At 39.7% G+C, this 60,948-nt stretch overlaps 1 protein-coding gene and 1 long non-coding RNA gene across 2 annotated transcripts; one reads left to right on the forward strand and one right to left on the reverse strand.

Annotated features, from left to right (window-relative positions):
* The first annotated feature begins 16,667 nt into the window (after nucleotides 1-16,667).
* C8H11orf58 (chromosome 8 C11orf58 homolog) lies at nucleotides 16,668-46,131 on the forward strand. The gene is made up of 5 exons (XM_032640566.1): nucleotides 16,668-16,890; nucleotides 21,752-21,835; nucleotides 42,225-42,285; nucleotides 43,814-43,923; nucleotides 44,645-46,131. The coding sequence occupies exons 1-5, from the start codon at nucleotides 16,828-16,830 to the stop codon at nucleotides 44,873-44,875; spliced, it is 549 nt and encodes a 182-aa protein (XP_032496457.1). The 5' UTR covers nucleotides 16,668-16,827; the 3' UTR covers nucleotides 44,876-46,131.
* On the reverse strand, nucleotides 45,607-60,188 carry LOC116757998. The gene is made up of 2 exons (XR_004351121.1): nucleotides 58,007-60,188; nucleotides 45,607-47,094 (listed from the first exon to the last, which is right to left on the reverse strand). It is a non-coding gene; the product is annotated as an uncharacterized LOC116757998 (long non-coding RNA).
* Between the last annotated feature and the right edge of the window lie 760 nt (nucleotides 60,189-60,948).

Here is a 60,948-nt window from a genome sequence, read left to right on the forward strand (position 1 = left end):
AACTTACTCTTTATGAAAACATACAGAACATTTGTGTTCAACCAAATACTGTATTAAAAACAGAATAGTCTCAATGCACATTGCCTCTTTCTCTTTCACTTTTGTAACTTGTGCATAAACCAGTTTAGTAGCAACAAAATCAAAGTGCTGATTCCTGCTGGAAATGCAGCTACATTTGAGCTACGAGCAATTCACAAGATTCAAGGCTATAACCACTTATTCTCTTTGTTTCCTTCAGACTTTGAAGCAATTCTTCCTCTTTGTTCTTTCTTTTCTTTCTTTCTTTCTTTCTTTCTCTTTCTTTCTTTCTATCTTAAGAAGAAGCCATTCTTCTGGCTCAGAAATTTAAAATAAGCTATGGTAACATCCTTTATGTCTGGTCTTTTCCTGTTTAATCTCTTTTTTTTTTTTAACTATTTTGTTTTGGGGGAGGGGAAGGAAGGAGAGTTCTAAGAAGAGCTTTCATAACAGGTTCAAAAGTATAAAAGCCATTTCAAGCTCCAGACATTTGTAGCCTTTATTTCTATAGTCCTTGAAAGGGCTTTTTAAATGTTAACAGCTAGGATAGGACTGCTTTACCATACTGATTTTCCAGGCTTCATTTCCTTTGTAGTCTTGGGTTCTTCCCCACCCTTAAAATCTCCCAATAACCTCCATGCCAGCTTCTTTTCTAAAATAAAACAAAAACAATAAAAAAAAAAAAGATTTCATTCATCATGGTAATGTGTATAGGCAGACTTCTGAGATCCCATACAGAGTGACCATCTCTCGAATATAGAGTATTAAAATATTTTTGCTTTAATTTCTTCTGTATTTGGTGCTTTCATGTGCCTACTTAACATCCTTTCATTTTTAACATAATGACATGTCACCTGCAAAGTTATTAGAACTAAAATTGCTGACAAGAAGCTTTGTTAGCTCCCTCTCCTTAGAAATGCTGAAATACAATCTTCAAAAACTAAGTGTCAAAAAGGTGCTCATTTATATCCTCTTAAGTTTAAAAAAAAAGGCTTAAATCATTTAAATCAATAAATGATACAATCTTATCCTATTTTAGAAAAAAATTAAATAAACACAAAATATAAGCCTGGAACACTGAATTCCAAGGTCATAACAGTTATTATTTCTGGGTGGTGAGATCATAAATGTTTTTAATTTTTAATTTTCTTCTTGCTTATGAATATATTTTAATTTATCTTAAGTGTACATGCATTGTTTGTAATAAGGGAAAATGCTGCTCATAGTTTAAAAAATAAGAGCTGTTTTAATACTTCCAGCACATCATATGAGTACTTCTTAAAAATTCATATACACATATGCTTACATTTAGCTATTTACATGTGCATTTTATTAGTTAAAAATTCTAAAGTATAATTTCCAAAATGGTAAAATCATGACTCTCATATAAATACAAAACACAAGGACAGCAATCATGAGTTAAAATGTTAAGTGCCAGGGATTTTATTTAACATATTAACGAGGAAACCAGTAAGAAGTGAAAATCAATTCACAATAGAATCTGACTTACAGAGATTTATATTCTCTACTGGAAAAAAATTGTTTTGCATTGCCAAGAATAGGAATCAATTACATTGCTATGGGCAGAAAACATTTGCATTGTTTTCAGTTTTCTACAATTTAACTTTTATCCCTACAGAGCTGTAAAATAGCCTAGTCAATCAAACATGACAAAAAGTACACACTCATATAGAATAAGATAAACCCTCTAGGGCCCCTAAACATTCAGCATTCCCTTGAAAAGAAACCCAGTGATTTTGTTTTGCCCATTTCCAAGTCTTTGACAAATTTTTCTGATACATTTTACTAATTAGTAAACTGAATTAAAACTATCACAATTAAAATTTTAATTTCTTTAATTCTCTTTCTTATGCATCCCCTAGAAATGTTTAGTAAAGTGTGCTGAATTTAATTTGTATATGGTCAAGGTATATCACAAAATATTTGAGGTAGTACAAGCTTTAGAAACTTCACACCAGTCTAAATGATAAAACATTAATAAATTATAAAACATCATGATATACTGATATACAAAATAGGAAAAACTGTATAAAGAAATGATGAGTAATTCAATATAAAATCATAGTCCCAAACACAAATGTCCATACAGAAACAAGCTGTCAAATAAAGCATGATCAACTCTGTTTTTCCATCAGTAACTTTTCTAAAGTTGAGAAAATTTTAAGGGAGAAAATCTTAAAACTGAGAAAATTCCATCTGCTGAACTAAATTCCCCTTCTCAACTAAAGAATGATTTTCGGGCTTCCCTGGTGGCGCAGTGGTTGAGAGTCTGCCTGCCGATGCAGGGGACACAGGTTCGTGCCCCGGTCCGGGAAGATCCCACATGCCGCGGAGCGGCTGCGCCCGTGAGCCACGGCCGCTGAGCCTGCGCGTCCGGAGCCTGTGCTCGGCAACGCGAGAGGCCACAGCAGTGAGAGGCCCGCGTACCGCAAAAAAAAAAGAATGATTTTCATCATCTGAGTATTACAATGGAACAACTAAAACCACATCACAGAAGCATAGTTTGACTAAGAAACTGAAACCCAAAGTATTTCAGTGACACTCCAAGGTCATATAACTACTTAGATATTCAACAATACTTGCTGTTATAAAAATTATAATTCACAGTAGTCCTACCTTACATGAAACATAAAATATCATAAAAACATAAACACAAAAATATTCTAATAATTACTGGACACGGTAATGAATGAAGTGATTAACTACTAGACACAAGCACATTGAAGGAATCCTTGATTTTTTAGATTATTGTCTTGAAAGAGAACAATTATTTCTTGGAATTGAGCATCACAAATTTGTAGGAAATTGATTATTTGCAAGTTTTCCTTCAATAAATATCCTGTATGCCATGTGTGAACTAACTCTACATGTAGCAGCATAACATAGTGATTAAGAACATAAACATTACAGCCAGAGCAAGCCATCAGCTCTACTGTTTTTAGATACATGATCTTGAGCACGTTATTAACCTTTATATGCCTCCATTTCCTTGGCAAGTTACTTAATCTCTATATGCCTCAATTTCCTCACCTGTAAAATGAGATATTAACATATATAAAACACTTAAGGAAGAAACTGGGCACAAAGGAAGCATTACCAACATGTTTGTCAAATCACTGGTTCGAAACATGTGGTCCTCAGACCAGCAGCATCATCCAGAAACTTGTTACAAAATCTTCTGACACATCACAGTCCTAACCGATTAAGAAACTCAGGTAGGGCCCAACAATATAAGCTTTCACAAAAAATCTTCCAAGTGATTCCAATGTACACTGAAGTTTGAGAGCCATTGGTGTAAATTAATAAGGTTTTCTCTCTTTCTCTCTGAACTTCAATACAATGTCATTAGTATACATAGCCATTGGTATACTTGATGTTTTGCACACCTCATTTTTTACCACAAAACATCTCAAAGATTTGGTTTCAAAACTGAAGGTAACTTCACATCTACTAGGATAGCTATAATAAAAAAAAACAGATAATAACAAGTATTGCCCAGGCTATGGAGAAACTGGACCCTTCAAACATTGCTGGTGAGAATGTAAAATGGCGCAGTCACTTTGGAAAACAATCTGACAGTTCTTCAAAAAGATAACCACTGAGTAACCTCATGACACAGCAATTCCACTCCTAGACATACACCTATGAGAACTGAAAACATTTTCACACAAAAACTTGTACATAAATGTTCATAACAGCATTATTCATAATAGCCAAATAGTGGAAACAACCCAAATGCATATGAAGTGATGAATGAATAAACAAAATGTGGTATATGACACAATGGAATTCTATTCAGCTATAAAAAGGAATAAAGTACTGATACATGCCACAATATGAATGAACCCTGAAAACGTTATGCTAAGTCAAACTTAATCCCAAGAGACCACATATTGTATGATTCCATTTATATGAAATGGCCAGAATAGGCAAATCTATAGATTCAGAAAGTAGATTAGTGGTTGCGTAGGGCTTGGGGAAGTGGAAGGAAAAATTGCTGATGGATACATGGTTTCTTTAGAAGATGATAAAATTGATTTTGGTGATAATTGCACAACTCTGTGACTATATTACAAAAATATTTAATTGTGCACTTTAAATAGGTGAATTATGTGGTATGTGAATTATATCTCAATAAACCTGTTACTTAAAAAGCCTAAAGCTATGCCAAACTATTATTGATGGAAAATATTTGTAAAATAAAAACTGATGCAATAACAAAAATCTGTACCTAAATCCTAAATTATATTATCCTGAAAGTGAGGGAGGGAAGAAAAGGGCAAAAGGAAAAGTGTTAAATTCTTCACACATTTGACAGGGGAGTCAGGAGACACTGAGATATTGTTTTAATCTTGATTAGAGTAAAAACTAAAGTATAACCATTAATAATATTGAAAACAAAATGTATATCCTCCAAATTAATAGAAAAAAGAAACTAGAAGGATTTACATTTAGATGTTAACTAGTTACCTCACAACTATGGCACTATGAATGATTTTTATTTCCTCTTCATTTTCCACATTTTCTACAAAGGGTTGTTTTATCTTTGTGTAAGTCTGCTTACCTTTGTGACTCTGACTTTTTTAAAATCGAATTTTATTTACTTATGTATTCACTTATGGTTAATTTTTAATATGCTAATAGATTCAGGTAATTTAAAATTCAAAAGATACAAAAAGGATGGTGAAAAGTCTTGCTGCTACCCGTGCACTCAGCCCCCAGCCACCAACACAAGCATGGAGTCTACAAATATTAGCAGTTACTTCTTGGGTATCTCTGTTGACATATTTGATGCATATATATTAATTCTTTTCTGTCTTTTTAATACAAATGCAGTATAATGTATACACTGTTTTGTATCTTCCTTTTTTCATTCAACAATGTATCTTAGAGATTGTCCCATATCAGTACCTGCAGAGCTTCCTCTTTCTTTTTAATGGCTACATGGTAGTTCACTGTACGGATTACCATAATTTATTGAGCCTCATATTCACATACTACTTTTATAATTGGCAAGAACAGCAAAGTGATTTTGGAGAAAAAACTATCTATCTTCTAATCTCAGGCTCTTCTTCCTCATTCTACTTTTTTTTTTTTCTTTTCCAAGTAACTGTCTTCTACATGTTCACTGGGTGAATGCAATCACTCTACTAGTTTGCCCATCATATCTAGATGGGTGATTTCCACATTTATGGCTCTCTCCTAACTTTGAAGCCCATATTTCTAACCGTCTACTAGACAACTTCACTTGGTATTCCACTAATACTTTAAATTTAACATGTCTAAAATTAAAAACTTCTTACCACATAAACCTACTCCTCTCTCACCACATTCATTCATATATTAATACAATAAAATTTTATTGAATCATGGTTTATACACAAGACATGATGCTAATCTTAGATCCTATCCAAAAGAATCTTACAGCCTAGAATAGCCAGCAAGACATATATCTTTGTTCATACCTCTGTGATAGCACATATATTTTTGTTGTAAATAATGATGACAGACTAACCAAGATAAATAAAAGGTAGTAGTAGAAAATAATATTGGAATGGATGTTGAGGTCAGAATATAGACCCTTAATTATAGGCTTAATTATATCAACTTAAATCTGTATAAAATGGAAAGCTCCAGAAGTTTTTGAGCAGGAGAGTGTCTACATTCCATTTTCAGATGATGGATCCTGCCATGATGTGTAAAATGGATTTAACTGGGGAACTATTCAAGGATGGGAGAAGGACATAATAAATCTATTAAACAGATGATTTGAACCTGAACAGACAGAGTGGAAGACTGAAACTCAAGGCTTTGATCAGGCTGGCTTTGATCAGGCTACAGAGTTTTGTCTCGGAATATGATACTTTTGTGCTTATCAGGTTTCAGTCACACAAGACACTAACCATTTCCAAATACATGCCCCACCCTGCCTCCACTGTTTTCCAAGGCCTAGCTCAAAAACTTTTGGGGAAGAATTTCCCCTTTTCCCTCAGCTAAAATGAACTGCTGTAACTTACTGGTACCATTTAATCATTCTTCCCCCACCAAGCTGTAAACTCCTTGAGGTAAGGGATTACCCATTATTCATTCTGGTTTTCCAGAAATTTAGCACACTGCCTGACACATACTAAGTACCCTATATAAATGTTGAGTTATACTGGCACAGTGGAAAGTGCATGGGTTTTTGAAGTTTGACAGACTTAAGGACTCAATCCCAGCTGAGCCACTCGCTTGGTAGCTCTATGATTATGGGCAAGTATTTAACATTTCTTAAGCTTCATTATCTATAAAATAAAGATTCTTGCAAATTGTTGTGAAGCTTTGATATCAGTTATTTAAAAAGCACCCAGCAAAGTATATAGCACAGAGTGGAATTCAATATATAATAGTTATAATAATGGCTTCAGGAATTTTCTTTTAGTCTCAAGTAAAACAGATTTTTTTTGTACAGAGCTTTTATTTCTTCTTTAGGTTTGTTAACTATGCTCAGTTATGACTCCCCTTAGTTGAGGGATATCAATGTATGCACTCAACAAACATTTATGAATGCCTACTACATGCTAAGCATTGAGTATATAAAACTGAGGAAGGCATGGTCTCTATACTCAGGAAAATTATTTTAAAATCCTATTAGTAACAGGGTCTCCTTTCCTTGTCTTTACTACCCAAGAAAGAAGGACACTGCAGAGTTTCTGGGCCTTATACGAGATACAACTCTGTTACACTGTATAATTTCATATTTCCTATATTAATTTAAAAAATATTAACTACCCTGTGGCAGGCATTGTCCTAGAAGATACAGAAACAAAAAAAATGAAGATGGAACAGTTCCAATCCTGAAGAAGGTATTTTAGAGTATCTTCTTGTTTTTAAAAACAAGGAAGAATGCACCCAACATAGGACCACCTCAATACATAAGGCAAATACTAACAGCCATAAAAGGGGAAATCGACAGTAACACATTCATAGTAGGGGACTTTAACACCCCACTTTCACCAATGGACAGATCATCCAAAATGAAAATAAATAAGGGAACACAAGCTTTAAATGATACACTAAACAAGATGGACTTAATTGATATTTATAAGACATTCCATCCAAAAACAACAGAATACACATTTTTCTCAAGTGCTCATGGAACATTCTACAGGATAGATCATATCTTGGGTCACAAATCAAGCCTTGGTAAATTTAAGAAAATTGAAATTGTATCAAGTATCTTTTCCGACCACAATGCTATAAGACTACATATCACTTACAGGAAAAGATCTGTAAAAAATACAAACACATGGAGGCTAAACAATACACTACTTAATAACGAAGTGATCACTGAAGAAATCAAAGAGGAAATAAAAAAATACCTAGAAACAAATGTCAATGGAGACACGACAACCCAAAACCTATGGGACGCAGCAAAAGCAGTTCTAAGAGGGAAGTTTATAGCAAAACAATCCTACCTTAAGAAACAGGAAACATCTCGAATAAACAACCTAACATTGCACCTAAAGCAATTAGAGAAAGACGAACAAAAAAGCCCCAAAGTTAGCAGAAAGAAAGAAATCATAAAGACCATATCAGAAATAAATGAAAAAGAAATGAAGGAAACGATAGCAAAGATCAATACAACTAAAAGCTGGTTCTTTGAGAAGATAAACAAAATTGATAAACCATTAGCCAGACTCATCAAGAAAAAAAGGGAGAAAACTCAAATCAATAGAATTAGAAATGAAAAAGGAGAAGTAACAACTGACACTGCAGAAATAAAAAAAATCATGAGAGATTACTACAAGCAACTCTATGCCAATAAAATGGACAATCTGGAAGAAATGGACAAATTCTTAGAAATGCACAACCTGCCAAGACTGAATCAGGAAGAAATAGAAAATATGAACAGACCAATCACAAGCACTGAAATTGAAACTGTGATTAAAAACCTTCCAACAAACAAAAGCCCAGGACCAGATGGCTTCACAGGTGAATTCTATCAAACGTTTAGAGAAGAGCTAACACCTATCCTTCTCGAACTCTTCCAAAATATAGCAGAGGGAGGAACACTCCCAAATTCCTTCTACGAAGCCACCATCACCTTGATACCAAAACCAGACAAGGATGTCACAAAGAAAGAAAACTACAGGCCAATATCACTGATGAACATAGATGCAAAAATCCTCAACAAAATACTAGCAAACAGAATCCAACAGCACATTAAAAGGATCATACACCATGATCAAGTGGGGTTTATTCCAGGAATGCAAGGATTCTTCAATATACGCAAATCTATCAATGTGATAAACCATATTAACAAATTGAAGGAGAAAAACCATATGATCATCTCAATAGATGCAGAGAAAGCTTTCGACAAAATTCAACACCCATTTATGATAAAAACTCTCCAGAAAGTAGGCATAGAGGGAACTTTCCTAAACATAATAAAAGCCATATATGACAAGCCCACAGCAAACATCATCCTCAATGGTGAAAAACTGAAAGCATTTCCACTAAGATCAGGAACAAGACAAGGTTGCCCACTCTCACCACTCTTATTCAACATAGTTTTGGAAGTTTTAGCCACAGCAATCAGAGAAGAAAAGGAAATAAAAGGAATCCAAATCGGAAAAGAAGAAGTAAAGCTGTCACTGTTTGCAGATGACATGATACTATACATAGAGAATCCTAAAGATGCTACCAGAAAACTACTAGAGCTAATCAATGAATTTGGTAAAGTAGCAGGATACAAAATTAATGCACAGAAATCTCTGGCATTCCTATATACTAATGATGAAAAATCTGAAAGTGAAATCAAGAAAACACTCCCATTTACCATTGCAACAAAAAGAATAAAATATCTAGGAATAAACCTACCTAAGGATACGAAAGACCTGTATGCAGAAAATTATAAGACACTGATGAAAGAAATTAAAGATGATACAAATAGATGGAGAGATATACCATGTTCTTGGATGGGAAGAATCAACATTGTGAAAATGACTCTACTACCCAAAGCAATCTACAGATTCAATGCAATCCCTATCAAACTACCACTGGCATTTTTCACAGAACTAGAACAAAAAATTTCGCAATTTGTATGGAAACACAAAAGACCCCGAATAGCCAAAGCAATCTTTAGAACGAAAAAAGGAGCTGGAGGAATAAGGCTCCCTGACTTCAGACTATATTACAAAGCAACAGTAATCAAGACAGTATGGTACTGGCACAAAAACAGAAAGATAGATCAGTGGAACAGGATAGAAAGCCCAGAGATAAACCCACGCACATATGGACACCTTATCTTTGATAAAGGAGGCAGGAATGTACAGTGGAGAAAGGACAGCCTCTTCAATAAATGGTGCTGGGAAAACTGGACAGGTACATGTAAAAGTATGAGATTAGATCACTCCCTAACACCATACACAAAAATAAGCTCAAAATGGATTAAAGACCTAAATGTAAGGCCAGAAACTATCAAACTCTTAGAAGAAAACATAGGAAGAACACTCTATGACATAAATCACAGCAAGATCCTTTCTGACCCACCTCCTAGAGTAATGGAAATAAAAACAAAAATAAACAAATGGGACCTAATGAAACTTCAAAGCTTTTGCACAGCAAAGGAAACCATAACCAAGACCAAAAGACAACCCTCAGAATGGGAGAAAACATTTGCAAATGAAGCAACTGACAAAGGATTAATCTCCAAAATTTACAAGCAGCTCATGCAGCTCAATAACAAAAAAACAAACAACCCCATCCAAAAATGGGCAGAAGACCTAAATAGACATTTCTCCAAAGAAGATATACAGAATGCCAACAAACACATGAAAGAATGCTCAACATCATTAATCATTAGAGAAATGCAAATCAAAACTACAATGAGATATCATCTCACACCAGTCAGAATGGCCATCATCAAAAAATCAAGAAACAATAAATGCTGGAGAGGGTGTGGAGAAAAGGGGACACTCTTGCACTGCTGGTGGGAATGTGAATTGGTTCAGCCACTGTGGAGAACAGTATGGAGGTTCCTTAAAAAACTACAAATAGAATTACCATATGACCCAGCAATCCCACTACTTGGCATATACCCTGAGAAAACCAAAATTCAAAGAGAGTCATGTACCAAAATGTTCATTGCAGCTCTATTTACAATAGCCAGGACATGGAAACAACCTAAGCGCCCATCATCGGATGAATGGATAAAGAAGATGTGGCACATATACACAATGGAATATTACTCAGCCTTAAAAAGAAATGAAATTGAGCTATTTGTAATGAGATGGATAGACCTAGAATCTGTCATACAGAGTGAAGTAAGTCAGAAAGAAAAAGACAAATACCGTATGCTAACACATATATATGGAATTTAAGGGAAAAAAATGTCATGAAGAACCTAGGGGTAAGATAGGAATAAAGACGCAGACCTACTGGAGAACGGACTTAAGGATATGGGGAGGGGGAAGGGTGAGTTTTGACAGGGCGAGAGAGAGTCATGGACATATACACACTAACAAACGTAGTAAGGTAGATAGCTGGGGGGAAGCAGCCGCAAGGCACAGGGATATTAGCTCGGTGCTTTGTGACAGCCTGGAAGGGTGGGATGGGGAGAGTGGGAGGGAGGGAGACGCAAGAGGGAAGACATATGGGAACATATGTATATGTATAGCTGATTCACTTTGTTATAAAGCAGAAACTAACACACCATTGTAAAGCAATTATACCCCAATAAAGATGTTTAAAAAAAAAAAAATAGAATTAGAAATGAAAAAGGAGAAGTAACAACTGACACTGTAGATATACAAAAGATCATGAGAGATTACTACAAGCAACTCAATGCCAATAAAATGGAAAACCTGGAAGAAACAGAAAAATTCTTAGAAATGCACAACCTGCCAAGACTGAATCAGGAAGAAATAGAAAATATGAACAGACCAATCACAAGCACTGAAATTGAAACTGTGATTAAAAATCTTCCAACAGGGACTTCCCTGGTGGTCCAGTGGTTGGGAGTCTGCCTTCCAGTGCAGGGGACGCGGGTTCGATCCCTGGTCGGGGAGCTAGGATCCCGCATGGGGTGGGGCAGCTAAGCCCGCGTGCCGCAACTACTGAGCCCACACACCACAACTAGAGAGCCCGCGTGCCACAGCTACAAAGCCCATGCGCTCTGGAGCCCACGCACCACAGCTAGAGAGAAGCCCGCATGCCACAACTAAGACCCAATGCAGTCATAAATAAATAAATTAATTAATTAATTTAAAAAAAAAAAAAATCTTCCAACAAACAAAAGCCCAGGACCAGATGGCTTCACAGGTGAATTCTATCAAACGTTTAGAGAAGAGCTAACACCTATCCTTCTCAAACTCTTCCAAAATATAGCAGAGGGAGGAACACTCCCAAATTCCTTCTACGAGGCCACCATCACCTTGATACCAAAACCAGAAAAGGATGTCACAAAGAAAGAAAACTACAGGCCAATATCACTGATGAACATAGATGCAAAAATCCTCAACAAAATATTAGCAAACAGAATCCAACAGCACATTAAAAGGATCATACACCATGATCAAGTGGGGTTTATTCCAGGAATGCAAGGATTCTTCAATATACGCAAATCTATTAATGTGATAAACCATATTAACAAATTGAAGGAGAAAAACCATATGATCATCTCAATAGATGCAGAGAAAGCTTTCGACAAAATTCAACACCCATTTATAATAAAAACACTGCAGAAAGTAGGTATAGAGGGAACTTTCCTCAACATAATAAAGGCCACATATGACAAACCCACAGCCAACATCGTCCTCAATGGTGAAAAACTGAAACCATTTCCACTAAGATCAGGAACAAGACAAGGTTGCCCACTCTCACCACTATTATTGAACATAGTTTTGGAAGTTTTAGCCACAGCAATCAGAGAAGAACAAGAAATAAAAGGAATCCAAATTGGAAAAGAAGAAGTAAAGCTGTCACTGTTTGCAGATGACATGATACTATACATAGAGAATCCTAAAGATGCTTCCAGAAAACTACTAGAGCTAATCAATGAATATGGTAAAGTAGCAGGATACAAAATTAATGCACAGAAATCTCTGGCATTCCTATACACTAATGATGAAGAATCTGAAAGTGAAATCAAGAAAACACTCCCATTTACCATTGAAACAAAAAGAATAAAATATCTAGGAATAAACCTACCTAAGGAAACAAAAGACCTGTATGCAGAAAATTATAAGACACTGATGAAAGAAATTAAAGATGATACAAATAGATGGAGAGAGATACCATGTTCTTGGATTGAAAGAATCAACATTGTGAAAATGACACTACTACCCAAAGCAATCTATAGATTGAATGTAATCCCTATCAAACTACCACTGGCATTTTTCACAGAACTAGAACAAAAAATTTCACAATTTGTATAAGGGCTTCCCTGGTGGCGCAGTGGTTGAGAGTCCACCTGCTGATGCAGCGGACACGGGTTCGTGCCCCGGTCCGGGAGGATCGCACATGCCACGGAGAGGCTGGGCCCGTGAACCATGGCCACTGAGCCTGTGCGTCCGGAGCCTTTGCTCTGCAACGGGAGAGGCCACAACAGTGCGAGGCCCACGTACTGCAAAAAACAAACAAACAAACAAACAAAAAATTTCACAATTTGTATGGAAACACAAAAGACCCCGAATAGCCAAAGCAATCTTGAGAACGACAAATCGAGCTGGAGGAATCAGGCTCCCTGACTTCAGACTATACTACAAAGCTACAGTTATCAAGACAGTATGGTACTGGCACAAAAACAGAAATACAGATCAATGGAACAGGACAGAAAGCCCAGGGATAAACCCACGCACATATGGTCACCTTATCTTTGATAAAGGAGGCAAGAATATACACTGGAGAAAAGACAGCCTTTTCAATAAGTGGTGCTGGGAAAACTGGACAGGTACATGTAAAAGTATGAGATTAGAACACTCCCTAACACCACACACAAAAATAAGCTCAAAATGGGTTAAAGACCTAAATTTAAGGCCAGAAACTATCAAACTCTTAGAGGAAAACATAGGCAGAACACTCTATGACATAAATCACAGCAAGATCCTTTTTGACCCACCTCCTAGAGAAATGAAAATAAAAATAAACAAATGGGACCTAGTGAAACTTAAAAGCTTTTGCACAGCAAAGAAAACCATAAACAAGACCAAGAGACAACCCTCAGAATGGGAGAAAATATTTGCAAATGAAGCAACTGACAAAGGATTAATCTCCAAAATTTACAAACAGCTCATGCAGCTCAATATCAAAAAAACCCAGCAACCCGGGCTTCCCTGGTAGCACAGTGGTTGAGAGTCCGCCTGCTGATGCAGGGGATGCTGGTTCGTGCCCTGGTCCAGGAGGATCCCACATGCCACGGAACAGCTGGGCCCGTGAGCCATGGCCGCTGAGCCTGCGCGTCCGGAGCCTGTGCTCCGCAATGGGAGAGGCCACAACAGTAAGAGGCCCGCGTACCGCAAAAAAAACAAAAACAAACAAACAAAAAACCCCAAACAACCGAATCCAAAAATGGGCAGAAGACCTAAACAGACATTTCTCCAAAGAAGATATACAGACTGCCAACAAACACATGAAAGAATGCTCAACATCATTAATCATTAGAGAAATGTAAATCAAAACTACAATGAGATATCATCTCACACCGGTCAGAATGGCCATCATCAAAAAATCTAGAAACAATAAATGCTGGAGAGGGTGTGGAGAAAAGGGAACCCTCTTGCTCTGTTTGTGGGAATGTAAATTGATACAGCCACTATGGAGAACAGTATAGAGGTTCCTTAAAAAACTACAAATATAACTACCACATGACCCAGCAATCCCACTACTGGGCATATACCCTGAGAAAACCATAATTCAAAAAGATTCATATACCAAAATGTTCATTGCAGCTCTATTTACAATAGCCAGGAGATGGAAGCAACCTAAGTGTTCATCATTAGATGAATGGATAAAGAAGATGTGGCACATATATACAATGGAATATTACTCAGCCACAAAAAGAAACGAAATTGAGTTATTTGTATTGAGGTGGATGGACCTAGAGTCTGTCATACAGAGTGAAGTAAGTCAGAAAGAGAAAAACAAATGCCGTATGCTAACACATATATATGGAATCTGAGGAAAAAAAAAAAGGCCATGAAGAACCTAGGGGTAAGACAGGAATGGAGGCGCAGACCTACTAGAGAATAGACTTGAGGATGTGGGGAGGGCGAAGGGTAGGCTGTGACAAAGTGAGAGAGTTGCATGGACATATATACACTACCAAACGTAGAATAGATAGCTAGTGGGAAGTAGCCGCATAGCACAGGGAGATCAGCTCAGCGCTGCTTTGTGATCACCTAGAGGGGTGGGATAGGGAGGGTGGGAGGGAGGGAGACCCAAGAGGGAAGAGATATGGGAACATGTGTATATGTATAACTGATTCACTTTGTTATAAAGCAGAAACTAACACACCATTGTAAAGCAATTATACTCCAATAAAGATGTTAAAAAAAAATACAAGGAAGAAGAGTATTACCGAGTTTTTCTGCCACATATGCAGTTCTATTACACTGCATAATTTCATCCTTACCTATAGCCTTCTGTATATGAAACTGAATAAAATCTGATGAAACGATCCAGACTTTATTATCTCCTACGTTACTTCTTGGATTTTAATCTTGTTTTATGATAACTTGAAAATTTACCCGTCCAAGTGCCAACAATTCTGGTGAAGAAATAAAAGGCCACTAGCTCATTAAACTTTTCTGGACTTTCATCAATTAGTAAAGTTTGAACTATTTACCAACTACTAACCTTATTGATGGCCCTTTTTTATTTCAGAATTCTTTCAGAAGTCTACATTACCTATTCAGCCATCCTATTTGTTTATTGATAATAAAAGTAAGGATTCTAAATTATATATATTATAGTCTGTCCAACCCTTTGAGTATGAACTGTAGTCCATCCTAGAAAATTCTGTAACTTAACTGTATTTCATTGTAGTTATGATAATAGAAACTTGGTAGAATCATGGAGTTAGGCAAAACACTATAAATAATTTAATTCATAGTAAAGAGCAAGCAACCACTTCCCAAAAATACCTTTTCTCCTCAGGGGTTTACTCTTCTCCTCCTTAAGGTTTATTCTTACCACAGAACTAATTGATAAAGATACCCTTGCTTGGTTATAAAATATGACCCTACCTTAGATTTTTAAAAATATTACCCTAATTAGAATTGTTATTCCTTTGCTTCCAAAATAAAAGAGCAAAATTTGAATACATGACTGCATAAGTTAAAGAACTGTCTTCCACTAGTCACAGTTCTATAAAAGATTCAGTGATTATCTGAAATCTAGGAAAGTAATACTATTTCTGCACAGGCAGGCAAACTAGTGTAACTGCTGAGATCATAAGCTAATAGTTAAGCAGTTTCACAGGCTGCTCTCAGTACCAAAATGCACTCTTCATCTGTATTGTCTGTACAGACTGTACTTACTTTTGTTTTAGAACAAAATTAAAATTCTGAACAAGGTCAGAAAGCTTCAGAATAAGTAAGGAAAAAGGAGGTTCAGATTCAGGCCTAGTTAAATCTTCAGATACCTTGACACTCCATGAATTAAACTCAAGTATCCTAGTAATACCTATAGATTCAGTGCTTTCTTTCTGACAGTGGTCGGTGGGGAGAGGGGAGATGGGGGAAGGGCTGCTTAATGGGTATTGACAGTTCCTTTTGGGGTGATGAAAATGTCTTGGAACTAGTAAGAGGTGACGGTTGCACAGCACTGTTTATGTACTAAGTGCTACTTAACTGTACACTTTAAAATGATTAATTTTGTATAATGTGAATTTCACCTCAATTTTTTTTTAAAGTAAATATTTCTTAAAAAGAAAAGAAAAAGATACAGGGCTTTTTCGCAGAGATGGACTTCACTTTGCTAAGGCCCCCAAAGTACAAAGCCTACATACCAGCAGCGAGGTTGAAGAGGGTCACTCCCACTTCACATAAAGCCGCGTGGAAAGCTTACAGGATTCCCTCATATGAACCCTAGTTACAATAATGGCCAATTAAGTGGCATTTACCACCAATATGAACTCATTTCAGTGAGAATGAGAAAGCGGGAAAATGTTTGGCGGGAGTTTTTTAAAAGCTGCCCCACCGATTTAGAAATCACCTACGAGCAAGAGAACACCACGGGGGAAACGGTAGGAGCCATATTTTTTTCTGAACGGTTTTTGTCTTGCGGTGACTGTACTCGTGAGGATTCAATAAGCCTCAAACATTACCTTTAAACCTAGGTGCTTAACTATAACGAATGCATTTGTCAATGGGGCAGCGTCTCACAGGGAAATGCGAAAAGCCGGCCTAAGTCTCTTTCTGTAGCGACGAAGCTTGAGCCCAAGGATCACCGCCATATCCACCCGAGGAAAAGCTCCCTCCACCAGCCGAGGAAGACGCAGCTTCGGCGGGCACTCCCGCCACACAGCGCGAGCTGCGCCGCTGGGCTTCTTGGGATTTGTAGTTTTAGTCAACCCTCCGTCCCCTTTGTTCAGGCGGTATGTGGTGAACCAGAAAACTACAACTCCCAGAGCGCTCCGGGGTGGAGAGCGCACGCGGCGGTGACGACAGTGGCGGAGAAGACCCGGAGAGGCTCTGCGTTGTGGAGTGGCGCTCCTTGGGCTGGTGGCGGACTGCGGGGTGCTGGCGCCGCGGCTGAGGAGAACGGCGAGTGGGTTCGGCATTTCCCGTTGGGGTCTCCGCAACGATGAGTGCTGCCAGAGAGTCCCATCCGCACGGGGTGAAGCGTTCAGCCTCCCCAGACGACGATGTAAATAACAATGGCGGAGTGGTGGAGGGTTGAGGCCTACTAAAGGCTCGGGTAGGCCGGGAAGGGTGGATGAAGACGGAGGAAGCGTCTGAGGTGACCTGAAGGGGGAGGGCCGAGGGGGAGGACCGAGTAGAATGGGAAATATCCCTTTTGCTTAATTTGAGTTGGAATGTTTGAAGAGGCCCGCATGCTAAGAGCCGGAGGCCTGCGTAGGAAGGGGAATCGAGGAAGGAAATCCTGAATGGTTGAGAAGTGAAAGAGCTTAGTCAAGGGACCATGTTTGCCTGTTCGTGGGCTGATGCAGCTTCTTTATGGGGCCTTTCTATTCAGTAGAAACGGCAAGATCCTCCCTGTTTTAGGCTTAAAATGCTACTGTGATAAAGTCAAGATGTTCATGCAAATTTGGAAAGATTTTTCTGGCCGGGATTATTTTTGCAATGTACTGTTAAGAGTTAAACTTAACTGTACTATTAAGAGTAAACCAAGAAAATATTGAACGGAAAAATGGTACCAGGGGAATAATTTGGTTCTGGCGCACCGTGCTGAGGCCTAATACGTTGAGACGTAGAAGCCCGTTTCGATGTCAAGTACCTCTCTTCCCTCTCCTCCCTCCCCCTACAGTTGCCAGTTTAAATTGCAAAGCATTCATTCCTTAAAGTAAACCATTAAATATTTACTGCTGTGCCAGGTGTTGGGAATTCAAAGATGAATAACTGTGGTGTTTATCCTAGGCCTTTTGTGTTTGTACTAGCCCCTAGCGCGGTGTCATGGACGCTGCAGTAACCAGTAAACGTAAAACTGGGTCCTTCATACAATGGATAAATGCCATGGAAACGTTGATGGGGAAACTGGGCGGGGGGTGGGGGGCGATGGAGAGGTCATAGTTAAGAGTGAAGAAGGGAGGACATCTAGTATTCTTTAGGTTGTTTAAAGTGCTGTCAGTTTCTGAATGTGTAGAGTTTATTTTCTATAGTGCAGTTGAGTTCCTTTCATAATATTTTACTTTGCGAACTATAAAAAGCTCACTGAACACTGTTAGTGCATCAGTTGTAGCAAATGAGATGATGCTAAGACTCATCCCTCTTTGGGTAAGTGGTGGGGTTAGGTCCAGAATAGTAAGGCTCTTTACTGAAATTGATTTTAGCTGTGCAGAAAGATTAGTAATCAGTAAAGATTTGGGGACAAATAGTTATATAGTGAGATTTACTCATACCCGCTGTTCCTCCCTACAACTGGCTTTGAGATCTTTTCTTGTTAATGTGGTAGGCCAGTACCTACCAGGAATGTATCTAGGCTTTTGAGTAATCTGGGTGCCCTTCTAAAAACTATTACATTGTTTTCCTCCTGGTATTTAACTGTGACTTGATTGCTAGAATGTCAAGCACCTGTTTTGCTAGAATCAAAGAAATAATCTTTTAGTTTGACACAAAACTCTAGGTGATATTAGGTAATTTAACAAAGGTAAAGGGATTAAGTAATTAAATCTCTACAGCTTTTGATGGGATCAGTTTAAACTAGATGACCTTTAAGACCTTTTCCAATCCTATAAGCATTTTCTTTAAAAGAGGTGGTTACGGTTGCAATTCAAGATTAGGTCCTAGGACCTTCACACATTATCTGAAAAGGATTATGTTGCTAATTCTATATTTTAGTGCAATACAGTAGTAACTTGTCCCTTGACAGTGATTTTTTTTTTTTAGTCAGTTTCTTTAATATTAATTTTGTTTTTGTTGGTAATTGGGAGTTATCTTTAAGTGCTTGTGTTTTTAATCTTTTAAGCATAATATATATTTTTAGTAGATTTATTTTATTTATTGGCTACGTTGGGTCTTTGTTGCTGTGCGCGGGCTTTCTCTAGTTGTGGAGAGCGGGGTCTACTCTTCATTGCGGTGCAAGGGCTTCTCATTGCAGTGGCTTCTCTTGTTGCAGAGCACAGGCTCTAAGGGCACGGGCTTCAGTAGTTGTGGCTCACGAGCTCTAGAGCACAGGCTCAGTAGTTGTGGCGCACGGGCTTAGTTGCCCTACGGCATGTGGGATCTTCCCAGACCAGGGCTCGAACCCGAGTCCCCTGCATTGGCAAGCGGATTCTTAACCACTGCGCCACCAGGGAAACCCCAGAATATAATATATTTAAGTTTTTTAAATATATGTCTACGTTTAGAAAATAACCCAATTATAGTGCGTAGTTGGTCAGCAATTTCTAATAAACCTCTGCATGTAAAAGATAAAGTTTTCTTTGCCCACTGACCTCACACATTTAATGGGGGTAACAAATCATTGAATCCAGTTGTAGGAAAACACTGACAATAGTAGAAATAAATTCTAAGAGTTACTACAGTGTGTACTGAGGAGGAGGTAAATTGACTGCTGTTCTATAATAAGGGTATTAAGGATGAAGCCAACTTAAAAATGGTTTCATTGGTTTGATTGGAGGGCAGAATTGAAAGCTATCTTTCAGGAAGTAAGAGGAATGGGGAGGTTAATTTCAGTAACTGGTGGAGAATCTCTAAGAATGTATCAGGCACCCATGTGCTTTTTAGAATGCAGCACTTGAGCAAGGTACTTGCTACTCTATGCCAGGTCCAGGGAACAGTGATTTAGTGAGAATCAGAACTTAAGCTTCATTGGTACTTTGTTTTTTTGTTTTTTTGTTTTGTTTTAACTATATTGAGCCAGAAACAGTTAAGAACTAACTAGTCTATGAAAAAATATGAACTGTCAGATGGAAAGAAGTAGAGATTTGGAACTTAGGTAGCCAAAAGGAATAGCCATAAGTGGGTGTCCAGTATGGTACAAATACTTCAACTCTCATATGCCCCGGAGGGAGGGTCATCATTGTTTGATATATGTATTATTCTATTAGTCTTTTATGAATAATATTCAAAAGAATAAAAGGATAGTAAGAACAACTTTATTAGAAATTTTGATATGAACTGAACCATAGCAAACCTAGTTTTCTTGATTTTTCACTATATATATACCCAAAATGTTTAGCATTTTCTGAATATAGCTAACAGCTTATCAGTTGTCATGTGTGAAACTGAAACATATAATTTCAGATTTCAAATCTGTTTCTAATAGATTTTAGCTTTATTTTAGTTCTTGGATTTGCATCATCAAAATATGATACTTGAAGAATTTTTTTGAAGTGTTTTCATTGCTCATAGTTTTGTGTCAAACGGGGTTTGTCTTTGCTCTATAATTGCAAAACATTTTCATTTTTAGATTATAAACTCAATTAGAATGATCAATCCAATGAATGTTTTTCATTTCTATATTCCTTCTAGTCACCTGCCCTCGGTACTTGTCCACTTACAAACCATATCAAGTAAATTTTGGTGTACAAATATCATAAAAGATGATATTAAATAGTCACATACCTCTTTAGAAAAACAGGATGGTCCAGGCTGTTGTAGCAATATTGCAAAATATTGCAAGATGAAGTTCTTCCTATTGAATGGCTTTCTAGATGAAAGTACCATATATTTTTGTTATTTTGTCTCTCATTGACTCCTGGTTGGAGAAATGTTATCTAGTATTTCATCATCCAAAAACTCATTTAATTGCAGTTAAGTTTGCTATTATCATTAGTTTAGACACTACCTGTCATTTTGCATTCACCTTGTTATTCGTCTAATAATTGTGAAATGCCTTCTGTCAGTTTTCAGTTTTTTACTCGGTTGTCATGAGTAGAAATTAAAATTTTCAACTGGGTCCAAAGAGCTAGAAGCATACAACAGAGGGGTGATGTCTTCTTGAAAGATGATGCAGCACTTTGGACAACATGATGAGGAAACTTTTCTACCACTTTTCTATCTTATTATTTTAGTCATTTTTAGCATATTTGGGAATGATTAATGAATTATAATGAAATAATTCTTAAATTTGTTTCAATATGTAGGGAAAAATATCGCTAGGATTCCATAATATATATTAGATTTATAAAAGGGTTCAATAGACCCATTTGATAATTACAAGATAGAATGAGTTCTATTCTTTTTTTAAAAAAAATTAGTAAATTTTCTCTTTGTTCTCTGGAAGACCTTTAAGTAAGAATAAAAGTCCTAACAGGTACTTCCCTGGTGGCACAGTGGTTAAGACTTTGCACTCCCAATGCCCGGGGCCTGGGTTTAATCCCTGGTCAGGGAACTAGATCCCACATGCATGCCACAACTAAGAGGTCGCATGCAGTAGCTAAGGAGGCAGCCTGCCACAACTAAGACTGGGCCCAACCAAATAAATATTAAAAAAAAAAAAGTCCTCACACATCAGTCCTTACAAATAAGGAAAGTGTTCAAAAAAGAAACTAAAATTGGGTCCAGTTGACTCTGATATTGTACTGTTCTTTAGAATATCAATATAGCCAGAGTTTTAAGTTCAGTTAACAGCTGTAGCAGCCTCCTGGGTTCAAAGTATTAGGTACCCTAGGGCCCTGCAAGGCTCTAAGGCAGTAGGTCTCAAAGTGTGGTACCCTACATCAGCAGCATCAGCATCTCTTAGGAATTTGTTAGAAGTGAAATAAATCTTCAAGTCCCACCCCAGATCTACTAAGTTTGAAACTCTTGAGGTGTAGCCCAGCAGTTTGTGTTTTAACCAGCCCTCCAGGTAATTCTTATAGTATAAACTTTTGAAAACCAGATCTCTGGCTGCAAAAGAACTAAAGGACTTTCCCTTAAAGTAACAGAAAAGGAGTATATTCTAATTCGAATATTATGCATATGCTTAACTTCCTAAGCAAGAGTGAGTCCATTTTATAGTGAAAACTGACAGGGGGAAAAAGCTTGGGATTTACTGGTAGACTCTAAATTTTTAAATATTTATTACTATGCAAAAAAGATTAATTGGCTAATTTCTTTTCCAGCTTGGATCTAGCAATTGGGAGGCAGCAGACTTAGGTAATGAAGAAAGAAAACAAAAGTTCTTGAGACTTATGGGTGCAGGAAAGGTAAGCATCAGACAGAATACATTTTTACCTTTTCTGTGAAGATAATGCCCTTTTTTATGTATGTTAAGTGAGAAGGAATGAATACACTTGGATCCCATTTTACTGTTCTGCATGACTACTTTAGGCTTTCGGAAATATAGCTGACCTCACTGAGCTGCTTCTAGGATGCTCAGTGCCACTGGCTGGTAATGTTTAGAGACTGCATAGAGAAAAAATTTGGTTAGAGGAGACTCCCGTGGAAGAAAGAAAACGTGAAAGTTCATGATTTGCCATCTGTTAGCCTGATAATTTGATACAAGGTACTTCTGGGCAGACCATTTGGTAGGTCTTTCATATTTTATAGTTCCTTCCAGCCCTTGAAGTAGTAGCCAAGGGAATAGCCTTTGTCAAAAACTTAATTTTAAAAATGTTCAGTATATTTTGAAATAATTTTCAGTTCGATTAACGTAATAGAAGATATAAAATATAGGTGCCAGGAGACACCACGTGTTGGAAAAAACTCTTGTTCCTAGCAATTAATTTTTACATGCAAATACAGTGATCTCTAAATACTGATTTTTTTTTGTAAGCAAGTACATTTATTTTCCTAACACTGTCCCAGTAATCTTTCTGCAAACCTGATGTGGAAGAAAAAGGAAAACTTTTTTCTCTTTTAAGCTCTTTAGAAATAAGTTCTGCCCTTTGTTTTTTATTTGTATGGGAATGCATTTTACCAACAGCTGTTGACTACTACATGCCAGGCACTGTACTAGGTCCTGGGTGGGGGGGTCACGTAGATCAGTAACATAAGTTTGGAGCTATCATGTGCTGGAGGAAACCAGATAATAACAATATAGAATTATAATTGCTATGGAAGAGCTATGCACATAATGCTGTGGAATCAACAGGCAAGGGAAGCTCACTCTGGCTTAGCAGCACAAGAAAGCTTCCCAGAAATAGAATTGATCTGAATCTGAGGGGATTAAGAGTTAGCCAGACTAGAACAGTGGATTTGGGCATAGGGAGAGATCATGTAAGATGTTAAGCCCTATACAAAGGAAGCATTTGTATAATATCACATTAATCCAGATTTCCCAATAATTTGTGATTTGTCATAGAAAGTAGTCTGAAGTTTCTCTTGGTTCATGCAAATAAAAGATTTTGCTAAGGATATATAAAGTAATAGTTTAAGGGTATGCTCAACCTAGTAGGATCACATTTAAGTACCTAGGAAGAAACACCGTAACATAAAATGTATGAAATTTAGCTACCAAGAGTCAATTATATCTCAATAAAACAGGGCAGGGGTGGGTGGAGAACAAATTGAACAATTAAAAAAAAAATTTGGCTGCCGATCAGTGGGCATAGCATACGTTAAATTCTTTGCTAACAAGTGCAAAGATCATAGCTTTGATCTTTTACGTAGGCTGTTTAGATTTATACTATTTTGTGGCCCCAAAGTACATTCCTAATCCTAGCCACTGAGTATTTTATTGGTCACAGGGAGAACCAGCTGAGAAATTATGATAGACCAGTATAATACTATCATCTTAGAATAACTTGATGCCATTATGTATATTCAAATCTTGTTATGAGGTGTCTTCTGCAATAAAGGAACAAACTACTGAATTATTGATTTGCTTTTGTGCTAATAACATGTAAGGCAATAAACATTAATGCTTGAACCTTTTCAGGAGTATCATCTTTGGGTATGGAGAATGTGTCATGATTTCACAATAGGGTGATTTGTTATTTACTATATACACAGACAATTGGTTAAGATTGCTTTGCAAAGTCAAATTTAATCTCACTTTCACTCAGTTTTAGTGAACAATTTCCCTTTTTTTCAGTTGGTTTTTTTTTTCTTAATTGAGGTATAACTGATTTACAATGTTGTATTAGTTTCAGGTATACAGCAAAGTGATTCAGTTATGCGTATATATAGATAGACAGATTGATATTCTTTTTCAGATTCTTTTCCATTATAGTTTATTATAAGATCTTGAATATAGTTTCCTGTGCTATATAGTAGGACCTTGTTGTTTATCTATTATATATATATAGTAGTTTGTCTCTGTTAACCCAAAATTCCAAATTTATCCCTCCCACCTCCTTTCCCCTTTGGTAACCATAAGTTTGTTTTCTATGTAAGTCTGTTTCTGTTTTGTAAATAAGTTCATTTGTATCATAATTTTTAGATTTCACATATAAGTGATATCATAATATTTGTGTCTCTCTGTCTGACTTCACTTAGTATGATACTCTCTGGGTCCATCCATGTTGCTGCAAATGGCATTATTTCATTCCTTTTTATGGCTAAGTAGTATTTCATTGTGTGTGTGTGTACCACTTCTTCTTTATCCATTCACCTGTTGATGGACATTTAGGTTGCTTCCATGTCTTGGCTGTTGTAAATGCTGCTGCTATGAACATTGGGATGCATATATCTTTTTGAGTTAGTTTTCTCTAGATATATGACCAGAAGTGGGATTGCTGGATCATGTGGTAACACTTAGTCTTTTAAGGAACATCCATACTGTTTTCCATAGTGGTTGCACCAATTTACATTCACACCAACAGCATCAGAGGGATCCTTTTTCTCCACACCCCCCTCCATTATTTATTATTTGTAGACTTTTTGATGATGACCATTCTGATCAGTGTGAGGTGATACCTCCTTGTAGTTTTGATTTGCATTTCTCTAGTAATTAGTGATGTTGAGCATTGTTTCATGTGTCTGTTGGCCATCTGTTTGTCTTCTTTGGAGAAATGTCTCTTTAGGTCTTCTGCTCGTATGTTGATTGGGTTGGGTTGTTTTTGTTTGTTTTGTTTTGGGTATTGAGCTATATGAACTATTTGTATATTTTGGAAATTAATGCCTTGTTGGTTGCATCATTTGCAAATATTTTCTCTCATTCCATAGGTTGTCTTTTCATTTTGCTTATGGTTTCTTTTGCTCTGCAAACGCTTTTAAGTTCAATTAGGTTCCATTTGTTTATTTTTGTTTTATTTCCATTACTCTAGGAGACGAATCCAAAAAAATAATGCTGTGATTTGTGTCAAAGAGTGTTTGGCCTGTGTTTTCCTCTAGGAGTTTTGTGGTATATGGTCTTACATTTATGTCTTTAATGCATTTTGAGTTTATATTTGTATATGGTGTTAGAGAATGTCCTAATTTCATTCTTATGCATGTAGTTGTCCAGTTTTCCAAGCACCACTTCTTGAAATTAGTGGTCTTTTCTCCATTGTGTATTCTTGCCTCTTTCATCATAGATTAATTGACCATAAGTGCATGCGATTATTTCTGGGCTTTCTATCCCGTTCCATTGATTTCTGTCTGTTTTTGTGCCAGTACCATAGTTTTGATTACTGTAGCTTTGTAGTACAGTCTGAAGTCAGTGTGATTCCTCCAGCTCTGTTCTTAAAATTGTTTTGGCTATTTGGGGCCATACAAATTTTAAAATTATTTGTTCTAGTTCTGTGAAAAATGACATTGGTGATTTGATAGGGATTGCATTGAATCTGTAGATGGCCTTGGGAAGTGTAGTCGCTTTAACAATACGGAGTCTTCCACTTCAAGAACACAGTATATCTTTCCATCTGTTTGTGTCATCTTCAGTTTCTTCTATTAGCATCTTATAGTTTTCACAGTACAGTTCTTTGGCCACCTTAAGTAGGTTTATTCCTAGGTATTTTATTCTTTCTGATGTGATGGTAAATGGGATTGTTTCTTTAATTTCTCTTTCTCATATTTCATTGTTACTGTATAGAAATACAACCAATTTCTGTATATTAATTTTTTATCCTGCAACTTTACTGAATTCATTGATGAGCTCTGGTAGTTTTCTGGTGGCATCTGTAGGATTTTCTATGTATAGTGTTATGTCATCTGCAAACAGTGACAGTTTTACTTCTTCCTTTCCAATTTGGATTTCTTTTATTTCTTTTTCTTGTCTGATTGCTGTGCCTAGGATTTCCAGTACTATGCTGAATAAAAGTGGCAAGAGTGGGCAGCCTTGTCTTGTTTCTGATCTTAGAGGGAATGGTTTCAGCTTTTCACCATTAAGTATGATGTTAGCTGTGGGTTTGTCATATATGTATGCCTTTATTATGTTGTGGGTTTGTCATGTATGTATGCCTTTATTATGTTGAGGTAGGTTCCCTCTGTGCCCACTTTCTGGAGAGTTTTTATCATAAGTGGATGTTGAATTTCATCAAAAGCTTTTTCTGCATTTATTGAGATTGTCAACTGAAAAAGTGCACAACCTAGAAGTTGAGAATTATGTTTTATTTGGCGGATTTTCTGAGGACTTAAGCCTAGAAGATAGCCTCTCAGATTGCTCTGAGGGACTGCTCCAAAGAGGTAAGGGAGGAACCAGGATGTATAGGAGTTTTGCAATTAAAAACCGGATTAAAAAAAAAAAAAAAACCGGATAGTTGGAACATCAAAAGATTACTGTTAATTAAAGAAACTGTTAAGGGAAACCAGACATGTCAAGTTAATGAATTTAACACTTTTCTACATCTAGGAAGATGTAAGACTGGACTCAATGAAATCATTCATTTGATTTGCACCTTAACTATCTAGGGCCAGTATCCTTGTTTTCTCCATTCTGAACCCCCACAGGGTGCACGGTTGGGAGTAGCTGCAGTGGCTGCTGGTTTGATGGCTGCAACATCCTTTGTTTATTGATAGGGCAGCATTTTTCATTCACAGTGCTTCCCCTTGATCATAAATTCAACCAACATTTGGGAAGCATTTCATGACCAATTTTGTCCCACAGTGTTAGGAAGGCTCATTCCTAGATCAGGCAAAGATTCTGTTGATAGGCCACTCAGATTTTTGGATTAGGACCTGTTAATAATCTAAAATTCTCTGGATCACCTATCTTGCTAGTCTGCTATGACCTAGAAAATGTTTTCTCTTGTTGCTTCTTTCCATACGAGAGTTGCACTGTTACAGTTATCCTGTGTAGAGTTTTTTATATACATATATATATATATATATATATATTTGTGTGTGTTTGTGTATGATCAACTGTTTCAAGACCTTTAGCCATCATTAATTATTTTGGAGACCTGGTTACACATTGGGTAAGAGACAATCTTATAAACTAGACAGGATAATTAATATAGTCAGTAACATTAATAAGGTCATAGTACAGCAGAGAGAGACACAGAGCATAAACAATTCAGGAACAAAGAGAACAAATTAAAACAATGATTAATAGATAACTAATAAGAACCTGCTGTATAAAAAAATAAATAAAATTCAAAGAGAAAACAGTGATTAGTATAACTAGTTGTAATCTGGTCACAGTAAACCATCAAGTCCATAGGAGAGCCAGGTGGAGAAGCCAAATATGGAAGGATTAGGTAGAGAGGAAAAAATATGTTTTATTTTTGTTTATAAAAGAATACTTGATCAACTTGTAGGTCATAGCATAATAGAGGAAAAGTTTTTCTGAAAAACAAAGAGGAAAAGCCAATATATTTCCCCAAAAAGTCATAAAGTTATAAATCATATTTATAAATTCATTCAGTCCCATGTAATTCCTGTTGATTTGGATGAAGTAGTCAGGTTTTACATTAGAGTTTTGTCATTTCTTACCCAGTTCAGTGGTATGATCTAAAAGTTATCAGAAACTTATACTTGTTAAAAAGTCCTTTTTATGGATCATCTTGAAGATCTTCCTTTTATAAAAGCATCAGAATAAAACAATGACTATAAATGACAGGACTTAAAATGCCATGGTTAAAGATCTGATTACAATGCAGTTGACAAGGAAGTTGGATATTTTGATAATAACTAGAATTATGATTGATAACATTATACCAGGATATCTCAGATTTTAGTAATTTCATATAAATTTTGGAATATCTGTATTAATGACATTTATACATACAATATAACATAAGGTTCATCACTAGTTACTTGGCAGTGCTTTGCAAGTATTGGTTGGCCAAAAAGTTCGTTTGGTTTTTCCATAGGTTGTCTCTAGTAGCACTTAGTTGTCTTTAACTTCATTCGAAACAATTTTGTTAGATTGTATTGTGACAGTTGTCATATCAGTGTGCATTTTAAAAAAACTTTATCAAAACTGGTGAATTTTTGTGTAGCCATTTTAATATTGAAGAGGAAAAAAAAGCAACAGTTTCAGCATATTATGCTTTATTATTTCAAGAAAGGTAGAAACACAACTAAAACGCAAAAAAAGATTTGTGCAGTGTATGGAGAAGGTACTGTGATAAAGTACCTTTGACTGATTGAATGTGTCAAAAGTGGTTTGCAAAGTTTTGTGCTGGAGATTTCTCGCCGTACGATGCTCCGTGGTCAGGTAGACCATTTGAAGTTGACAGCAATCAAATCAAGACATTAATTGAGAACAGTCAATGTTACACCACATGGAAGATAGCCTACATAGTCAGAACATCCAAATCAAGCACTGAAAATCATTTCCACCAGTTTGGTTATGTTCATCGCTTTGATGTTTGGGTTCCTCATAAGTGAAAAAAACCTTCTTGACCGTATTTCCACATGCGATTCTCTACTAAAACCTAACAAAAATGTTCCGTTTTTAAAACAAATTGTGATGGGTAATGAAAAGTGTATACTGTAGAATAATGTGAAATGGAAGAGATCATGGGGCAAGCGAAATGAACCACCATCAATCACACCAAAGGCCGGGCTTCATCCAAAGAAGGTGATGTTGTATATATGGTGGGATTGGAAGGGAGTCCTCTATTATGAGCTCCTTCCAGAAAACCAAATGATTAATTCCAAAAAGTACTTCTCCCAGTTAGACCAGCTGAAAGCAGCACTCGACGAAAAGCATCTGGAATTAGTCAACAGAAAATGCATAATCTTCCATCAGGATAACACAAGACTGTGTGTTTCTTTGATGACCAGGCAAAAACTGTTACAGCTTGGCTGGGACATTCTGATTCATCTGCCATATTCACCAGACATGGCATCTTTGGATTTCCATTTATTTCGGTCTTTACAAAATTCTCTTAATGGAAAGAATTTCAATTCCCTGGAATACTGTAAAAGGCAGCTGGAACAGTTCTTTGCTCAAAAAGATAAAATTTTTAGGAAGATGGAATTATGAAGTTGCCTGAAAAATGGCAGAAGGTAGTGGAACAAAACAGTGAATACGTTCAGTAAAGTTCTTGGTGGGACTTCCCTGGTGGTCCAGTGGCTAAGACTCCACACTCCCAATTCAGGGGACCCAGGTTCGATCCCTGGTCAGGGAACTAGATCCCACATGCCGCAACTAAGAGTTCACATGTTGCAACTAAAGATCCCATATGCCACAACTAAAAATCCTGTGTGCTACAACTAAGACCCAACACGGCCAAATAAATATTTGTGTGTTTATTTTTGGCTGCATTGGATCTTCGTTGCTGCACGCAGGCTTTCTCTAGTTGCGGTGAGGGGGGCCACTCTTTGTTGCAGTGCACAGGCTTCTCATTGTGGTAGCTTCTCTTTTTGTGGAGCATGGGCTCTAGGTGCACAGGCTTCAGTAGTTGTTGCTCGTGGGCTCTAGAGTGCAGGCTCAGTAGTTGTGGTGCACAGGCTTAGTTGCTCCGCGGCATGTGGGATCTTCCCGGACCAGGGCTCGAACCCGTGTCCCCTGCATTGGCAGGTGGACTCTTAACCACTGTGCCACCAGGGAAGTCCCTAAATATTTTTTTAAAAATAAATAAAGTTCTTGGTGAAAATGAAAAATGTGGTGTCTTTTGTTTTTACTTTAAAACAGAATGAACTTTTTGGCCAACTGATTAATTTATCATACCAGATAAGCTAATTAGTTTGACATTACTCTCTGAGGTGTCTTGGTTCCTTTGAAGCATCCCAGAGTTAGCTGGAGGTCAAAAGAACTTTAGAATTTGATATTTGGGGAGTTTGTCAAAAATATCAACACTTGGTCAAATAGGATCATATGTCACTGTGAAATAATACTTAACCACAGTGACAAAAGATTTCAAAAGCAAATATAGATCACTTAAAGACAGAGAAACTCACACAATCCATTGTCAGAAGCAGTGTTCTAAGAAACCTTTGTTCTTTAAACAGAGGAACCAAATCCAATCGTGTACCAGTCTACTTTTAATAACAAAATCCATTTACGTAATTAAATTCAACCTGAGTTTAGTCAATCCTGACCGTGTACAAAATTCTTTTCTCAGGGTTCCTTTTCCACAATCCTTCTATCACTTTCTATATCCGTATTATTTTGTCTCTTACTTTTCTCATCTAGAAACAACTAGCTCTAGGACAAAATTATTTTCTTTTCCCTTAACAAAATGCAGATCCATTCCTCATACCTTCTTTGTTCACAACACACTTATTTTTCTAGCATACTGAACTGTTTTTCTGTATTATTTCTAGTAGCTTTAATTTCATATTTAAATTAGAATTCTCAACCCTTAAAAACTTCGATTTCTAGTGAATACTAAGAAGTAAGCAATTATGAACTGTCTTTTACATTAGCATTCTGTAGATTGGTGAACATAAATACCAATTTTTATAAAGTTTCTTCTCAATTCTGCCAACTTTTACACATTTGACGTTAGTTTCTCTTAGGACCCAATCAACAAGTCTTGGTATTACAAGGAGTCCTAGAAGCTTTCCTTTTATTCTCTGACCATTTAATCTATTTTGTATAAAAGGCTCTGGGGTGCCCAGTGAGGGGTTGAGCCAACTGACTCAGGCCCTTTGGTCAACTTGATTAATTGGCCTAATTGTTGCCCCAAGTAATTATTGGTCAGGTACCTCAGTGTAATTTTCTTCCACCATTTAAATATATATATTTTAAACAGGGGTAAAGAGAGCGGACTTGCTTGGGGTCCTTTAATGTTGGGTACCAGTACAGTGGGGGGGGGGTTCCATTTGGCCCATTGAACCTTAGGTAATGTTGTATCAAGATGTTTGTTTTAATCCCATTAACATTCATTTTATTTATCCCATTTTAAAGTAATCATCTTAAGATTTCTTTATCCATTTGGGATAAGTTCCATTAAAAAGTTTACCTTGTGGGGGCTTCCCTGGTGGCGCAGTGGTTGAGAGTCCGCCTGCCGATGCAGGGGACACGGGTTCGTGCCCCGGTCTGGGAGGATCCCACATGCCGCGGAGCGGCTGGGCCCGTGAGCCATGGCCGCTGAGCCTGCGCGTCCGGAGCCTGTCCTCCGCAACGGGAGAGGCCACAACAGTGAGAGGCCCGCGTAACGCATAAAAAAAAAAAAAAAAAAAGTTTACCTTGTGGGGAAAGAGTCTCTAGACTTTCCCTTTAGTTTTTTCTCTTATTTTTCTGTTAACCTAATTAATGTTTTTATTAGCATCTGTAAGAGGGAAAGCAGAAACCACAATAAGGTTTCCCAAACCAGTTTTTTTGGTTTGTTTTAAACTAAGCGAGTTCTTAGGTAAACCATTATATATTTTTTTCCCACCTTTAATTTTTTTTTCCCCATAGATATCAATAAAACACCTGTTGATAATGAGAGTTCTCTAAAAATTTACCAATTTAGAAGTTTCTCCAATTTAAAGGATCTGTCGTCTGGCCATTAATGAGATATATGTTAATAGTGACTTAAACCAATAGGATGCAAGAGGCTTCCCCACAGGAGAGTGTGAAGGATGCGACCTAAACAGATCCAGAAAGTTTACTCCCAAAAATAGTCTAAGAAAGTAAAGGCCCTCACTAAACAGGCTGACGCAATGAAGGTTAAGATGGCAAAAATTAAGACAAAAGCCTGCTCAGGGGGCTTCCGTGGTGGCGCAGTGATTGAGAGTCCGCCTGCTGATGCAGGGGACACGGGTTCGTGCCCCGGTCTGGGAAGATCCCACATGCCGCGGGGCGGCTGGGCCCGTGAGCCATGGCCGCTGGGCCTGCGCATCTGGAGCCTGTGCTCTGCGGCGGGAGAGGCCGCAGCGGTGAGGGGCCCGCGTACCATAAAAAAAAAAAAAAAAAAGCCTGCTCAGAATCTCAGTCTATTCGATTGGCTGCTAAATGTACACCATATGTGTACCTTTTGGATGACAGAGACCAAGTACTCAAAACACACACATACACTCGCACACGCCTGAAGATCAGATAAAACATTTACATCTCAAAGACACAGGAGGAGGAATGCAACTTCCCCCTAGAAGGGCTTTTGTTTTTTTAACATCAGAATTCTGAAAATATGTTTTTATCAAGCCAACTTTTTCTAACATAGCTGCGTATACAATAAAAGAGCTCCATTTAGTCATTTTCAGAGCAAGATTTCCTTTATTTACTTGCAGGTATGAGCTCTGTACATACATGAATCTGGCTAGAGTGCTAGTTGGAGGTTGGCTTTCTGACGCCCCTCATTTCTCTGAGAGAATCTGTTTCCCATTTGAACTTGAATTTCTCAGGCATAAAATTTTATTAGTGCACTTTTATCCTGACACATTCTTGTCAAGATAGCCAATTTGAGGAAAATGTCAGGTAAACCTCTTACCTAACCAACCGTTCAGCTGAGACTGCTCAGTATCTTTCAAACTGAGGAAATCCTGGTGTCTTTCAGTTGAGTTACTCTAGTATCTTTCAGGTAGGGGGCACTTTCTCCCAGTGTCTTTCAACTGGGCTCCCCTAGTATTTTTCAACTAGCAGGGGCCACTCCCCAATATCTTTTAACTGCGGAGCCAGTACCTGTTAGCGACCGCCAAATAAAACTCAGGATCATCAGCCAGTAATTGGGAGATCCAAGAACCAGGAGGGACTCACCCAAATTCATCTGGACTCTGCGGAGCCGGATGGGCACAACAGGCCTCTGCTGGTACCAAGGCCCCAGTTCCTTGTAGAGTTCAGGCAAAGCAGAGACGTCTGCTCTGAGTCCCTTCCTGGTCACCAAAACTGTCAACTGAAAAAAATACACAGCCTAAAAGTGGAGAATTATGTTTTATTTGGCGGATTTCCTGAGGACTTAAGTCAGCCTCTCATATTGCTCTGAGGGACTGCTCCAAAGAGGTAAGGGAGGAGCCAGGATATACGCATTTTGCATCAAAAACTAGGTAGTTGAAACATCAAAGGATTACTGTTAATTAAAGAAACTTAATTATGGAAATCCAAACATGTCAAGTTAATGAATTTAACACTTTTCCACGTGTGGGAAGTTTCAAGAGTCTGGACTCATTGAAATCATTCCTTTGATATACACCTTAACTATCTAGGGCCAGTTTCATGCTTTTCACCATCCTGAATCCCCTCAGGGTGCACAGTTGGGGGTGGCTGCTGGTTTGATGGCCACAATATCCTTCATTTACTGATACAGCAGGCCACAGCATCTTGTGAATACAAAATGATCATTTGGTTTTTATTATTCAGTTTGTTAAAGTGGTGTATCACACATTGATTTGCAGATATTGAAAAATCCATGCATCCCTGGGATAAGTCCCACTTGATCATGGTGTATGATCTTTTTAATGTTTTGTTGGATTCAGTTTGCTAGTGTTTTGTTGAGGATTTGTGTGTCTATGTTCATCAGTGATATTGGCCTGTAATTTTCTTTTTGTGTGTTATCTTTGTCTGGTTTTGGTATCAGGGTGATGGTGGCTTCATAAAATGAGTTTGGGAGTGTTCCTTCCTCTGCAGGAGGTTTTAGAAGGGTAGGTGTTAACTCATCTCTAAATGCTTGATGGAATTCCACTGTGAAGCCATCTGGTCCTGGACTTTTGTCCGTTGGAAGTTTTTAAATCACCGTTTCAACTTCAATACTTGTTATTAGTCCCTTCATATTTTCTGTTTCCTCTTGGTTCAGTCTTGGGAGATGGTACCTTTCTAAGAATTTGTCCATTTTTCCTAGGTTGTCCATTTTACTGGTGTATAAATTGGTTGTAGTAGTAGTCTCTTGTGATCTTTTGTATTTCTGTGATGTCAGTTGTAACTTCTCCTTTTTCATTTTTAATATTGATTTGAGCCCTTTTTTTCTTGATGAGTCTGGCTAAAGGTTTATCAATTTTGTTTATTTTTTCAAAGGATCAGCTTTTAGTTTCATTGATCTTTTCTATTATTTTCTTATTTCTGCTCTGATCTTTATGATTTCTTTCCCTCTGTTAACTTTGGGCCTTATTTGTTCTTCTATCTCTAGTTGCTTTAGGTGTAAGTTAGGCTGTTTGAGATTTATCTTCTTTCCTGAGGTAAGCTTGTATTGCTATTAACTTTCCTCTTATAACTGCTTTTGTTTTCTGTTTTTTCTCATTTTGTTTACTTATATATTTTTTATTGAAATATAGTTCAGTTACAATGTGGTGTTACTTTCTGGCATACAGCAAAGTGATACTTTGCTGTACTATATATATATTCTTTTTCATATTATTTTCCATTATAGTTTACTACAAGATATTGAATATAGTTCCTGTACTATACACTAGGACTTTGTTGTTTATTTTATTTTTTATTTTAATTTAATGTTTATATTATATTAGAGTAAGGTTGATTTACAGTGTTGTGTTAGTTTCAGGTGTACAGCAAACTGATTCAGTTATAGATATACATATATCCATTCTTTTTCAGGTTCTTTTCCCATATAGGTTATTACAGCATATTGAGTAGAGTTCCCTGTGCTATACAGTAGGTCCTCGTTGATTATCTATTTTATATATAGTAGCATGTATATGTTAATCTGAAATTCCTAATTTATCCCTCCCCTCCCACCTTTCCCCTTTGGTAACCATATGTTTGTTTTCAAAGTCTGAGAGTCTGTTTCTGTTTTGTAAATAAGTTCATTTGTATCATTTTTTTAGATTCCACATATAAGTGATAGCATATGATGTTTGTCTTTTTCTGTCTGACTTCATTTAGTATGATAATTTCTAGGTCTATCCATGTTGCTGCAACTGACATTATTCTTTTTTATGGCTGAGTAATACTCCATTGTATATGTGTACCACACCACAGTATCATATGAGATTTCTCTTTCTCTGTCTGACTTACTTCACTCAATATGACAGTCTCTAGGTCCATCCATATTGCTAAAAAGGGCATTAGGGCTTCCTTGGTGGTGCAGTGGTTGAGAATCTGCCTGCCGATGCAGGGGACACGGGTTCGTGCCCCGGTCTGGGATGATCCCACATGCTGTGGAGCGGCTGTGCCCGTGAGCCATGGCCGCTGAGCCTGTGCGTCCGGAGCCTGTGCTTGGCAATGGGAGAGGCCACAACAGTGAGAGGCCCACGTACCACAAAAAAAAAAAAAAAAAGGCATTAATTCCTTCTTTTTAATGGCTGAGTAATACTCCATTGTTTACATGTACCACATCTTCTTTATCCATTCCTCTGTCATGGGCATTAGGTTGCTTCCCTGTCTTGGCTGTTGTAAACGGTGGTGCAATGAACATTGGGGTGCATGTATCCTTTCGGACCATGTTTTTCTCTGGATATATGCCCAGGAGTGGGATTGCAGGGTCATATGGTAGCTCTATTTTTAGTTTTTAAAGGAACCTCCATACTGTTCTCCATAGTGGCTGTACCAGTTTACATTCCCACCAACAGCATAGAAGGGTTCCCTTCTCTTCACACCCTCTCCAGCATTTATTGTTTGTGGATTTTTTTTTTTTTTTTTTTTTTTGCGGTATGTGGGCCTCTCACTGTTATGGCCTCTCCTGTTGCAGAGCACAGGCTCTGGACGTGCAGGCTCAACGGCCATGGCTCACGGGCCTAGCCGCTCCGTGGCATGTGGGATCTTCCCGGACCAGGACACGAACCCGTGTCCCCTGCATCAACAGGCGGACTCGCAACCACTGCGCCACCAGGGAAGCCCTGTTTGTGGATTTTTTGATGATAGCTGTTTTGACTGGTGTGAGGTGATCCCTCACTGTAGTTTTGATTTGCATTTCTCTAATAATTAGCAATGTTAAACATCTTTTCATGTTGGCCATCTGTATGTCTTCTTAGGAGAAATGTCTGTTTAGGTTTTGTATTGCTGTATTCTTTTAGTTTTCACTTGTCTGGGAAATTCTTTATCTCTCTTTCTATTCTAAATGATAATCTTGCTGCATAGAGTATGCTAGGTTGCAGGTTTTTCCCTTTTAGGACTTTGAATATGTCTTGCCACTCCCTTCTGTCCTGCAGTGTTTCTATAGAGAAGTCAGCTGATAGACTTATGAGGGTTTCCTTGTAAGTAACTTTCTCTCTTGCTGCCATTAGAATCCTCACTTCAACTTTTGCCATTTTAATTATAATATGTCATGGTGTAGCTTTGCTTTGGGTTCATCTTGTTTCCGACTCTGTTTTTCTTGTACCTGGATATCTGTTTCCTTTTGGTTTGGGAAGTTTTCAGCCATAATTTCTTCAAATGCATTTTCAATCCCCTTTTTTCTTTCTTCTCCTTCTGGAATCCTATTATGTGTAGATTGACTTGCTCTATTTTATCCCATAAGTCTCGTATATTGCTTTCATTTTTTTTTCACTTGTCTTTTTGTCTGCCGTTCTGATTGGGTGATTTCCATTATTCTGTCTTCCAGATCACTTATTTGTTCTTCTGCATTATTTAGTTCGCTATTTATTGCCTTTAGCTCAAGTTTTGTCTTGGCAGATGAGTTTTCTAATATTAATTGGCTCCTCTTTATAGTTCTAGTTTCTTGTAACAGTGATCTGCGTTTCTTCTGATAGTCTTTGTTAATTCCTTTAGTATTTTTATTACCTTCTGTTTGGACTCGGGGTCTAGTAGACTGGAGAGGTGTTTCATCGTTTGTACTTCCAGGGGATTTCTCTTGTTCTTTTAGTTGGGAGCAGTTCCTGTGTTTCTTCATTTTACTTGTTTCTCTGACTCTATGACTTTAGGAGAAACAGTTATCTACTGTGGTCTTAAAGGGCTGTTTTTATGTGGGAATGCCCCTGTATAGCCTGGATGAGTCTAATATTTTTGGTACAAAGGCTGTTTTTAGTATGGATGACTGCCACGTCTTTCCTCAATGTGTGCTTGCCCTTTTCCCCTTGATAAGGGGGTGTGATTGGTGTTGTGGTGACCAGAGCCTGCACTGGATGTTGAACAGGGGCCTCCACTTTGCCCTGTAGCTGTCACAGCCCTGCCAGGGGCAGGGTCTGCTCCCCAGGTGTTGGAGTAAAAGCACTCGGATCCGTTGCTAAACTGCAATGTGAGGTAGATGGGACTAGAGTGCTCCCACTGGGAGAGGAGCCACTGGGTATTCTTCCCAGGAGCTGTCCACTGGAAAGTATGCTCTGTGGTGTCTCCTGTCATCTGTCATGAGTACTCACAAAGTACACTGTTGTTGGCACTGCTCTTGGCCCCGCTTCAGCTGTGGGAATGCAGTCAGTTGGCCCAGATGCCCCTCAGGCGCAGTTATCAGAAAGCAACCAGTGCAGATCTGCCAAAGTCAGGCACCATGACCCACCATAGTCGGACACCTGGACCCACCTTGGGAGCTGTGGAATTAGCCCTGGACCCGCCCTAGTCACAGAAGCACCAATAATCTGCTTGGATGTCCCCCAGGTGCTGAGCTTACAAAGGCACCAGAGGCATAAATCTGCCAAAGTCTCAAAGGTGCTGGCTGGACACAGCTCATATTTCAGCCCCACCTCTGTGTGTAGGCAACCATCAGGGCTTGTCTACTAGCAGAGCTCATAGAGTCAAGAGTTGTGCCCACTGTGAGCACAAAGAGAATGAGGCTGCTGTGGTGGGGTCCTGACCCTCCCTTCATGAGCACATTACCAGTGGGGCTTCTATGGTGGACCCAGGCATTATCCTGCTCACACCTTGTGGCCTGGGCCATACTCCAGTACATTTTGGCTGTCTCCGCGCAGTCAACCCCAGTCCTCTCCCCAGGTCTGTCCCCTAAAGCCTGAGTTTTAGCACCCAGCCCCCTCGCACCAGCAGACACACATCTCAGGCTGGGGAGTAAGTAGAGCGAGGTGGCCAGGACCATCAGTGCTGGTCTCTCTTTGTTCTGCCTTCCTAAAGCCTGTTGCTGCACTCCTCTGAGCCAGTGAAGCTCACTTTCTGTCCTGGCTGATTTTTCCCAGCTGGTGAAGGGGGTTCCTGAGGTTAGAGAACCTTTCCTCTTACACAGCTCCCTCTCCTAAAATTGTTTTGGATTTGTTTTTGTAGGTCTTTCACCTTTTGTTCTCTTCTCTTGTGATTTGATGACTGTCTCTAGTGTTGTGGATAATTTTGTGTGTATATCTATTATAGATTTTTAGGTTGTGGTTACCATGAGATTTTTGTAGAGCGGTCTGTATGTATACGTGATTGTTTTAAGTTGCTGTTCTCTTAATTACAAATGCATTTTTGAAATCCTGTGTTGGTACTCTCCTCCCCTCACAATTACTGTCTTTGATATCTTTTTTTTTTTTTTTTTTTGCGGTACGCAGGCCTCTCACCGTTGTGGCCTCTCCCGTTGGGGAGCACAGGCTCCGGACGCACAGGCTCAGCGGCCATGGCTCACGGGCCCAGCCGTTCCGCGGCATGTGGGATCTTCCCTGACCGGGGCACAAACCCGACGCAGGGGACTCCCAACCACTGCGCCACCAGGGAAGCCCTTGATATCATATTTCATATCTAATTGCTTTGTGTATCCCTTAACTGCTTATTGTAGATACAGATAATTTTTCTACTTTTGTCTGTCAGCTTCCCTACTGGTTTGCATTTGGATTATTTCCTATGTTTGCCTTTGTCTGTGAGCTTTTTCATTTCTTAATTTTCTTGTTTCTAGTTGTGGCCTTTTCTTTTTCATCTAGATAAGTTCCTTTAGCATTTGTTCTAAAGCTAGCTTGGTGGTGCTGAATTCTTTTAGCTTTTATTTGTCTGTAAAAGTTTTGATTTCTCCATCAAATCTGAACAGGAGCTCTGCTAGGTAGAGTATTCTTGCTTGTAGGTTTTTCCCTTTCATCACTTTTTTTAAATATATCGTGGCACTCCTTTCTGGTCTTCAGTTTCTGTTGAAAAATCAGCTGATAGCCTTATGGAATTCCCTTGTATGTTATTTATTGCTTTTCCCTTGCTGCTTTTAATATTCTCTTTTATCTTTAATTTTTGTCATCTTGATTACATTGTGTCTTGGTGTGTTCCTTGATTCTTTGCACTTCCTGGACTTGAGTGACTGTTTCCTTTCCCAGGTTAAGGAATATTTCAGCTATTATCTCTTCAAATATTTTCTCAGGCTTTTTCTTTCTGTTTTCTCTTTCTGGGACCTCTTTAATGCTAATATTAGTGTGCTTGATGTTGTCCCAGAAGTCTTTGAAACTGTCCTCATTTCTTTTCATTCTTTTTTCTGTTCAGTGGCAGTGATTTCCAGTACTCTGTCCTCCAGCTCACTGATCCATTCTTCTATATCACTCAGTCTACTATTTATTCCTTCTGGTGTATTTTTCATTTCAGTTATTGTATTTTTCATCTCTGTTTGGTTGTTCTTTAAATTTTCTAACTCTTTGTTAAAAACTTCTAACTTCTTGCTCTGGCATCCATTCTCCTCCCAAATTCTTTGGTCATCTTTACAATCATTATTCTGAACTCTTTCTCAGGTAGATTGCCTATCTCCAGTTAGTTCTTCTGGGGTTTTATCTTGTTCCTTCATCTGGAACATATTCCTCTGCCACATCATTTTGTCTAAGTTGGTATTTTTATGTATGTGGTAGGTTAGTTACATTTCTTGACTTTGGAGAAGTGGATGTGTCCTATGCATCCCAGCAGTGCACTCCCTTCTCGCCACCCAAGCTATATGCTCTAGAGTTTCCTCCTAAGAGGGCTGTGTGGGTCCTTCTGTTGTGGTGGCCTGACTATGTGGGTGATCTGGTGGGCTTGGTTGGCCCCTAGTCTGGTTGGTTGCCAGGCCCTGCCTTGTGCGGATGCTGCTGGCTGCTGTTCAACAGGCCCTGGTCATGAAGTGACTGCTTGCAGAACCCTAGGGGGCCCCAAGGCTAGTGCTGGCTGGGTGGTCAGAGTCAGGTTCATGAAGACTCTGGGGCTGTTGCCCACCCATTGGCAGGTTAAGCCGGATTCTGGAGGCAACTGGGCAGTCAGAGCTGGTTCCTGGAGTCTGGCTGCAGGGCCCCTGGATCCCAGAGCACATAAAAGATTTGGGGTTAGGAGGTGGTTCTTGACACAGTTGGTTATGGGGTCCAGGGTGTCCTGAAGGTTGCATTAGCCTGCTAGCGGGCACAGTCTGGCCTGCTGTGGGCAGACTTGGTCCGTAGTCTGCGGGAATCATATTTTTCTTGCATCTGGTGTCTGCCCCCTGGGTGGTGAGGCTGCTCTAGAGGCTTGTGCAGGCTTCCTGGAGGGAGGGGCTAGTGTCTGCCCACTAGTGGGTGGAGCTGGGTCTTAGTCCTCTCATGGGCAAAGCCATGTCTAGGGGGCATATCTTGAGGTGGCTGTGGGCTCAGTAAGTCTCTAGGCAGCCTGTCTGCTGAGGGGTGGGGCAGTGTCCCTGCCCAGTTAGTTGTTTAGCCTGAGGAGTCCCAGCACTAGCACCTACAGACTGTTGGGTGGGATAAGGTCTTGGAACTAATGAGCCAAGATGTCAGCCACCAACAGTGTTCCCCGGTATTCTGCCATCAGTGTCTGTGTCCCTAGGGTGAGCCACAGTCCCCCTACCACCCTGTGTCTCCAGCAGACTCTCCAAGACTAAGACGTAGGTCTGGCCCAGGTGCCTATCAAATTACTGCTTTTGCCCTGTGTCCGGGTGCAAGTGAGATTTTGTGTGCTCCCTCGAAGAGTGAAGTGTATTTCCCCCAGTCCTGTGGAGCTCCTGCAGTTAAGCCCCAGTGGCCTTCAAAGCCAAATGCTCTGGGGGCTCATCTTCCTGGTACCAGACCCCTGGGCTGGGGAGCCTGATGTCGGACTCAGAACTCTCACTCCTGTAGGAGAACCTCTGCAGTGTAATTATTCTCCAGTTTGTGGATCACCCACCCCAAGGGGTATGGAATTTGATTATATCCAGGTTGTTGTGGTTCCTTCTTGATGTCTTTCGTTGTAGAAGATCTTTTCTGGTGGTTCCCAGTCTTTTTCATCGATAGCTGTTCTGCAGATAGTTGTGATTTTCGTGTGCTCATGAGAGGAGGTGAGCTCAAGATCTTTCTACTCTGCCATCTTGGCCAGTCTCCCAAACACTTTATTTACCTTGTGAAACTGATGCCGAAAAATCGGCGTCTGTGTGCCAGTATGGAATTGAATCTCAGAGACAGAGTTTTGGGTGAAGTAGAAGAGAACAGCTTTATTGCTCTGCCAGGCAAAGGGGGACACAGCAGACTCAGTACCTCTCATTTGGTGAGGAGTTTTATAGCAGTGGTTCAAAGGCAGGGTTGCTGATAAGGATCAGGGTGTGTGCAGGGCCTGGCTTCAGGTGGTCTGATGAGTTTCTGTGACTCTTTTAATCTGGCCTCAGATGGTCTCTTGAAGAGCTTCTCTGGTTCCTTTAATCTGGGATAAAGAATGCTAACATCTTACATTTGTTGGGGGTTTTCGTTCTGTAAAGAACTCATTGTTATGTGTATCCCTTCAGGCAGAACCAGGACCCTATCCAAAGGCTACACTGTTGTTTCTTGACTGCTCCTCCCTTGTCTCTGCATGGCAACAGTTCAAATCTGCCCTTTGGAACTCAGGGAGTGTCACGGAGGCTGGAGTCTGTTCCCTATAAACAAGAAACTGGGGACACGGAAAGCCTTCCATGCCCGGGAGCCCCACAGGCTCATGCTTGGTTTCAAAACTAAATATGAACCATGAAGAGTGGATTGGAACTGATAAATTGAGAGGAATTATGTAAGCTGATTAGTTGGTAACTAATTACCAATTAGTTGAGTCAGATTTATTTTTATGTTTTATAGAACTAGATTGTTTTAAGTTCTGTGCTTTTTGATAGTTTGAAAGTGGGTGTTTATTGTAGTCAAAAGTAATGAGCTAGCTATTTGTGGTATGTTGTTAAATAGTAATGGTTATTTTTATGTTTTATATTTTAAATTTCGATCACATTGTTCATTATAAATCTATTCTTTTTATTCAGTTAAATCTCATTTGCTTTCTTTCCATGATATTTGCCTGAGACATCAGAAAGAAAAGGTGGAAAAATCAAAGCAACTCATTTTACTGGCATTTTAGGAAAGAAAATGTTTAGATTGATCCACTTTTCTAGCTGTCTATCCCATTTAAAATTCCAGCTTGAACTCTACATACTTTCTATCCCCTTCCTCTGCTTGGTTTATTGTAATTACACTGCCTTCAGACATACTGTAATTTACTTACTGATTTTTGTCTCCCCTCCCCATCCCTATCCATGCAAGAATGTAAGTTCCATAAAGACAGGGATCTTAATTTAGTTCTTTTTCTTCACTGTATCCCATAAGCCTGGGATATTGTCAGGCACATAGTAGACACTTAATAATTATGTTGAATTAGTGGTCTCAAATTCTAATAAATTTCCTGCCTTCTTACAGAAAGAACATACTGGTCGTCTTGTTATAGGAGATCACAAATCCACATCTCACTTCCGAACAGGTAAGAAAGTAAAATATAATTAAAGTGGAGGTGCTAAATTTGGAATATGAAATATTTGTACATATTTTGGGATATTCTAACTTTCATGTATAATTGTTGATTAGTTCTAATGATTAATAAATATTAGAAATATATGTAGTATATGTAAACATGTTACGTATATCATTTAACAGTTAGTATATACTTTCATAAAAGATTTGAGTATATGTACATCGATATGATATTCTAACCAAGAAACTGACCAGTTTCTGTCTTCATTTTTACTAACTCACAACATGTAGTATTTTAATTGTAGTGAGGTTTTATGCCTCATCTTGCCAACTATAGTATCTAGAGTTTACATGTATTTTGTAAATTATTTAATATACAGTGTTGTAGTTGGCATATTATACTGGTTTTTAGTTTATTCACTGAGTTTTGCTCTGAAATCTTCGAAGAGTATAAACTCATTGGAATGCCTGAAGAAATTAATTTTTCTTTTGATTTTGGGGGAAAAACTTTAAAAGTAAAAACAGAAAATGCATTAGAATTTGGATTTGAATTCAGTCTACTGAAAAGTAAAGTTTTATCCCATTTAAAATTGGCCCTAATCTTAGACATTAGAAATTAATAGGCGTTTTATATTTCTGGTGTTGAACAGTTATTTCAAATTGATTTGCACTGCTACAAAAGGCAAAAGAGTCCCTGAGCTTTGGCAGAATGGAAATATATTGCATTCATTCTTTTAAAATATGAAATTCTTCTTGTATTTACAAATTAAAATGTCATGTACAAATTAAAATGTCATGTACAGAAAGCTTCACTGGTACTGGTAATGTTCTACTTCTTGGGTGGTAAGTTTATAGGTGGTTGTTTAGTATTCTGCTTCATAACTTATATATATAACAATATATGTTAAAAATAATTTATATATCAAATGTTGCATGATAAAATTACAAATAAGTTTATGTTGGTGCAGTAAACTGATATGCAAAGAAAGGCATAAAGGGAAGCCATTCCAAGGTCATTTTACATTTTATTTAGCCATTCTCTAAACAAAATTGTGTGCCTTTTCATTATTTCTGTTCAAAGACAGAAGCTTTTGTTTGTTGGAGGATTTTTTCTGCATGACTAGGAGGAAACTTTCAGGAGAACCATTATTAGACTATAAATAAACTAAAACATGATGCCCAAAGTTCTTAGTAATTAATAGTTACAATATGTAAACTTAAGCAGTTCTGAGATTCCTGTATCTGGTTTGAATTATTACATGGGAAAAATTAAGTTTAAGTTTTTCATCTTTAATAAACAACTTGTGCTTCAGGGGGTTGGTTACTAAAGAAGTAATCATAAATACATCCTTCAATTATTTTATCTGTTGGGTAACTACCTATGGTTTATAAACCCATCCACAAAATTCGCTGTAAAATTAGTCACAGTTAGAGAAATCAGCCCTGAATATAATAGCATCTGTATTGTGGGTTTTTTGTGTAATCAAATATTTTTATTAATTTGACTGAAACATAATCAAAGTACACTGGACATACAGGGGAAGAAGACAAGAAAATTAATGAAGAACTGGAGTCTCAATATCAACAAAGTATGGACAGTAAATTATCAGGAAGATATCGACGACATTGTGGACTTGGCTTCAGTGAGGTAGTAATTATGTATTTTCATTAAGTGGGAAGATAATTTCCAATTTGATTATCATTTATTTGTGTTAAATTACTCTAGCGATCAAGAATCCTATGTAGAAAGCTTTCTTTATGAAGTTACATTTTTACATGCCAAACTAGGTCTTTGTAGATAATGAGAATAGATATTTTTGACAGTTTTAGAAATATGTTTTCTGATACTAGCTTAATATAAATTCTGCTTAGATAATCATTAGGGCACATCTTAAGTAGGCATGAACAACATACAAGTTACATGAAATATTTCATGTAAATACCGGTTCAGGAGAGTTTTCTTGGTTGTTTCCTACATCATCTCTTTTCATATAATAACTATTGGTCCATTACTCCAAAGTAATGTAATATACAAAACATTGATAGCTGTTTAAATATTCCCATGGATCAGTGGTTAACTTGCCTTATTTACTTAAAATAATACTGTTTCCATCAGGAAGATAATATATTATTTTCAAACTAGGGGGGAGGGGAGAAGGTGAGTGGTCTTCAGAGCCCTTTCTTAAACCAAAATCCTACTCAAGTCCCAGTGTATAAAACACATGGAGGTGCCTGAGTCCTCATTTCTTCCCTAGGCAGCCTCTGATCTTAAACTGTTAATGGCTAGGGAGTGAGACAAAAAATTTGGGGTCTTTTCCAGTTTCTGTACTGGATAATGTATTTTAATAGCTGTTGATTGATGTTTTTAGGTAGATGATCATGATGGAGAAGGTGATGTGGCTGGAGATGATGATGATGATGATGATTCACCTGATCCTGAGAGTCCAGATGACTCTGAAAGTGATTCAGAGTCAGAGAAAGAAGAATCTGCTGAAGAACTCCAAGCTACTGAGCACCCTGATGAAGTGGAGGATCCCAAAAACAAAAAAGATGCAAAAAGCAACTATAAGATGATGTTTGTTAAATCCAGTGGTTCATAACTCCCAAACACTTAGTCTTTGTATTAAAAGTAAGCCTTATTGTTATAATGCACAGTGGAGGACTGCTTATAGAGCACAGACCTTTGTATTATAATTTTTAAAAAGGCCCTTTTAAATAATTACAAAGAGTGTTTGCTTTCAGATGCCATGGGTTACACTTTTATGGGCATGACTATAACCATTTTTGTAAACAGTAAGAGTTGTATAAAATAAGAAATAAATACAGTACTCAACTTCCTTTCATGTTAGCATCATCAAACTTTTTACCCCTTCAAATACAGTTACGGGGGAAACAGTATTTTTTGTGTGGTAGCTGTTTATCTTTTTTTGTTCCTTCATGTTTCTCTCTTATAAAAGTTTATCTGGTACTGTGATGTGTTCATAAAAATATTCTTTTATTATACTCTCTTATAGTAGAACTATTCACCATGGATATTTCTGCTGCCAGTAACAATCTAAATTAATGCTGGCAAAAGATTAGGTACTTAGTTTACTCTTACTGAATCAGCTCTACTCTTTTGGACCAAAGCAACATGAGAGCAAATACTTTTCACACCGGTTAGGATGGAGTTGCAGTTGTCATATATTTGGAATGTTATGATCCCAAGCAGTCTTCACGTAATTCGAATGACACTGTATGTTAGATTTTTGATAAAATTGGCCAGTTTTTACAGAAGAAATTTTTTCTCTGATCATTTGGTCCTATCTATTTAGGAGTATGTAAAACTGGATTTTTTTTTTTTTAAGGTAATATGTGACCAAAGTTAATTTTCTTCCTAACACCTAAATAAAGAGAAAGCAGTTTCTCATATGTGGTTGTGATACCTTTATCCTCATTATCTGAAAATGAGGAATAGGCTTATTGAACAAGAAGCTGAAACAAGATATTCTCTTCATTTTATCCCAGTGCTGTTATCCTGATTATCTAATTACAAAAAGGAGTATTGCTGTATGATTTTATCACCACTTCTGTTGGAGTAAGATCTGACTGTTATTATGTGGTCAATTTGTACAGCAGATTAACACAAACTGCAGTATGGGCTAGTCAATGATCTTTGAGTAATTGGGTTCAAAATCTTAATGTTTAAGTAAGTGACATGTTCAAAGGCTTTGAGTTAAACCTTTTTGTTTGCTGAACTGTTACACATCTAGATACTTAAGTATGTGTTTAATGTGTTTTTTTTTTTTAATTCCTGTGTCATTTTGAAGTTTAGAATTTTCGAGGAATGTAGCAAATAGAACAAGTGATTTCTGGATTATGCAATCTATCCTGAAATTTTTTTCATGTATCAGACCCCCAACATTTCACTTTTTCTTATGTCTCACATTGTTTTATAATAGGTGCTACCCTATATAGTAAAATACTGAGTCAGTGACTAGTAGAATGTGTAACATTTAACAAAATAGTATCTGGTTTAAACAAGTTTGGCTTTGTTCAAATTTCAGTTTGGCCACTGATTGTCAAATAGCTAGTCTGTAGGGTTGCTTATTACAACTAATTTAAGTAGAAAGTGAAGACTGATATATGTTTAAGAATGGAAGAGGGAGAGACCAGTATTATGTTTTAAAAGGTATTTTCATCAATTTATTTAAATATGCTTGGTTATTTATAAGTCTTGGTTCTTATATGTAAATAGAAGAGCCTCCTTCTAAAATAACTACACTGGAAGACCTTTTTTCTTCATCTTCAGAGAAAGAAATTCTCATTCCAATTCATATATTATTGGACATTAACAAAATTCAGGGTTGGAATAAATTTAGGTGTGTTGGTCCATGTGGCCTAGTGTCCCAGCACCACATTAAATATCATGGCTGTCTTTTAAGCATGAACACTGGGTTGGTTTTTGCTTTTTTTTTCCTTATCATTGTGTGTGTGTGGTGGGTGGATTAAAGGAAGAGAGATGCCATGGCATTTTGATATCCCTACTGAAGTACCATAAGGGAAAACACATTTTTTTTTGGGGGGGCAGTGAAACATGCTATTGAGGGGAAAGTTGAGTGGCAACTTTTTCTTACTATTGATAATTTCTTACCTGAAATACACTTCTCCCAAGTGCTTGACTATACCAGTGATCCAGTGATCTTTCTATTGTAAAGGTTTTCAGGAACACAGATTCCAATTTTGTGTGTATTGATAGGTAAAAATCCTCTTCTCAAATCTAATTTTTTAAATCCGGATGAATTGCAGGTACAGAAGAAAGTCTGAAGTGATTGCTGTTCTGATTAAACAACAGTTTGAGAGCAGAAAGGTCATATTCTTTGAGTAAATTTTGAGGAAATAAATTGCAACTACCTGGTTGACATCAGTGGCCACTTACAGGGCTTTAGTTCCATTACTCTTGTCTCCACAGCAGCCACATCTTGGCTACTTTCAATATCCCAAAACAACTTTACCTCTGAAATCACAAATGTAGAAACCTCACCTCTGACCATAACAGTTGTATTCCTTTACACAAGTTCAAATCAGGTCATTATCAATCTGTTTTCACCAGTTCCATAAGCCCTGTCTAGATTTTTAAGTGATCTGTCAATTCAGTGTCACTGTTGTCAGTATCCCAAATAACCCTCCCCAGTGTCATAACCTTTCTGGAAAATACAGCCCTAGATGTATCCAATTTCCTATGGATTATTTCTGGAGAAAGGCCACCAACTGTACAAATCAATATTACTAAGTGTTAATTAACAACACTGCATGTTATCCTTACTGTTACCTGTCATCAACTCTTTTCCTGTTCTTAACTGTTGAAAACCTCTCCTCAAACTTGTGACCCTGTCTTTTCTCCTTCACTCACAACATGTCCTTGCTTTCTGGCTTACATTAAAGAGATTTTATCAGGCAGAAATTCCCTGAACTTCCACCTAAATTGACACCTGTGGAGAAGTGCTCCAATGCTCTAGGTGACATCCCAGCTCTACTAACTTAGTGATAAACTCAGTGACCTTGGGCATAATTAAATCTGAGTCTCCTATCCTCATCTGTAAAATGAGAATATCAGTAGCAACCACGTTGAATGGTTATTGTGAGAATTAGTTGAAACAGTTAAAAAGTTTAAGCACACTGATAAAAAAACAGCTCAGTAAATGTCAACTACTGTTAACCCTTTGCATCATCTTGTGAACCTAGTACTTTTGATTATCTTGTTTTAGGAGTCTTCAACCTCTCCCTTAGTCTGTTGATCCTTTTTTTGTCAACATTTCTCCCCAAGTCCCTAGATATTTCACATATTTTAAAAAAGATTTTTCCTAGATACCATACACTTCAGCTATAATCCTATCTCCACATTTTCAATATTCAGTTTTAATAACATTTCTATTACTGTCTGCTTCAGTACCATCCCCTTCCCCCTCAATCCACTCCAGTATAGCTTCTACCCAACTTTTTTTTTATTGTTTCTTTTAGCTGTGTTGGGTCTTCATTGCCGTATGCAGGCTTTCTCTAGTTGTGGTGCGCGGCCTTCTCATTGCGGTGGCTCCTCTTGTTGTGGAGCATGGGCTCTAGGCGCTCGGGCTCAGTAGTTGTGGCTCGTGGGCTCTAGAGCGCAGGCGCAACAGTTGTGGCACACAGACTTAGCTGCTCCATGGCATGTGGGATCTTCCCGGACCAGGGCTCGAACCCGTGTCCCTTGCATGGCAGGTGGATTCTTAACCACTGTGCCACCAGGGAAGCCCTACCCAACTTTAATACAGCTGTATTGAAAACTACTTTGAGCAAATCAACAATTCTTATTTTCCTAAACCATATTTTTTAATTCACTCCTTGCTTGACCTGATAGCATTGCTTGGCATTGTTAGCCAGTAGTCTTCAAATGAATACACACTCCTGGGATACATGAAGGGGTTCAACAGAATCAATTTCCCAAAACTGTACATTCATATGTACTTGTTCTAAATTGATCTCTGAAAACTACTACTTTCACTGTAACCCTTCACCCGTTAGAAAAAAGAAATACCTCTCATCCATCCCAAAACTCACTGTGTTTACCCTAAGGAGTAAAGCCTCCAAGCAAAGGGACAATTTGAAACGTTGGTGTTAAGGTCTGAATGACTCCTTTTGCAAGTCAGGTAGTTTCCAGTTACATGCCCTCAATAAAATTGGTAGAGAACTGGATTGTCAGCTGATTCATTAGACATACAATTTGAAGAAAGATCACTATGATATTTGGCCTAAATTCCAAGAGTTCAGAGGATTAAGTGATGTTTCTAAAATCTATTACTGACTTCATGTGAGCAAGGTTTCTCAGTGCTTTCATCTATAAAAATAGAAAATAGAAATTTTCTCCTCTAGAAGCTCCAATTATGTGCATGTTACATCTCCTATCTCCGTGTCATTTTTATTTTTATGTTTTCTCATCGTGATTGAGCACTGTATACTCTATCATTCCAATTTTGTATTCATTTTTATGATTATTATGTAATTTTTTTCCTTGAATTCTGCCAGCTCATGTTTCTTCTGTTTCCTCATATCCTCTTGTATTTCTGATGTCGGCACTTTACCGAGATGTTAAGATATTAAGGTTGTCATGAGATCTTTGATTATAGTTTTCAACTATCTGTTGAGGCAACATTTTTCTGGTGAGTGCTCTTCACCTGCCATGTATTTTTTTTGGATCCTTTTCTATTTTAATATCCTCCTCCAAACCCTGTGCCAGTTCTTTTTTATTGCTTGGTCAACTGCAAACATTTTCTCAGCACCTGCTATGTGCCAGGCACTGTTCTAACCACTGGGAATACAGCAGTAAACAAAACCAGTCCCTCCTTTAATGAAGCTTACACTCTGGTGGAGGGGAGACAAACAATAAACAAATATATATCATTTGTTATAAATATTAAGAAAACAAGGTAAAGGGATGCAATGAATAATAAAGCTAGGGGCAGCAGAGGCTTGTGAGATGAGTTCAAAGAGAGAGCAGGAATAAGATCATTAAAGTTGTGACATGAACTTTGGATTTTATGCTAAGGAGAGTGAGAAGACATTGGAGAGTTTTTATTAGAGTGACATGATCTAACAAAGCTTAGGCAGCTGTAGGGAGTCAACTAGAAAAATGGAGAGCACAATTATGAAATTATTGCAAGATTCTAGGTGAGCACAGGGGCTCGGACTAGGGTAGTCATAGTAGAAGTAATGAGAACTAGATTCTAGATTGGATGTAGTATATGAGAGGAGTCAGAAATGAGCTCTTAGAAGAAAGGAATTTCTGTTTACCTGGACGGGGAAACAGATGACTCTTTAAATGAAGTTCTTCCCAGGTGTTGCAGGGTTTTCATGAAGGGGAAAGGTCAAGCTGGCAGAAAAATTTATCATGGTCCAGAGTTATGTGTGTGAACCATTGTAGCCCTGCCAGTGAAGATCAGATGCCAAATGGCTTTTCACATCGCAGGGGCCTGCTTCCCTGCTGCTCTAACAGACCTGTCTCACAAATAGCCTCACGTTTAAGAAGACACTAGCTAGGTTTCAGATCCTGCAGAGGCAAGCATACCCCCTGTACTCTCCTTTGACATTTACTACTTTTTCAACTCTTTCACCCATTTTAGAGTTAAGAGTTTCAGATGTCTCCTAGTTTCCTTGAAGCTGGAGTCAACTTCCTTTTCTCATTCTCCTTATTGCTTCTGGGTGATTTTCAAGAGAAGAGAGGACTTAACGCTTCTGTCTCCAAACTTGGAAGTACACATTAACTTTTAATACCCAAATTACTATGCCTTGAACCCCTACTCATTTGATTTCTGAACTTCAGCTGCTTACCCCACTCTCAGAAAGCATTCCACAATTACTACAGGCCTGAGAAAAAGCAAAGGAATACCTCCCATATGCTCCTCACAAGATATGCCACCCACAGTTACCCAACAATGCCTTCCCTCTTCTCCCCAACTCCCAAAACCTGCCCTCAAAGCTGGCCTCAAGTAGCCTAACTTGCACTACTGAAAATGGTGCCTCTTGTGCCGTTACCAGTACCGAGATGTTGCCTCCTAAGGCTTTTTCATATGGAGACACTTTACCTGCTGGTCTTTTCAATTTATGTGACGCCATTTCCTAAAAGACTGTTATATTAGAAATAAGATCAGTCCTGAAAACAGGCTCACAGTTAGTTAATGTAGTAAATACGAAATTTAGCTTTGAGCTTCCAAACAGCCAAAGTCAAAGGTGCACACGCCTATGTCTCTAGTAAACCGGTGATGTGCTTTCTTTCACAAAGCAGGCCATTGGTATTAAGTTTCAAGTGGGTCTTTCTCGTCTGGAGTACCATCCTTTGACCAATGGTTGTCAACCAGGAGGGGTTTTGCCCCACCAGGGAACACTTGGCAATATCGAGATATTTTTGCTTGTCACAACTGGGAGGTGCTACTGATATGTACAGGATAGAGGCCAGGTATGCTGCTAAATACGCTGCCATGCACAGGACAGACCTTCACAACAAAGAATTATTTTGCCCAAAATATCAGTAGTGTTGAGATTGAGAAACCCTACCTTTAGACCCAGGTAAGATGGGCTCCTGCCTTGGGGCCTGTGTGTTAGAGGGTCCTGCATATCACAAATAGATTTTTATCAAAGAGCATGTGGGTACCTCAGTCACTCAGAATTTGCCACTGAGGACTAGCATAATGCAGCCTATAACCTTAAATATTTAACCTTGTAACCAGGAAAATCCTCCACGCCTTTTGCCCTATGTCCTTGAAGCAAAAGGTGGCCATGTCCCAATTCCATGAAGGTTTGTGGGTTATGTCAGAGACAGACACTGCTGCTTAGTACAGGGAAATTCGAGCGGCAAAAGCATTTCAATAAGAGAAATGCTAGTTGATTTGTCAAATCCTTTTCACATGGATGTAATGGATTCTTGCATAATAAGATATTGTTTCCTAGGAACGGACAAAGAGAGTAAAAAGGGCTAGAATTCATATAATTGGAGTCCCTGAAAGAGAAAAGAGAGAGTATGGAGAAAATCAATTTTCAAAGAGATAAAGGTTAAGAATCTTCCAAAACTGACAAAAGATACCTACACATAGATTTGAGATCTACAAATGCTAAGCTGGATAAAGACAAAATCACATCTAGGCATACAACAGTGAAAGAGCTGTGAACCAAAGAAAAGAAGAAAACAAGTACAGACAGAAAAAAGGACACATTAACTTTAAGGGTGCAAGAATAAGACATTTAACTTCTCAACGTGAGCCAAAGAAGCCCGAAGACAATGTAATGATATCCTCAAAGCACTGAAAAAAATAATCACCAATTTACAATCCTATCCCAGTGAAAATATCCTTCACGAATAAAGGTGAAGAAATCCGTAGTGGCCAACCCATATAGGGCCTCTAGTCATTGAAAGGGAAGCACACGCAATGAATCCCACATTCCACCCAGATTTCTCCCTGAGGTCATTTTTCAACCACAGTAAAGCGAACAAGCACAAACAGGTGGCAGACTCGCTGGGTGGAAGAAACAGACAAGCATACAGGGTTGACAAGAGATTGCAATTTGGAGGGAAGAGTACCAGAGGTGAGAGAGCTGTAGAGCCCCCAAATCTACATAAAGATACTCCCCTGGGTCCTTGACTGACTCCTAAGCTGTACACAAACATCGTGAGACTAGGACAGTCTATCAAAAAACAGCTCAGGCTCTCACAGCCAACAGCTTTTGGAATGGACAATTCACTTCAGGAGGAAAAGTGATACCAAATGTTGACCTCATGCTTCCTATTTTTCCTCTGGATCTTGGCTCCATAAATTTTCACAGCTTTAATAGCTCTCCATTGCCTTCAAATATGTATTTTCAAAAATATTTTAGCCTCCTTTTCCATTTGTTCTCAGTAGGAAAGTTGGTTCAAAGCATCCTTGTCTACCATTGCTAGAAGCAGAATTCTTTTCTTTTTTTCTATAAAATATTTTGGAGAGAAATATTTAAAGGTTTAAATAAATGGATTTATCATATTCATAGATTAGGACACTCATATTGTAGAGATGTAATTCTCTCCAAAGTAATCTACATGCAATGTAGTCTCAATAGAAGAAAAAATCCAATGGAGGATGGGGAGTAAAACTTGACATGTTTGTTCTAAAATTTAAGGAAAGGCAAAGAACAAAAAGAGCCAGGATAGTTGCGAAAAATAAGAACAAGAGAGACACATTGCTTTTCTGTGTGTCAACACTCACTATAAAGCTCCACTAATTAAAATAGTGTGATATTGGCACAATGACAAACAATGGAACAGAAAAAGAGATTCATACATATACAGATACTCGATTATGACAAAATGGCACTGTACAGCAGTGGGAAGGAAATGATAGATTCTTCAATAAGTTGCGCATCTATGTGGAAAAATGAAACCTGATGCCCACTTCACACCTTACTTAAAAACCAGTTCCAGGTAGATTGTAGATCTGTGAAAGGCAAAGCAAGAAAGCTCCTAGAAAATACCAGAGGAGAAGATTTTTATGACTTAAGTACAGGAAGACTTTTTGAACAAGTTGCAAATAACCACAAACTACAAAGGAAAAGACTTAAACACTTCCTTACCTTAAAATTAGTAATATCTATTCATTGAAAGTCACTGTGAAAAGGCAAGCCCAGATGGGAAAAGACATTTACAAGGCATATCATCTGTAAGAGGCTATGTGTCAGATATTCCTTGTGCTCCACTGCACATCCTCTTGGCACCCATTTTATTCTAGATATTACTGCAGTAGGATCTCATTTTAGCCACACCTCTCACGTGATGCCCCAGGGCTTCTTAGCTGCCCCAGTGTGGGCTTCCTATGGGAATCAGTCACACATGTGGGATCTGGAGATGTGAAGGATTTAACACCTCATGGGGAGCCCTTGGTCAAGGGGGGGCCCTAAGCTAGAAGATAAATGCTCTTCTCTTTTATAACACAGGTGGATAATTTTGAGGAACATTTTACATGGCTCTCCAGAAGGTCCCAATGAGAATGAGCCCAAGTTTCCCACAACAGTGACCAACTTGAGAAGGCGTGCTTCTATTGGTTTCCCCTCCTTTCCTTTCTACTTCTGTTCCTTGGATCATTTCCCAAATTAACTCTCTGCCTGCAAGCCCTTGCCTCAGGCTCTGCTTTCTAGGGGTAGCCCAGGCTAAGACAGGCTTACATCTAGAACCCCTACAAATCAACAAGGAAAAGATGTATAACCCAACGGAATAATGATAAGAGTCCTGACAGGTACTTCACAAAGAAGGAAATCCAAAGGGTCCACAAACTTGAAATGGTGCTCAATACCAATAATATCAGGAAGATGCTAACAAACCTAATTCATACACATTGAAAATGGCGACAATAAAAAAAAGTCTTGTTGAGTACATTAATTATCTATTGCCATGTAACAAATCACCCCCAAAACTTAACAACTTAAAACAATAAACATTTATCTCGGTTTCCATGAATCAGGAATCTGGGCTCTGCTGGGTGCCTCTGGCTGAAGGTCTCTCACAAGGTTGTAATCAAGGTGTCAGAGAGGGCTACAATCATCTCAGGGGTTAATTGGAGGCTGGGAGGACCCATTTCCAAGCTCATTCACGTGAGTTCTCAGGTCCTCACTGGCTGCTGGTCAGAGACATCTGTTCCTTGCCCTGTGGGCCTCCCCACAGGTTAGCTCACAACATGGCCTTCACAGTAAACAAGTGAGAAAACAGAGGACGCCCAAGACAGAAGCTATAGTCTCTCTGTAACCTCATCTTGAGAGTGACATCCTGAACTTTGCTGTACAGGACACAACATTGTAAAGCAACTAGACTCCAATAAAAAAGAAAAAGAAAGCGACATCCTGTTATGTTCTGTCATCCTATTCATTAGAAGGGAATTGCTAGCTCCAGCCCACGCTTAGGGGGAGGGGCTTACAGAGGGTGTGAATGCAAGGAGGCGGGGATCACTGTCTCAGAGGCTGTCACCACAACGAGGATGTGAAGCAACTCACGTGTTCATGGTAGGAGTATAAATTAGTACTACTTTGGAAAACAGTTTGGCATTTTCTACCTAAGTTGAAGATATGCTTACCTTATAACCTAGCAACTCTACACCTAGGTACACACCAAAAGAAATATGAGTGCACGTGGATCAAGAGATATGTTTAAAAATGTACATAGCAGCATTATTTGTAATAACTTCAAACTGGAAACATCCAAATGTCCTTTAACAGAATGGATAGATACTCCTCGAATATTCCTACAGTGAATACTATACAACAGCAAAATGAATGAAACGGTTACATGGATGAATATCATAAACAATGTTCAGTGAAAAAAAGCCTGTCACAAAGGAATGCATTATTATTCCATTCTATTATTCCATTTGTACACATTTCAGAGAACAAATAAAACTAAGAGTATCTGATGATGCCTGATTAGATAGAAAAACGATAAAGAAAAAGCAAGTAAGGGACTTCCCTGCTGGCGCAGTGGTTAAGAATCTGCCTGCCAATGCACGAGACATGGGTTCGAGCCCTGTCCAGGAAGATCCCACATGCCACGGAGCAACTAAGCCCATGCGCCACAACTGCTGAAGCCCGCGCACCTAGAGCCCACGCTCCGCAACTAGAGAAGCCACCGCAATGAGAAGCCCGTGCACCGCAACGAAGAGTAGCCCCCGCTCGCCGCAACTAGAGAAAACCCAGGCGCAGCAACGAAGACCCAACGCCACCATTAATTAATTATTTTTAAAAAGGCAAGTAAGTAGTAACAACAAAAGTCAGAAGGGTGGTTATCCTTCGTGGGAGAGGGAGGGCCTACTGAGCAGGAAGGGGCACCAGCAGGGCTTCCTGCATCCTAGCAAACTTGTATTTCTTGACCAAGGTGGTGACTGCAGAGATGTTTGTTTTCTGGTCATTTACTGAGCTGTGTGCTGTTATTTTATATACCTTCTACATGTATGTTACGTTTTACCATAAAGAAAGCTTTCACAAAACTACACACATACCCACATCCTATTATCCAATTGCACACAAAAGGGGGCCCAGCAGAGGGCCTGGCCTGAGGTAAGCGCTCAGTGTATGTGAGCCAGTATCCACTTCCGGGACCCCTCCGGGTGGGAAATCCTGTCTGCCCCCTCTCTTTGACCATGCCAGGCCCTGGGAGGAAAGAAAGGCAACAGGGCTGTGCCTCCTGGAAGCCCCGCCATTTGCAGCAGGGTTTGGCCTGGAGGGGCCAAGGCCCCTCTACCCGTTAGAGGGCCCAATCTTCTCCCATGTTCCCAGCAGGAGGCAGGAGTGGGGCTGGCTGGGGGGACCTCGGACCAGGGGTCAGGGACCAGGAGCCCTTTAGGAGCAGTCACTGGAGCTCAGCTCTAAGGCAACCCGCCTGTCCCACGTGACTTCAGCGAGAAGACGCAAAAACCCTCTCTAACCACCCCCCCGCCGCCCCCAAACACACACACACAGGACTTCAATGAAAAGGTCAAGGGAATTTTCCTCCCCTGTAAGTGGAACGAATCTTTCTTGGGCCCAGAAAGAATTATTTATCAGGTGTTCATGGCATTCCGAGTGCCTTTACAGGGCCTGGCGGTGCTCTGAGGCACAATAGACAACTTTCTTCCTGAAAGCTCGGTTTACAGGCCAGCTTCAAAGCCCATGTCCTCAGGGCAGGGCACGAGGCTCCAGTGTGGGAACTGACATCAAAGGCGCCCGCAGCACAGGTTGATCTGATGTCGGGTGGACAGCCGCAGGGCTGCCAGGGGAGGCCCCAGAGGACTCGCCTGTCCTCAGCCCCTGGAGAATTCAGGGAGGTAGCCTGGTGGTGGCACGGCCCCGCGAGCCCAAACTTCAAAAGCTCTGGGCCATTGCTTTACTTGCTGCAGGCAACTGTCTAAAATGGCAGACGGATGGTGGAGGGCAGAAGACTGGGGTGGGCGATAGCAGCTGGCCCCAAACCCATTTATCCTGCCGAGCTGGGGAGAGGAGACAGGCTTTAAATGTGGAAGGACTGCCTGGAGGCTTGCTGTTCGTAAGGATCATACATGAGGGCAAACCAGCACGGTGACCACTGGCTGGGTGTCCCTGCCAGGGATGGCGCTTAAGGATGATCTCCTTTAGTCCTCACATCACCCATGTAAGGTAGGTGCCGTTATTCCCATCTTTCAGAGAAGGAAACTAAAGCTTAGGGAGGTTCAGTGACTTGCCTAAGGTCAGAGTTAATAAGGGTGGATTTGCATTCCACAACTCCTGCTCTTACCTACTACTCAAGGAACTTAAAAATAGGGTACTAGGGATGCTCTCTGGGGGCTAGAGTATAAAAAGTGCAACAGAGCAGAGAGAGGCAAAACCATCTGAAAAAGAGAGAAGGCTCCCTGGGCAACAGCCCTTGACTTCTTTCATTCTCTCATTCATTCAAGAATTATTTCTCTTAGCAAGCTCATACTCTTGTGAGGGAGACAGGCAATAAACAAGTAAACAAAGAATGAGAATGTGGTATGTGTTAAATAATTATGACTTAAATGTAGGTAAATGAGGACTTAAACGCCATATTTTTTCTAGTGCTTCCTACGGGGCCAGGAACCATGCTTAGCATTTTCTTTTTTAAAAAAATAAAAAATTCTTTCTCTTTCTTTCCTTCCTTCCTTCCTTCCTTCCTCCCTCCCTCCCTCCCTCCCTTCTTCTTTCTTTCATTCTTTCTGCTGCGCCAGGTCTCCTTTCTATGGGGTCAATCTCCTAAAAAGGGACTGGCCAGCCATGGTCACAGAGAAAGGGGGCACCTGAGGGTCAGTGCCATCTCATTCTATCCTGAGAGAGGAAGCCCTGGTCTGGAAATGTGGGGCCCAGGTCTGTGGAATGGGGGCATCCTGCAGTGGAGGTGGGACCTCGGGCTGCTCAGGGACACCAGGATTCTTCAAGACTGGTCCCGAGACTGCCAGGCCACCTTCCAAGAAAGACTTGGCCCCTGGAGCAACAGGGGTGGGGGCAGGGCGTATGGCAGTGAACACAGTAGCTTGGCAGTTGGGCTCTCACTCGGTTTCCTCCATGTGTCTCCTGAGCCCAGTCACTGTGAACGTAGCCCTGAGAGACAGCCCTGCTCTTGGTGGTGACAAATCCAGTTTCTGAGCTGCAAAGCCCAGGGACCAATGGCTGGGTTAAGTGAGCCGAAGTAATGCCCCTTCGTGGGATCCCCAGGCTGTCAAATCATGGCCATGGGCGCAGCTTACCTTCGCTGAGCTGGGCACCTCCTGCTCACCAGGCACTGTGTTAGGCGCTTCCCTGTGGGTCTCTCTTCATGCTGTCCATGAGCTCTCTGTCCTCACCACAGGCAATGCTCTTTCAAGTGATCCAGAATCCAGGCCCACAGGACTGTCTTCCCCCACCATCTCCTCTTCCCAGGGTAACAGCAGCCAATGCAGTGGTTAAAGGCTCTCTGGAGTCAGATACAAGCTCCAGCTTCAACTCAGTCTCTGACTAGTCATGGAACCAACATGCCTCAGTTTTCTCACATGTAGTACAGGGATAATGATACCTACAACCTGGGTAGGCTAGATTGTGCAACAGTAGAAAATAAAGCCTAAAGTCCCAGGGGATGAATACATCAAAGTTTATTTCTCACTCATGCGAAGTGAGCCGTGGGCCTCAGGGCCTCTGCTGGGTAGTCCCCTTCCAAGTGAAGATTTAGGACCAGTTGGCTCGCATCCTGTGGTTACTCCGTCCAGAATATGTGGCTCCCAGGTGTCCACTACAGGGGAAGAGAAAGCTGGGGCGACTGCACTGGCTGTTAAATGCTTCAGTGGCTGTAGAATGAGGAAGGAGTCCTGTGGTCGACAGTCTCCAAGACGGCCGCCGTCCATCCCCTCCGTCAGCACGTGCACGCCACTCCACCCATCAAGGGGTAGAATCTATTTCCCTCCCCTTTAAGCGGGCTGGCCTGTGCCTGGCCTTGGTCAAGAGAATGTGGAGGAAGTCACCCTGTGCCAATTCCAGATCTACGCTTCAAAAGACCTGGCAGCTTTGCTGCCCTTGGAAGCCAGCTCAGGTAAAAAGTCCAACTACCCTGAGACCTTCACACTGTAAGACGGAGCAGCCACGTGGGGAGGCCGTGTGGAAAGACGGAGATGCCCAGCCAGCTCCCAGCTCCCCAAGCCATCCCAGCTGGGGTGCCAGACATGTGAGTGAGGAAACCACCCTGGACACCCCAGTCCCCCCTCACCACATGGAGCAGAAAACCTGCCCAGCTGAGCCCAGCCCAGGTTGCAGTATCATAAGAAATAACAAATTGTTATTTGGGGTGAGGGAGGAGGAAACATAGAGAACGTGTCTGAGCCCCACAGACAGGGGACCTGAGCAGAAGCTTGAAGAAGTGGCTCTCCCCAGGGCTCTGGGTGAACCAGAGCGCACAAAACCTGCTCTGGGACCCAAGAGACACAGAATTAAGGAGCACAAGTTCTCCTACACGCATGCGGACTGCGGCCTGGGCTTGGCCAGGGAGGACTCGCGGTGGGACACACTCATCAGGCACTTCGAGGGTCTGCAGCGCCGGGAGAGGGCTGTGAGCTGGGCAGGGACGGTCCCCCTGGGGCGCAGGCAGTGGCTTCATGGCTTGACGACATCCAGGAGCTGCAAGTGGAAGAACTGCAGCTTGAGAGGCCAGTGGTGAGCTCACGTAAGATATGCCTGGGGACCCCAGAAATGACTGGGGAGACATGGGCACAGGACCTGGACCCTCATTGTGAGCAGAAGCGGGCAGCGGCCATGAAACCTGAGTTTTTACTGTCAGTGGAACTTCACTGGTGTCCACTGGGTAGTGCGGCCTCAGGAAACACAGATAACAGCAGGAAGGCCCGAAAGTGACAGCCAAAAATACTAATTTCAGAGTGTACGTGAGACACCCTTGTGGGCTCCCACAAGAGGTAGAAGGAATCTGAATGGGGCTGGTGTCCCCAGTTGTGGGCAGAGAAGACTGGGTATCTTCTACCATTTGTTACTGCGATTCTGACCCCGTTTTGACCTTCCCAGGCCAATCTTCTAGGCTGGAGATTTGGCAAGGACACTGAAAGGATTTTGCTGAGATGCCCAAGTCCTGGGTTCTTCCAGCACAGGACCTGGTTTTCCAGCTCCTCCCTGGGATGACTCTGCCTCTGATCTCGAATTCTGGGTCTAGAAAGGAGGTGCTCTCTAGATCCAAGAGGCCTCCGGAGGCAAACAGACCCTTGGAACTCACTCAAAGGCGGCGGCTGTGTGCCTTCAGTGGGCCAGGAGAGGCCCCTTGTGTGGAGGGAAAATGCGACTCCGGATGCTTTCAAGGGCCCAGGCCAGGATGGCAAGAGGGACCACAGCTGTGGCCCACACGATCAGCAGAACGTCCGAAGACATCAAATCAGTCGAGGATTGGGATGCAGCTCAGGGCTCAGCAGGAAAGCACCTGCAATTGTTAAGTGATGTCAAGGGCTGAGGACAGTGGCAGCTTCTTTTCTGACTCTGTGACCTCAGCCAAGGGGCTGTGCCTCTTACTCCTTCTCAGTTCTAAAACACAGTGTAAGAGAAAGCGAGTGGCTGAGTAAGGAGTCCCTCATTCCCAAGGACAAAACCCTCGCCCATCAGAAGGGGCCCCTAGCAAGTACTTCTCAGCTCTCCACATAAAAGCCTTTGAGAGGGCTTCCCTGGTGGCGCAGTGGTTGAGAGTCCGCCTGCCGATGCAGGGGACGTGGGTTCGTGCCCCGGTCCGGGAAGATCCCACATGCCGTGGAGCGGCTGGGCCCATGAGCCATGGCCGCTGAGCCTGCGCGTCCGGAGCCTGTGCTCCGCAACGGGAGAGGCCACAACAGTGAGAGGCCCACTACCGCAAAAAAAAAAAAAAAAAAAAAAAAAGCCTTTGAGAAGCTCAGCTGGGAAACCTCTTCCCTGTCTCCTAAGCTGTCCCCAGTGAGCTCAGAGAGATCCTTTTTGGGGTCTGTGTGTGCTGCTCCGCAGGCTCGGCCTCTCTCCCCAAAGCTTAGCCCTCCCTGGGCTGGCCTGCACCCTCCAACCACGACCCGCACCCTCCGCCGTGTGGGCACGTCCACCCCACGGGTGCCCTCGCTCCGTCCTCATATGCATTTAACATCCCTTGTTGGGCTGTGGCAGAGAATACTCAACAGACTCGTATTAAAAATGCCCTTTAAAA

The sequence above is a fragment of the Phocoena sinus genome, chromosome 8 (genome assembly GCF_008692025.1).
Source record: "Phocoena sinus isolate mPhoSin1 chromosome 8, mPhoSin1.pri, whole genome shotgun sequence".
Classification (NCBI taxonomy): Eukaryota; Metazoa; Chordata; class Mammalia; order Artiodactyla; family Phocoenidae; genus Phocoena; species Phocoena sinus.

Coding starts and splice junctions, on each gene's coding strand:
- C8H11orf58 (XM_032640566.1), top strand. CDS start 16,828: ATGAGTGCTGCCAGAGAGTCCCATCCGCACGGGGTGAAGCGTTCAGCC. Junction 16,891..21,751: donor CAGCCTCCCCAGACGACGAT/GTAAATAACAAT, acceptor TTTCTTTTCCAG/CTTGGATCTAGCAATTGGGA. Junction 21,836..42,224: donor GACTTATGGGTGCAGGAAAG/GTAAGCATCAGA, acceptor GCCTTCTTACAG/AAAGAACATACTGGTCGTCT.